The sequence below is a fragment of the Hetaerina americana genome, unplaced genomic scaffold (genome assembly GCF_022747635.1).
Source record: "Hetaerina americana unplaced genomic scaffold, ioHetAmer1.1.p SCAF_39, whole genome shotgun sequence".
Lineage (NCBI taxonomy): Eukaryota > Metazoa > Arthropoda > Insecta > Odonata > Calopterygidae > Hetaerina > Hetaerina americana.
Window position 1 is genome coordinate 3049709 of NW_027286974.1, and position 72089 is coordinate 3121797.

Sequence of the window (72089 nt, forward strand, 5' to 3'; positions counted from 1 at the left end):
CCCTCCCCCTGATGAAAAGACAGCTCAAGGGACGACGTTTTGACTCGATAAAGGCCGTTCAAGAGGCTTCGACGAGGGTCATCAACGGCATCCCCAAAGAAAATTTCCAGCGGGCGTACGGGGAATGGGAGCAACGCTATACTAAGTGTGTAGCAGCTCAAGGAGCATACCTTGAAGATTATTAAGTCGATGTAAGTATATCGCCAATGAAATTCTTGTAAAAAAATCAGTCCTACCACTTTTGGATGCAGCCCTGTTAGTTCAGAAACCCATTTGATGCAGTATTGCAAGCTTTTTATATACCAGTAAAAATATTGCTCAGAATTGTGGTTGGGTGCACAAAATTAAGGCCCCCTATACAATTCATATTTAGTTCAATTTTAACGTGAATTGCCGTGGCAAGTTTTTGAGAATGAGACTACGTGGCTAGGGGAGTTTTACCTTACCTCCCGGTTGCTCAGCTCAAATTTGTATTGTGACGTAAGTAATTGTTGTTTTTAAGGGAAAAACAGATTGTGAAAAACTTTTCCTTCTTCTCTTGCTGTTGCAAATTTTTATGGTTATGTTCAAGTGTTCTATTTATATTTTGGTGTTTTGTATTTTTAATTTGTGTATGTCATTTTCCTCGAATGGTTAGACTCTTGATTTCATTTGCTGCTGAGCTAATGTTGCAAGTATGCGACATGGTACTCCTTCCCTGGCTCCTCCGAATCTCCCACGTGACTAAAGACAATGTTTCAAGAGTATTCCTCCCCAGGCTCCTAAAATGGGTATAAAAGCCATGATCGGGGGGCGAAAATAAGGTCAGTTGGTTATCTGGCGGTGACCGGTAGGGCACGATGCTTCGGCTATGTTGCGCTCGTCGCGACAGCGTGTCCTATTGCTGACTCAACTTCGGACGAGGGCTCTGCCTAGGTTACGTTCGTCGTGACCGCGTCCACCCTGCCTACACCCTTTCTCAGGTAATGTTCTTGCATTTTACTGCTGTCCGCACTCGCGTTGGTTTACCGAGGGTTTAGCCATCCATAATTTGCTTATACCTATGTAAATGGTGCATTGTGACTGATCTAGTATAATATACGATTGTTTGGGTAAGACTCGGTGTAGTTGTTCTGACCTTCCCCGATACCCTTTCTGTCGCAGCATAGAAATGCCCCTTGCGACAGCAGTCTGAGACATGTACAGGTTGCGGATTAGCCTCCTTTCCCTCCAATCTATCCCTATTTTCTGCAATATACTCATTAGTTTTCCCCAATTCACTCTATCAAACGCTTTTTCGAAATCTACGAAACAGGCAAATACCTCCTGGGTGTATCCTATATTCCTCTCAATTAATTACTGCAATGGCATCACGCGTAATCTTTAGAATATTTACAAGTCAATTACTGAAGGCGATTTGAACAATTAGTGATTTATCTCCAGGGTTCTTGAAGATAGGCAATGTTAAAATAAGTTATTTCATTTAATTTATCTCATACAAAACTGCTAAATGGGTACTTCAGTCATAATTGAAATGAACAAATTCTCAAAATCAATTCTAAGAGTCATACCTGATGAATTGAGATCAATTGCTTAAGAGAGTATTGGGACTTTTCTATTTTTTAACCCGGATATTCAAAACGAGTCGACATCTTGATCAATTTTTTCGATGTCAATTTCATATCACAGGATGTCTGTGATAATCCATCAGCTCAGATACATCTTAAGGAAGGGCTTTTTTCTAATTTTTATTTACGTAGTTATGGGATTACGTATAATTTATCTGAAATATGTGCTCATGCGTACGAACTGGATTCAAATCCTGCGATTCTATCCCATTCCATAACATTGCATTTCAAAATAGCACAGAAACAGATGAAGATTGAAATGCAACTGCCCATCTGGGGAGTTGTTTACTTTTGTTGCTAGGTGTGTGTTTTTAACTTTTAAGACTGCTTCAAGTAATATGTGAAATATGTCATTCTAGATTTCGCGTTAGGTTGTTCAATAAATTATTCGGAGCTCTTCAAAACGTACACAATGTGTGATAAAACCGAATTCGAACTCTGCAGATTGTGTTTAAACAGTCGCGGACTGTTGATGAATGTTTTCGGCGAGAATAGTAAATTACAAATCATGCTGGAAAAGACTATAGAGGATTTGATTGATGTTAAAGTAAGTTTAGTTGCATGTGTGAAGTTCATTTTTTGATATTATCTTAGAAAGAAATCTTCAGTTAAATCAATCGGTATTTCGTTTATAGATTCCGTACACTGTTGTCAAAAAGAATATTTATATTTGGACAACAGGAGTTTTGTGCATTCTGCTATTAATATCTGTTTTTGTAATAATTTAATAGGTTGTGGAGGATGCAAATTACCCCTGGTTGGTGTGTTCTACCTGCATGGAGAAACTTACGGAATTCCGGTTGTTTAAACGTCGATGTGCCGAGTGTTTGGCTGTTTTCTATGATCGTATCCAAAAGAGATGCAAACCTGCGACGAAAGGCTGGATAACCGATCGAGAGGAGGTCAGTTGTATTAATTAAATTGAATTATGTCTGCAGTGAAGGCATCTTTGGGGAAAAACGTGTATCTCTTTGCAACTTCTTCGATTTAAATGCTAAAAAAACCATTCTCGTGTCAATCTGATCATTGTGATCAATCGCAGTAATTTTAAAGATTAGCGGAAATACTCACTCTCCTGGGAGGGAAAAATGAAAGCATTGTATTTATAAAATTTAATTAATCGGAAAATGTAACATGAGTGAGTGTAACATGGTTTTATAAAAATTTGAAAATGCAGATTCTTTCACTTTCCACTATGGACGAAAAAATTATAATGTCACTGAGCAAAAAAAAATAATCCTTTGTAAAAAAATAGTCCTTTGTAAAAAAATAGTCCTTTTCGCGTTAACGGTTCCAGCAGTGTCTTTTGCGGCTTTAGACAACCCTTTCTTGATACTTTCCCGAATTTTCTTTGATAGTACTCAGTTCTTTACCATCCTCCATGATTTCCTCTACCGCCTGTTTGTATTCCTTTCTTTTCAACCCATTTAATGCTTCTACATTCCATTTTCTAGCTCGCCGCACCTACCTTATCTTTTTGAAATGTACGCTACATTTCATAACAACTAAATTGTGGTCTGAGTCCGCATCCGCTCCCGGGAAGCTGTGGGAATTTATCACACTGTTCCTAAACCGTTTTCTAACCAGGATATAATCTAGCTGATACCTTTCTGAGTCACCTGGAATCATTTTCCATGTATACCTGCGTCTTTTGTGGTGTCTAAACCAAGTGTTGGTGATGACTAACCCTTGTCTCCTGCATAACTCAACTGCTTTCTCCCCGCGGTCATTCCTCGTGCCTAAACCGTAATAGTCCCCCACCTCATCACCATCTCTTCCTTCGCCTACCGTCGCATTCCAATCCCCCATCACTATCAAATGTTTCCCTGCAGGAACACACGCGATCATGTCCTCTAACTGATCGTATAATATCCTATCGACCTCTCCATCCTTATGGTTGCTCGGTGGCATTTATACCTGAATAATAACCAAGTTCGTCGGTTCTGCTTTTATCTCATCACTATCTCTTCCTTCGCCTACCGTCGCATTCCAATCCCCCATCACTATCAAATGTTTCCCTGAGGGAACACACGCGATCATGTCCTCTAACTGATCGTATATCCTATCGACCTCTTCTTCCTTATGGTTGCTCGGTGGCATGTATACCTGAATAATAACTAAGTTCGTCGGTTCTGCTTTTATCTCTATTAGTATTAACCTATCCGTTACCTGCTCTATGTTGACTACGCTTCTCCCTACCTCTTCATTTAATACTACTCACAACCCCTCGTTGGCTCTCGTCCCCACCGCTGCATATTATTCTATACTTATCACTCCAGTAATCCCCGCTATCTTTCCATCTCACCTCGCAAAGACCTAAAATATCTATATTTCCCCTTTCCATCTCTCGCTTAACATTCTCCAATTTCCCTGTCCTCATCATTGTCCTAACATTACACGTTCCTATTCTAACTAATTTGGTCTTCTTCCCCTGCGTCTTCTGTCCTGCTGCTGCTGCTTTTCCTTTGCAAGGGTTTCGTGGGATGACGACCGTGGAAGCCTTGCCTCCCTCGCTGCCGGGCACGACACACGGCCGATTGGGTTGAGCCCCGATATTATTATTATTTAGTTATGCAAGGGTGTATCTAACAATTACCCTCATGGCAAAGGTTTTTGCTTCAAGTCATTTGAAGTTCAATGAAATGTTATGTGAAGTTGCAGGCCCAGTAGTCAAGGGGTAGGGGAGAATTGACCAGAAGGCCTGGGTTTGATTCCCCGGCATATCGTTATGGCACCATCTGCCACTCGCCTGAGCTGTATGAATCTTGACAGGGTACTTGCCTCCTTGGGAAACCATTGGCTAAGGATTTCATAAAATTATTTAGGTTTTCTGATGACCAAGTTTTAGTTTGTCAGTCAGCCAATAGAGGGTTGCAACCATTGCAATGAGTGAATTGGAAACTCAGTGCGATAGATATATGGGATGACAATCAATATTAATAAAACAAATGTTATGCGATTCTCTAGAAAGAAAAAGGCTTCAGCTAAACATTAAAATAGGAGGGCAAAAACTAGAGCAGGTAGAACAGTTTACGTATCTCGGTAGTATTTTGGACCAACACGGTATCAAAGTAGTAAGGACGTAAGGAGAAGAATTGCGCTAGGCAAAGAGGCTTTCAGACAAGGAGGAGGGAGTTGATGACGGGGACGTTGAAGGATATTAAGAAAAGACTCGTTAGAAAACTTTGACATGGAGCGTAGCTATGTACGACTATGGAAACGTGGTCATTGAAGCAGGAGGATAGACGTAGACTGGAGGCTATTGTATTATAGATATGTGGGTGTGTGGGATGAAGAATGGAGAAGGTGAAATGGACTGAAAGAAGGAAAACAAATGAGGAAGTACTTGGTATGGTGGGCGAAGAGAGGGGTTTGTTGGGAGATATTACTATGGAGGCAGGAAAAGTGGATGAAGGGGGTGTTGACCGGCAATAGTGGGATTTTGAAGAAGACTGTAATAGAGGGGAGAATGTTAATGGCAAAAGAGGAGAGGGAAGGAACCGGATAGGGATGTTGGATGGGATGAAGGGAGGAAGGAAGTACTCAGAGATGAAGAGGGACCTGATGTAGAGTAGGATGATGGATTGTGTGTTTTGTTAGGAGAGACACAATATATTTATTTATTTGGTAGTTTGGGACCATCCCAATACCTGTCTTAGCCTGTAGATTATTTAATTCAAATAGTTTTAATGAATGTTAGATTTAAGCCATTTAATTACCATCAATCATAAGTGTTGTTTGTTTTGTGAAATGAGTTGCTCTCAAAATTTCCTCATTCCCAGATTTAAATGAAACAGTCGGGGCCAATTGATTTTGATGCCCTGATGTTTTTATTTTGAAATGTTGACCCTCTGCCATCATTAAATCGTAACATGTCTATGCTTTGGCATCAGTTGCCCAGTGGAATCAAGAAGGAGTGTTGTGACGACCCAAACGCCAGTGACGCTGTTGACAGGACGGCAGTGGATGTCCGAGATGACATGACTGTTGTCAAGGAGGAGGTTGACACTGCCAGTGAGTGCTCTGAATCTCCGGGAAGGGATATTGATTCGTCAATGGTTGCATCAATGCAGGAGGGTTGCAGTCATTGGTCGGACAGTGAAGAAACTGGGAATATGGTGAGTGTACGTATTCATATTCTTAAGAGTTTAATTAGTCATTTGCGCTTTGTATCCAGTGTGAATTAAAGTGAAACTTTGCCACGTATTCAATTGGGATGGGATTCGTCTGGTCGGCTCAGTAGAGGGGTCCCCCACCACTCAGGTGCACTTTAGTTCAGTCGCCTCCGGGCACGCGTTGAGAATGGAGTCGGATTTTTGTGATGTGTGATTGTTTGTGGTGTCGTATCGCCAGCATAATAACACCAAGTTTATTTAATCAGTGATCATAACTTTTCACATTGTGTGTTAGTGTTTATTGCACCAATTGAAGGGTGTTCTTCCTACTCGTGCAAATGGTTTTGGCTCTGATATCATTCATGTACAAGTTAGTTGCTTTCATTCCATCTTTTAACATCACTACCATTGAGTAGGTATCAATGTACAGGTTGACAATACGGTCTTGTTACAAGGAAGTCTTGATGTTCATTAAATGAAAAACACAATGTATATTTCAACTATTCTTTATTTTCGTACGACTAGTTTCAACGCTTTTGGGTCATCATCTGGTAGAATTTTATCAAGTCGCAGTCCATTTCCAAAGTCCTTAACCCTCTTAGTGCGGCGGGGATTCCAGGGGTACTTAGTGAGAAGTGCGAAGGGTAATTTAAGAAAATGTATCACCTTAGGAAAAAAAAGACATGAAGTTATTTGTTTAGATATCCATGTGGAGTTCTTTTATTTTAAAATATAATATTGTAGTTAATAAATGATGATAATAATAAACATAATAATGAAAATAATGAAAATAATAAACATTTACATCATCTGAAAAATAAATGTAATTATTACAGTATCATAAATTTGAAGAATATTTTTTTTAGCAATAATATTTCGATTTTTAGACGCAAAACTAATATTTTTTTAAAAACATTTTTCAATTAAACTACAATATTTAAATATAATAAAGAATCAAGAAGACATGTAGAAAATATTATAAATAAATAAAGAAAAACCAGTGAATTGCAAATTTTTTTGTCAGCCTCTGCATAGTTCGATTTTGTTGAAAAGGCTGATCGATCTCACCTTAGTCAAATTGGGACTTTTCCCCTTTCCTTGAGACTGCGGCAATGTGCTTACAATCTAAAGGCAGAAAAAAACAAAGTTCCAACTCGCAGAGAACTGCTGACAATGTAATCCATTACTCAGGGCGCAATTGATTAAATACGACGGACGGCAAGAGAAAGCAAAATGATTACAAAGCAGTGCTCTCATTTCCATCGTATCAACAAAGTTTGAATAAGCAGCTATATATCAACACCATAACACATTCAAGAGATATCAGATGATCACAGATTTCCTTTTCTAAGCCTTTCAGTGGGTTTCCATAGTGGAAAGACCACTCAGAAAAATAACGAGCAATCAATTAGGCTGAGCTTCTCGACATGTACAAAACTGAACGTAAAATTACAGTAAGAATTATACTTTTTGAAAAGCATTTAAAATTGCTAGTAAAAAATTAAAAAAATTAGTTACGTAATTCCATGGAATTCACCCTATCGATAGCACAAAAACCATAAATGATTAAAGAAAAAACCATAAGTTACAACGATTTAATCAATAGTCTACGCAAGAGCCGATATATTGGCCCGCTGCACTTTTCGCCAGGGACACGAAAGCTGATATATCGGCCCGCCGCACTAAGAGGGTTAATGAGGAGTAGGCTAATGCCGACACCGGGTTTCTCTCCACCCTTCATCCTTTCCTGTCGTTCCCCTCTGGCGCAAATGACCTCAGCTGTCGGTCACAGCCTCCCATAAAATACTACTACTATTGCGAGAGAGGAGGGGAAGAGGGAGAGGGGTGTTAAGCGTGAGTAAAGGTGATTGGTGGGTTCACAGAGGGGTGGGGGGGTTTGTCGGGTCTTTCTTTGAAGGGAAGGGGTATTCCCAGGATTGGGGAGAGGTTATTGAAACAATAAATCCTGGACCAAATGACCTTTTTTCAAATTCTTCCTGATTTCCAGCTCTTCCCACTTGTCCATCCACATTCCTTTGTCTATCTGGAGTATGAGTTTCGAATTGAAATCGCTCCCATGATTTTATTCCCACAGATGCTGCTTGGCGAAGTGAGATTGCTTGAGGTCAAAATTACTAAAACACATTTTATGTTTCTCCGCCTGTGTTTTTAATGGTCTCCCTTTTTTGCTACTGACACTACAGTCCTTACAAGTTAACTGATAAATGCCACTGTCATTGCGTTTTTCCACTTTGTCCTTCGTAGTATTCCAGAATGATTTCAGGTTGATCACATTTTGAAAAGTGTACTGAAATTGTTCCCCAGGGAAGTGATTGGCTGGTAAGTTGTGAGATCAATCCATAATAAGGGAGTCTACACCATTTGTAATCTTTCTACATCCACTGCAACTGGAAAAATCACACTTCACAAAAACTCACCTCAACGCATGCTCGAAGGCGACTGATCTTAAGTGCGCCTGAGTGGTGGGGGACCCCTCTACCAAGCCGACTGGTCAGACCCACATCCACCGCTCCTCTGTCGAGGCTACAGCGAACCAGTTACGATACTTATTGCACGTACGGACCCTGTAAATAAAAAAAAGGAATTACCATTGTGAGACTATATTAAGTGTGTAATCTTATGATGGCGTTTACTGTAAGCTATAATCATTTCTGTTTGCGTGGGTCAACTGAGGTCAAAGCAAGAACTGACTGGCTTAGGGGGACCAGAATTATTATCATTCCATCTACAGGGACGCACCGAAAAGTGGTAGGACTGATTTTTTTACAAGAATTTCATTGACGATATACTTACATCGACTTAATAATCTTCAAAGTATGCTCCTTGAGCTGCTACACACTTAGTCTATAACGTTGCTCCCATTCCCCGTACGCCCGCTGGAAATTTTCTTTGGGGATGCCGTTGTGATGACCCTCGTCGAAGCCTCTTGAACGTCCTTTATCGAGTCAAAACGTCGTCCCTTGAGCTGTCTTTTCATCAGGGGGAAGAAGAAGAAGTCGGTTGGTGCCAGATCGGGAGAATAGGGCGGGTGCGGCAATGTGGCAATGCCGTATTTGGTCAGGAGCTGTATGTAATGAAGATTATGTGACTAGAACCAGAAATTAAACTTCGCAGGATAATTATGCCAAACTAAAAAATGTGTAATGTTAAGCTATATCCTATTTCTGATCCAAAGTATGAAAGTGGGGATATTTGATGCGTGTTTGGCATGGACACGCTCTCATGTCTGTCATGTTTGTCTCTGATCTCTTCCAGGACCGTTTGCAAGGCAAAGAATCAATTATGTCCATTTATAATGCGGATGTGAAAATTAAGGAAGAGAATGACACCGACGTTCTAGAAGATGAAGGAGACCTGGGACCTGGGAAAGTGTCTCGGGGACAAGGTAACGAGGGCCCTGACCTCTGCTGTATTTACACTTTTACTACATTCTGGTGATTCTACAACTGTCTGCAGTTGTGCCACCAAAATACGAGGGTAATACCAGGAAGTAACCGACCCAAAAATTTTGGAAAAAAAAATGCATTTATTTTTCAAAATAATCTCCTTTCGGCTCTTTTCCACACTTTTCCCAAACGATGTTCAATAAGTTTGATTAATTTTATAACCTTTTCTTCATTATAAAAACTGTCTTGCTCCTCAAAATAGTCATTAAACTAAAGCCCACATCACTTCTTCAACGGTAGGGAAATCTTTGACCTTACGTGGCATTTCTCCAAGTTTGCAAATACAGAAAATACTAATCCGAGGGAGGGGCTTAATCTGGCGAATTGGGGATGCATGAGGTTTGCAATTCAGACTTTAATTCATGAATATTTAGGTCATTGTAATGATGGATTTCTGAGGTGTTGCGTTTTCTTGATGAAACAAGACTTCCTTCTAGAGCCAAATTCGGACGCTTTTGCTTTATTTCTTCAATCCAAACACTTCAATGAGTTCACTGCATAACACTCAGCGTTGATAGTTTGTCCTTTATCAAGAGAGTGAATTAAAATTATCCCACGGACATCCCAAAAAACCGACGCCATGACCGTGCCTTCAAGATGAAATGGTCTCCGCCTTCTTTGGAGTCAGTTCTCCCTTTTGAACCCATTGCTTTGAGTGTTCTATTGTCTTGGGTGTGAAGTAATGGGCCCGTGTTTCATCCGTGGTTATGAAACGGAGCAAAAGTCTGCTTTTTTGCCATGAAACTTTGCTAACCACTCGATTGAAACATCTACGCTCCCGCATTTTCAGTCGACCATCATCCAGTATCACTTTGTGGATTTTCTTCACCGTTTCTGGAGTTCTCATATTTCATTTGGTCGAACATAATGCAATGCTCGTCTGAGACACCTCGTACTGCCTCGTCTGAAGCTCTGCTACCCGATTGTATTTTATTGTTTGTGACGCGGTATTTAATTTATAGATAAATTTTCCCCGATACCGCGAGACAAGGGAGGCCGTGACTCTACTTGTTTTGAGGGCGCCAGGCTAGCCGCATGGCTAGCCGCAGAGTCACGCCGCTGGCTGTCACCTGGCCCATCACACTCCTCGTCCCAGGGGAGGGCTCGCTCACCTTTGATGTGCCCCGGGGTGGGCAGCGGCTCTTCAGCTGAAATCACGAGGGACGCAAGGAGGCGCATAAAAATGGACTCCGACGAGAAAACTTCATAAGAACTATTTATTATCACAAGAAAAGGTGTGGGCGCTCCCAAGCAAACATGACGCGCGGTGCCGACGCCTGCTGGGCCACGATGTTGGGTGGCCGCTCGGCGGCAGCCGAAGATGGCCGCCTCGCTGTCGACTGCTGGGTCCCGATGTTCCGGTCGGGGCCTGCGGGGGACCCACACGGCGAGGTCGGTTGCTGGCACGCGCACCCCCGGTGTTCGCAGGCTGTCGGTGACTCGACGATGATAGCACACGACCTTCTCTCTCGGACATCTCACAACGAACTCTCCTTGCCACGTGTTGGCCGTCACTCTCCGCGCGCGGCGCGCCCCGCTCTTCTCTTTTCTTACATACATTGTCGGCGCCAACAGATAGCGCCCCGCCGTTCTACGGCTCGCGAGAGGGGCGCGCGTATTCGAACTGGGCAAGTGACGCTGCGCCAAGCACAACGTCACATACCCCCTCCCTAAGCCGGACACTCGTCCGAGTGGACCGCTTACAAACGAGCCTGCAACTGAAACCTATGAACACAATATAATAACAACAATTTCACAGATTTCTACCAGTATTTCACTCAGTTTTGAGATTCTGTCTTCAGCTATTGGATAGAAAATGGATAGCACAACTTTTTCTAATTTTAACCACATTCTCTATGAACATCAAGTAATACATTTGGTATGAACAAACTTTTGGCATGAATCTTTCATACATTCCAAGGGAATTTCTCACAAAATTTCAACAAAAGCATCACTCGCTCAGATAATTCACTCTATAAAAGGCAGTACGTCCTCAGCTCAAACACATCACACCTCGTTTGCAAACTTTCATTCACCACAATTCAAGGGCTATGTGCCATAACAACAATAATGTCCGACAGAGATTTTCACATCATTGAAAAATAAATCGCTCACTTTGACACACAGACAAGATAACATGAGGCAAACACACAATGCTGACCTATTGCATAATACCAAAATTCATAAGGAATTTTTTTGAGAGTGTGCTCCGTGGGCTTGGCGCTCGGAGGACTCACCACTTTGACGAGTGGATCTTGGTGCTATATATCTTTTCAAGTCACCAATATCTACTTTCGCGTTTTGCTTATTGGAACGCGTTTCTACGATATAAACTGTTGGAGACAGTTTTTTTAGTATCTCGATCGGTCCTTCAAATTTAGGGGCTAGCTTGGCTGAAAACCTATCAATCCCACTGGACAGATGGTGGGTCCTACGCATTACTAGGTCTCCTACATTAAATTCGATGTTTCTTCTACCCTTATTATACGCTTGCGCCTGTTTTTTCTGAGCTTTCTCTATATTCTCGGCTACTAAATCTCGTAATAAGCCTAACCTATCGGCCCTCTTTTTCCACGCTTGTGGATCCAATCTGCTCTCTATGCCTTCCCCCTTCTCAAGCTCGCGCCGCAAACTCTTCACTGGCAGTGGATGCCTTCCGAAGTTCAAGTAGGCTGGCGAGATCTTAGTCGAGGCCTGCTTCGCGGTGTTGACTGCATGCCTTAGTTCGTGTAAATGCTGATCCCAGTCTCTATGGTCTTTTTCTACAAACATCGCGATGGCCGTCTTCAGCGTTCGATTGGATCTTTCCACTGGGTTTGCCTGAGCATGGTATGGAGGCGTTGTTGTATGCGTTATTCCATACTCTGCCAATGCTTCTCTTACGCATTTGTTATCAAACTCTTTTCCATTATCTGTCAAGAGATACTCCGGCGTTCCCCAGCGAAATAGGACAAGCTCCTCAAGTGCTTTAACCACGTTGGCCCCCGTAGCAGCTCTGACCGCCTTTAGCTCCACCCATCTTGAAAATAAGTCCTGAAAGATTATTAAGTACTTGTTCTTGGCTTTGCTAAGCGGAAACTCCATGAGATCTGCTGCTACGACGCTCCATGGTCTCTCTACCGTTCTTTTACCCAATAGTCCCTGAGGCGCTTGCTGCGACGTTTTGAACTGTTGACATTCCTGACATTGCCTCACAAAGTTGTGAATGTCGTGATAGGCCCCTCTCCAATAGTAATCTCGTACGACTCGATCGAACGTCTTTTCCACTCCGAGGTGGCCCGATGAAGGTTCACAATGGGCATCCCTTATGACCCGCTCTCGACATTCTTTTGGAACCACGAGTTTCCAGCCCTCTTCACAATCAGCGATTGGATCGAGCAGCTCATCGTACTTGTAACGATACAAGTGGCCCGCTTCGACCTTCCAATTTTTATACCTCTCCGGATATTTGGTGACTTCCTCGACTCTGCGTTGGTGGTCCTCATCCTTTACTTCCGTAATTTCAGCGATCTTCTCTTCGCCAGATAGTTGCTCGTACATACGAGATAGTGCATCAGGCAAATCATGGATTTTACCTCGACGATGCACCACCTCGAAGTCCCACTGCTGCAACTCCAGCGCCCACCTCGCGAGCCTACCCGTAGGTTCCTTGAGATTTCGTAGGTATTGGAGTGCGGAGTGGTCTGTGATCACGAGGAACTTGTAGCCCTCTAAATAAGGCCTTAGTTTTTTTATGGCCCATAGAATAGCTAATAACTCTCTCTCTGTCGTCGTATAGTTTTTCTCAGCTGATGTGAGAACTCGGCTGACATAAACGATTGGATGTTCTCCGTCCTCATTCACTTGAGAAAGAACACCTCCAATTGCTTCACTACTCGCATCAGTTTGTACGATGAAGGGTTTAGAGAAGTCCGGCCTTGCCAAGACCGGGGCTTCTGTAATGGCCCTTTTGTATGTCTCAAACGCTTTCTGCTGTTCCTCTGTCCATTCCCACTCTTGACCTTTGTGCAATAACTTGACCAATGGAAGCTTGATTTCCGAATCGTCCTTTATGAACCGAGCGTACCATCCAATCATACCAAGAAATCGTCTTAGTTGTTTGAGGTTAGATGGTGCTGGATAATTCACGACTGGAGCTATCTTTTCCGGATCTGGTCTAAGTCCCTCTGCGTCTAACAGATATCCAAGATATGCAGCCCTGGTACAACAAAACTCGCTCTTCTCCTTATTGATTACTAGCCCTGCCTGGTCCAGTTTTCTCAACACAATTTCGACCCATTTCAAATGTTCATCGAATAATTCGGTGACTATGATTATGTCGTCCAGATATCCGAACATTATTGGTTCGAATTCTGGCCCGAACAACGAATCAATTAGTCGTTGGAACGTTGCTGGTGCGTTCGTCAAACCGAATGGCATTCGTCGGAACTGGAACAGACCTGAGCCAGGAATAGCAAAGGCTGTGTACTTCTTAGACGATTCCTCCATAGGAATCTGGTTGTAGGCCCAACGGAGATCGATTTTCGATATATACTTGGCCTTCCTCAGCTTGTCAAGGATTGAATCCATATTAGGCAGAGGGTACGCATCCTTCTTTGTAACCTTATTAAGGTCTCTGTAATCGATACAGAATCTCGCGCTACCATCTGCTTTCTTGACAATGACTGGCGCACTGCTCCAAGCTGAGGCCGACCTTTCCACTACTCCCTCGTCTAACATCCTCTGAAGTTCCTGTTGAGCTACTTCCATCATTCTAGGAGACATTCGTCTCGGCCGATGTTTTATTGGTTCTGCTCCTTGAACGTCAATATGGTGTTCTGTCAGCAGCATTAACTTCGGGCCCTCTGTGATCGCTTGCTCTATTACCTTGTTCAGTCTTCTTCTCTGGTCATCAGTGAGCGTAGTGATGCCTCCACATTCCATGTTTTTTTTCTCACCCTGTTTCACATCCTCTCTATTAAATTCGCTCAGTAGTGCGCTGAGCCTTACGCTTTGATAACTCTCTAGGACTGATAGACCCGCGCATTCTGCGAAAATGTGTGGTTCATTTCTTGTCCCTTTCTTCCAAAATGGGTGCCACGGGCCCTTTTTTGCTCTCCAACACTTCTCCGCGGACATTGTATCAATTGAAAAGAGGTTTTTCAAATCCGCTCCTACGATCACTTGATGAGAAGACAGGAAATCAGCGGCTTTCCATTGCATCTTCTCCGTTTTTTCATCGATGGTAATCGTCACATCTAGGTATCCCAAAGTCTTAGCTGGTATGGGCGTCATTGGCATCGTCACTTGAGTCATTGACCCCTTCAATCTTGACTTATACCTTTTCACCACCTCGGGACCTACTATGGTCACTTGAGCCCCGGGGTCATAGAGCGCAATGTACTCTTTTCCCCCGATCAAGACTGAGACTTGGTCTCTATTCTCTGCTGTCACACTCGCTAAACTCACTCTAGGCGTGGGCTCCACGCCGACTCCCCCTCCCTGAACCGGACACAGCCTATCAGGTTTGTCCTCAATGGTTACAGGGTATGTCACACTCTCACTCGACTCATTCCTGCCCGTCCCTTTGTTAGAACACAGCCGATCCAGAGTGAACAGTACTTGAGGCAATTTCTCATAATCGCTCTCCTCTTCTGATTTCTGGCCCGCGTGAAGCGACTGGGCAGAATCTACATTCCACGCATGTCTCGGCGGGCTTTGTGGCACCGACGAGATGCTCTGAGGCCTCTCACTCATTCTCTCACTCTCTGCTTGCTTTGGTGGCTGGAGACAGGCTGGCCTGTTCGATCCTACCAAAGACTTGACCCTTTCGCTTTCTTCTGACCTAACGGATTGGCAGAGCGGAGCTGACTCCGTCGACCAATGCGCCTTCTGCCCCATATGCGGTTGATTTGGTGGGCGGAGACGGGCTGACCCGCTCGGCTCGGCGAAATCAACGGCTGGACAGCAAATATCAGCTTTGCAGTGGAGGTCGGCCGTCCGTCTCGACTGCTCAGCTGGAGAGCTTTTCCTGATAGCTCCATTGCATTGGCCAGATCGATAGAGGTTGGCTGTCCACCTCGATCTGTAGATTTCTTCATCCTTGATCTTTGCCAACGCCTCAGATGGGTGGTGGATGTTGGCTGTCCAACTCGACCTAGGAGCAGATGTTTCATCTGGCCCATCTGAGTTTATCTCCCTTCCTTTCCCTATACAATCCTTTATTCCACTATTTACATCTCCCTTGATCGAATTTGGTTCGCAGAATTTGGCTGTCCAACTCGGCTTTTCCAAAATCGAATCACCATTTCCTAACCTAATCGACTTATTCCTATGATTATCTAAATCTAATTCAGCCGATTTATGTTCGACGGATTGGTTTGCGGGGAAGCCGCTTGGGCTAGGCGAAAATTCGGCTAATTCCATCCGTTAGGTTGTTGATCATCTCGTTCTGCTGTTGCAATTGACTCCGCAACTCCTTTATTTCCTCAGAGTTGCGGTCGCTCTGTACTGGTATCTCTTTCTGATTTGATTTCACTTCCGAAGGCAGAATGCGCAGTTTTTCCTTTTCTCTGGTCAAATCTGACGCTTCTTTCCTTTCCCCCAGCGGCGGAAAATCATATGAGTCCATCAGCGGCAGTTTGGGCTGAGGGCCTCCCGCTGCGTTTGCTGTAATGGTCCGAATGGGGTTCAGTTCCTCATTAATTTCTCCGTCGCTTGCGGCAACTTTCTCCGTCTCGATGTGCTTCTTTTTACGCCCCTTACTGCATGCTCCTTTCATTTTCCGCCCTGCATCTAGGTCTTCGTCCCTAACCGTGGTTGTGCCAAAAGAAGCTTAGCCCGCAATAATCGCTCTTTGCGCACTAAGAGTGGCCCTACCAAGGAGTGTCCTTTACTTGACAACTCATTTTCCACCTCTTCTTCACTCATTTGCTTAATTATTTCAAATTCTGCCTTTACCGCTGAATGCCGTAGCAGTGCCCTCATATCTCTCTGATATCTCGCCAAAAATCCAGTGTCACCCTCCATTGTAAATTAGGAAAAAAAAATTCTTAACCTATTGAATAATTAAAGGATTTGCCCTACCTAACCTAAAATACGCTTACTGCAAATATTTAATCCTAATCTAAAGCTTTCTCCCTATTCTACAGTTATTATAACAAATAGGGTAGAATAAATCAGAATTCTATATTAAAAGCATAACCTAACCTCAAAATTCAAAAATTACAAACTCCACTTCCTCTTTTCAAAGGATCCTCTGCCACTCTGGGGATACGTGGCCACGCACGGAGCTTCCCTCACGCCAATAATAGTAGTTAATCTTAGAAACCGATCGTCCCTCCGCAACTTAACTGGAAACAAGTCGCCTCGGGAATGTTCACAGCTTTCATCCCACCCTCAACGCCAAGCAACCACTCAAAGTACCCGCACAAACCACAAGTACAAAAGATTGAGTAGAAATTATAATCTCTTATTTACTGCTTCCCTCACAAAGAATTTTAAATTTTTTTAATTTCATGAAAATGTATAGCGAAAAAAAAAACTAATTTATAAATCAAATAGAAAAATTGTATACCGCTCGCGAAAGAGCTGTACGTAATAACTGGCGCTCGCGCGATGTTACTCACGCATCGTTCCCGCTCACACACACGCTATGCACACCATGCCGGTATCACTCCGCTCGCTCTCCTTCACACCATTGTTGCCTCGTCAAGGCCGACGCGACGCCATTTTACACTCGCGCCTCATGCGCACTCTCGAAATATAATTGTCACTTTTCTCGCACAACAATAGAAAGGCTGCCCCACGTTGGGCGCCATTTGTGACGCGGTATTTAATTTATAGATAAATTTTCCCCGATACCGCGAGACAAGGGAGGCCGTGACTCTACTTGTTTTGAGGGCGCCAGGCTAGCCGCATGGCTAGCCGCAGAGTCACGCCGCTGGCTGTCACCTGGCCCATCACACTCCTCGTCCCAGGGGAGGGCTCGCTCACCTTTGATGTGCCCCGGGGTGGGCAGCGGCTCTTCAGCTGAAATCACGAGGGACGCAAGGAGGCGCATAAAAATGGACTCCGACGAGAAAACTTCATAAGAACTATTTATTATCACAAGAAAAGGTGTGGGCGCTCCCAAGCAAACATGACGCGCGGTGCCGACGCCTGCTGGGCCACGATGTTGGGTGGCCGCTCGGCGGCAGCCGAAGATGGCCGCCTCGCTGTCGACTGCTGGGTCCCGATGTTCCGGTCGGGGCCTGCGGGGGACCCACACGGCGAGGTCGGTTGCTGGCACGCGCACCCCCGGTGTTCGCAGGCTGTCGGTGACTCGACGATGATAGCACACGACCTTCTCTCTCGGACATCTCACAACGAACTCTCCTTGCCACGTGTTGGCCGTCACTCTCCGCGCGCGGCGCGCCCCGCTCTTCTCTTTTCTTACATACATTGTCGGCGCCAACAGATAGCGCCCCGCCGTTCTACGGCTCGCGAGAGGGGCGCGCGTATTCGAACTGGGCAAGTGACGCTGCGCCAAGCACAACGTCACATGTTGAATAAACAAAGGAGCAGACTCATTTCTAGAAGAGTAAAATAATCCAGTTCAGCTTTCAATATATACTGGTTGGGGACTGATATCCCTTTCAATTAATAAAACTATTGTATCACATGTAACGATGACCAATTTTCTCTGCATTTCCACAAATTTCATGAAAAGGTTCCCTTTTTGATGGCTGCGAAACAAATATTTAACAACGTGGTGTCTTCAAACTTGATGGATATACTTTATAGATTGCATACTTTCCAATACAGAACACTGAAGTCAACCCAGAGCTCAGTTTGGTATGGGTGATGGTAGAGTTCAATGAGTATTAATACACATTCAATATAGTATATATTTCTCTCTCTCTCTCTCTATATATATATATATATATATATATATATATATATATATATATATATATATATATATAAAAACACAGATGTAGATTTTTAGAATATAGAGACACAAAGAAAGGACACTCACAATTTGTTATTAAATAACAAATTTTGAGTTTCCTTTCTTTGTGTCTCTATATTCTAAAAATCTACATCTGTGTTTTTATATATTTGTGTGTCGCCGAAGAGCATTCCATTTCGAAGATATTTTATATATATATATATATATATATATATATATATATATATATATATATATATATATATATAATAAATATGTATAAAATGTTCAGTCTCTCTTGAAGAAGGCCTCTGAGAGGGTCAAAAGCTCAAACAATTTACCGTGTAAGTGTTCTTTTATATGTGTCTATTCTTTTCTATTTGTGTTATGTTGTGTCAGCCCATTATTGTATATAATATATATATATATATATATATATATATATATATATATATATATATATGTATATATATATATACACATTCAAACACGAAATCCCGCCAAACGGCGAATAAATACTCATATATACAGAAACATATATAAGGAAAAGGGATAGAAACACGTATAAAGGACGAACACAACAGAGGTGGGGAAGGCGGAATCGAACGGATCACAAGAGTAAAAATATTTCCTTGACCGGGACTCGAACACCGGATCTTTCCACTTGCCATTGGGGGGATGCTCTTAACCACTTGAGCTATCGAGGATAGTCAATTTACCCTGAGATCCGTGGGTCTAATATGTCGCCAAGCGCCCCGATTCTTTCAGCCAAGAGATGGCGTCAGGGGGCTGTTTCACCCACCAAAGGAGAAATAGACAACACACAAGGAAAGGAAAGGACAGTGGGTTAGAATTCATACAACATCATACAGGAAAGGAACAGTGCGTTTCGTGGCACGCATAGCCAGAAGAAAGAGATGAGCCACATTGGCCAAATACACATTCAAACACGAAATCCCGCCAAACAGCGAATAAATATTCATATATACAGAAACAGATATAAGGAAAAGGGATAGGAACACGTATAAAGGACAAACACAATAGAGGTGGGGAAGGCGGAATCGAACGGATCACAAGAGTAAAAATATTTCCTCAACCGGGACTCGAACACCGGATCTTTCCACTTGCCGGGCGGATGCTCTGTGTTCTGTGCTCTCTGTTTCTGTATATATGAGTATATATATATATATATATATATATATATATATATATATATATATATATATATATATACACATATATACACATATATATACATATATATACATATATATATATTATATATATATGTATATAAATATATATATATATATATATATATATATATATATATATATATATATATATATATATATATATATATATATATATGGGTCCCGGAAGTCCTGCGGGTAGAGCGTTGGACTGCTGACCGGAGGGTCCCGGGTTCGATTCCCGGGCAAGGCACTCTGAGCACCTGCAGCTCCACCCAAGCTTAAGTGATTTTTTCAGGTACCAGATCTTCCTGGGAAACCATAACCGGCACAGTGTATTAAGGAACTGGCCCCCCTTATTAATACCCTGCTAATGTGTGAATTTTCACACGCCGTAAATAAGGCTTAGTGCTGGGTGATCTCTACCATCACCCATCAACCAAACTGACCTTCCAGGGTTGATTACTACGGTGTTTATGGTTTATATATATATATATATATATATATATATACACACATATGTATAACCCTAAGACCCACAATGTATAATCCATTGCGTGTTGCACCTCTTTCAGATGGTGTTCAAGGCCAAGGTGGTGCGTGGAATCACCCGAGGAAGTGTGAAATACCCAACGAGGTGTTCGCCCAAAGAGACAGTCTCAAAACTCATTTGACGGATGCACAATTTGCGAAGGAGGGGCAACTCATTTGTGACCTTTCCTCGGAGACTTTTGAGTGCACCAGTGACCTCAATGGACTTTTAGAATCGGTGCACAACGTGATAAAGGAGCACCAATGCTCCGGACAATTCCAAACATTTAGTGAACTGAGGAATCAAATTTCGACGCATACTTTTGGAAGTTTGTATAAGTGTCCAAAGTGTTCGAAATGTTTTAAACAAAGGGAACACCTCGAGGGTCATGTGTCGACGCACAGAGTTGAGAAGCGTCACAAGTGTGAGGTATGTCTGAAAGTTTTCGCCAAGAGGAGAGACGTCAATAAACATATGTCAGTGCATAATGGCCAACGGCCGTTCAAATGCGCGATTTGTCCCAAAGGTTTTGCGCAAAGGGGTGATCTTAACAGGCACGCATTGACGCATACCAGAGAAAGACCTCAGAAGTGCCGGATATGTTTAAAAGGTTTCCGTAACAAGCAACACCTTGAAGGTCATTTGTTGACGCACACCGGTAACAGACCGTACAAGTGTGAGTTGTGTTCGAAATCATTCACGCACACAAGCAACCTGACAAGGCACAAGAAACTGCACACGTCTAGTAACTGAACAGAAGAATTGCTTGCGTTACGCAAGAATGTACATCTCACGGAGGATGCTGAGGCAACATACAGGGTGCGTTCCGTAAGTAATGCAATTGAATCCCCTGTGCCTCTCCTATTGATCGGAGTTGGATCAAACCACTTGCAGTACGTGGAGGGGTTGCTATACTTTGCCGCAAAACCGGTCTCAGTGCTCTCCAAGCTGTGGAAGCGGCAGGACGTCAATTATTGTAAACCTCCTCGTACTGAACCGTGTCAAAAAAGACAAACAGAGCGGAAATTTTCAAAGTGAAATCCCAGCAAGGCATTGAAAATGAACCTGATTAGTTGGACAATGTCATAATTGATGAAGAAACATGGGTTTTATTGAATTTGACCCAGAAACAAGAGCGTCAAAGCTCACTGAGCGGCACCAGACCCCCCAAAACCCACAAAAAAGGCAAAGAATGAGCAAATCAGAAGAATTTAGAAAACAAATGCTCATAGTCTTTTTCTTTGAGATTGGACAGGAGTTGTCCATCTTGGAGTTTGTTCCTCAATTGGACGGACAGTCAACAATGCTGTCTATTACGTGGATGTGTTGCTTGAAAGACTCTGAAAGAACAGGGTCATCAGGACGAGATGAGACATCTCCGCTACCAAGGGCAACTCCATCTATTCAATGTGCTACGAGTCCGCTAGTTCCTGGCCAAACAACACCAGGTCAGGCCAACGCTGCTGTCCCATCCCCCCTCTCCATAGTCCTGAATTCAGAGTTCTTTTTGTGACCCTCGGATTGAGGCTGCACTGAAAGGAACCTGTTTTTCATCCAGAGGAGAGATCCAATCAGCCCCGTGTGACTAGAAGACCGTGTGAGTAGATGCCCAAAGATGCCTTCCAGGGCACGTACCAGTACCATGGCAGAGATCGTGTCACGAAAGAAATGGAATCTACGATGGAGCAACATGACATGATTATTACGTTTTGTGCTTAACTGAATAAAAATCTCTCTCTGTTGAGAGGAGAGGAGACTGTAACAAAATGAATACGTGAGGACTCTGTACTCTACTCACTCAAGTTTTGAGGGGGTTAAAGAAGGCCTCCTTCTAAGGAGGGCCAGTAGGAAGAAGGGGACCACAACATAAACAACGCTCAACCAGCAAATACCAACATAAATGTGGCTCACATTCCACAATTGGTGACCTCTGACCGTCGATTGAGTATGGAGAAGGTTTGTGCCGATTGAACTGAACACATGTCGTCTTACTGTCTAGTGTGTTTCAAACTGTTGCTGCTGAAGATTTAGAAGCGATGAGGAAATTGTGTGCCTAGCTCATGTACATGTACAAATTGCCGACCCCGGTGGCGGCGGGGTAACGTCCTCGTCTGCCATTCCAAGGGTCGCGGGTTCGATTCCCGCCTAGGTGAGTTTCCCTCCATCTAGGGCTTGGGTGTTTGTAAATGTGACCATTGTTATCATTGTTAATAGTTCGATGTAAAGGCCAGAATGCGCTGTTTTCGGACTTATACTGAATAAATAAAATAAAATAAATAAATGTGTTTGCCACAATGTCCTGTGTAATTGAAGGGCACTAGAGTGCTGAGGATTGATTTAATATGCTCGTAAACTCTACCCACAATTTCCGTCAGTCTGTGAAGAAGCTAAGATGAAAGACTTGTAACCATTTCGTAGAAAAATAAAAATGTTTCTCCCAAATCATTCTCATTTTCCATTGGAAATTGCCAAAAATGGTGGGATGCGAATTCAACCAATGTAGAAATTGGCCTGGCCGTCCTGTGATAGTACTTACTAGTGCAACTGACTCAATATCATGTATATTATTGATATTCAATAAACATTTATAAATCTATTGTACGAGGGTCATCCGGAAAGTAGTACCCGTTCGTGAAATAAAGACACAAAAGTAAATATTAACAAACATAAAAAATTTTATTTGAAAGAGGATACTTTAAACTACTTCTCAACATAATCTCCAAGCAAATTAAGGCATTTGTCATAACGTGTGACAAGTTTCTGTATTCCTGCTGCATAGTCCTTCGCCGCCAGCTCATTGAGATACGCGAGGGACCCATCTTGCACAAATTTTTGCATAATGCAGATGGTGTTTAACAATTTCATGAACAATTGTTCGAGAAACATTGGGAAAATGCTCACAGATGTCATCAATTGTGACGCGCCGATCGTTCCTCACGAATTCGTCAACTGAGCTCACCAGTTGGTCTGTAATGACAGACGGTCTCTCCGAACGCTCATCGTCGTGTGTGTTCCCCCTCCCCATGTTGAAGTTGCGACACCACCGCCGAACAGACGACTCGTCCATTACATTGTCTCCATACACCTCCTTTAATTGGCGATGAATATCACATGGGCGAACGTTTCTTGCATTGAGGAATTTAATCACCGCCCTCACTTCACAACTGGCGGCGTTCTCAATTTTTTTAAACATTGTAAACAATCACAGAAACAACACAGGCAATGCTAGCGTCACGCAACTTGGCTCAGAGAAGGCAGACAAGCCACTGAAGCTATCTGACCTCGTCCAGCGGCTACTCGCGTCGTCAGCACTTCATGCGGCACGAACGGGTACTACTTTCCGGATGACCCTCGTATATTACATCCACCTCTTCCCTCTCCCTCCATGCCTATCTCCACTCCCCTCTAGCCCCTCCTCTCCTTTTCCTCTCCCCTCACCCTCATTCCTCCTCCCCCGCCCTCCTCCGCCTCCCATTCTCCCCTTCCCTTACCCCCCTTCCCTTTCTCCCGCACCCCTCACCCGTACTATTCCAGCAGTCAGTACTACCATTTCTTTTTCTGAGAAAAATGGAGCTGAATTCCATCAATATTAGTAAGAAATAACGTGTGAGTGTTCTTATGTTGTATGTTGAAGTCCAAGTTTTTTTTATGCAACACTGCCATGTTATTTCGACGAAATCATCGATATATATATATATATATATATATATATATATATATATATATATATATATATATATATATATATATATATTAAGAGCATTGGAATGCTTACTGGAAGGTCCCGGGTTCGATTCCTGATCTAGGCACTCTGGGCACCTGCAGCTCCAGCCAAGCTACGTTATTGTTCAGGTACCAGATCTTCCTGGGAAACCATAATCGGCACAGTATATTGAGGAAATGGACCCCCATAATATCCTGCTTATGATGTGTGAATTTCACAAAAAGCCGTATAGGACTTATAGTACTAGGTGAACTTTACCATCACCCATCGACCAAATTGACCTTCCAAGGGTATTACCCCTGTTGCAGTAATGAGATTATTAATTGCAGAAGGAATATAGAATACAATCAGGGGACGTATTTGCCTGTCTCGTAGATTTTGAAAAAGCGTTCGATAGAGTGAATTGGGAAAAACTAATGAGTATATTGCAGAAAATATTAGGAATAGGTTGGAATAGGGAAAGGAGGCTAATCCGCGACCTGTACATGTCTCAGACTGCTATGAAGTACGAGTGGGGAATGTTCGACCAAAGAGGTACAAACGGTAAGAAATGATTCAAAAGAGTAGATAAAAATTTAGGACCGAAAATGGGATTTGGAACCCCACAGCACTGAACGTTTGCATTTTCCGCATTGACAGTGAAAAGGAGATAAAAAGGACTCCTCTTATAAAGGCTGCTTTTACGGACCTGAGGAATGGAAAAATCTTTCCTTGTAGAGTGGGTTTCTCGGAAACCAACCCTACTATTCGTTAAATCTCCCAAGCATACCAGACAAAGTATGCAGTGCGGGTTTCTCGGAATCCAAGGCAAGACAATGTCCGCTACCGTCTTTTCTTGTTGCTACAATGTTGCCATTATTTAGAGACTCAGAAGTCCCTCCTCCCGAAGGCGCGATCCTATATAAAGCGAGACGCTCCTGGACCCCCATTCCCTTCCCGATTCCCATTCCTTACCAATTCCTCATCTGATACCCTGTCTCCGGATCGTCTACCATTATATTAAAGACCTTGCACTCATTATGCTTACAATACGCCCTAATCACAAAACTACCATTGCCTCATCGGACAAGAAGAGCTCAGCGCGAATTAATCGCAAAGAACTTTCTACTTAGCGTATTAGTCAATTTCCCTTTAACAAATTTTCCTTGAACAAATATTTCTCCCCACTCCTGACGGGAGAAATGAAACTGCCCTATTTCCCAATATTCATGGGAGAGTTTTCGTTATGGTTGCTAGGGCATAGTTGTTTTCCTTTTGAGGATAAAGCCACCGCTTAATAGGGTAACAATTCCTTTCGGAGACTAGTGGCAAAGTGAGATATATTGTCATTTTAGAAAGAAGAGCAGACGTTGGCAAATCTAATTGGGTCTCCTGATTGACAATGCTATTACTCATTTATAATAATGATAGGTTTTATTATACCCTGCAAGGCACCGCTAGGGTGTGGGGCAGGGGGTGACTACTCACGTTATTCTGATCGTTTATCGTCCATGGGAAAAATGGCATTAAAAATTACGATAAGCATATAATGGTTATTTTTGTTAGATGTTTGTAAGCTGCTAGCTTTCTTTAAATGGATTTTATACGAATGCAAACGCTTCCGTGGGCGTTAAGCTGCTTTATCTTCAGGATTACGGATATCTCCGTAAACCAAAACATCATCGGCCAATTAACTACGGAATTAATGTCCTTCGTTTCCTCGGTGAAACATGAACGAGGGATATGTGGAAAGCTAACAAAAAAATTGGAATTTAATAGAAGAGTCCTCGGTTGATGCGATGAAAAGGTGAAAGAGAAGTGTGATCTTTCGCTGGTTAGGTCTCATTTAAAAAATGCTGCAAGTATATGGGATCCTCACGAGGTTGGATTGATTGTCGACTTGGATCGCGTGCAGCGTGGATAGGAGTTAGATTTGTAAGACATTGTATTGACAAACCGAGTAGAGCATCAAAATTATTACAGCTGCTAAACTCGGAATCACTCACGGAATGGAGTTAAATTACAGATTAAATTGCTCAAAGGAATTGAAATGACGTCTCATCAAGGAATATGTTGAAAATATTTTATTACTGTCATCGTACTACGGTAGAAAAGATCAAGTAATTAGCATCAGAAAGAATATACGTAGAACAGATAGAACTAAGGTGCAAATCTCCATATGTTACACACTATGCTTGCAATCTCAGTCCAGTAACCTTTCGTAGGAAGATATATCTATAATTTCAAAAGAGACCAACACGACAAAGTGAAGAAACACCAGTGCCTACAATTCTCACGGGCTTGTTCATTATTAAATGCCCCGAAGAGATACATCATATAGTATGCCGTCGAATGCCTACAACGAATAGAATAATTCGTTTAAATTAAGCGTCAAACCTTCATTTTTTGCATTTGTAACCATACAAGCCTTTTTTTGGTCCTTTTCCATTTCAGGCATTCTCTAAGATTATCAACCTGAAACAGCATATCCTTGTCTACGCCAATAAAAAGTCATATCGTTAAGAATTTGCTCCGTGTAATTCAGTTGGAAAGCCTATATAGCCTGTGTGTGGAAGAAATGTTTATGATGTACGCCATATTGTCTGTTTTGATTCACGCATTCGGCAACGCTGTTACCATGGCAATGATAACAAACAAGTGATGAACGAAAGCTGCGGAATTTAAGAAAACACAGCTGTAATTCCATTAATGAAATTAAGTATGCTCTCAATATATTCTGTTCTCGTTTATAAGGTAAAAGGATCAAATAGTAATAATGAAAACAAATTTTTGGACGCACACTTGAGACATAACGACGCATTGGTTTTTTTCCGTTCAATAATTCTACGACGGCCAATGCAGATGTGTTTCTTTCCTGTGAGCATCGCCCAAGAAGTCGTTTCTGCTGTATCGGGGCTACGTTATGGTAATAAAATAAATAACTGATGACACTTTTGGGATAGTATATGTAATAGGAAAGAAATAAATGTATAAGAAAGAAAACGAGCCACGATGCATTAGTGCACACGCCTGGGTTACGTTTCAAAAAATGCATGTTAATACTTCGTAGTTTAGTCCTTGCACGATTTCCTCTTAACTTCCGAAATTCCGCGTGCTTTGATCGTTCGTAGAATCACTGCAATAGGGGTAAATAATAATATGGGTATAGTATACCTAACATCTCTATAGTGTTTAATTTTGTTCCGACTTGTAAATTCAACGTTTTCAATATTTCTAAAGTGACTTCGTTTTCTTACTATTATGATTTCTGATTGTTCGGGGAAAGAATGAGTATTTTAAATATTTATTTGCACTGGAATCTATCTCCCTTATTTTATCTTTGTGTTCTGATCTACCTAAATAGTGTGGGGCCATTATAATTCCTTCAGTGTCATAGTTAAACTCGTTTGTTCTGAACCTTTCTAAAAGTCTAAGCCTCGCTTGTTCTCTCCGCACTTCAAGTGGTTCCCAGCCTAAATCCCCTAAGAGACCTCTCACACTTGTGTTTTTATCATAACAATTTTTAACGAATCTGGTGGATTTTCTCGAGACTTTATCTAATTCTTTTTGCCAAATTTTCTCCCACGGATCCCAAATACTTGCGGCATATTCCAAATGAGGTCTAACTAGAATAAAATAACACCTCTCTTTAACTTTTTCATTACATTTCCCCACCACCCGTTTTATGAAGCCAAGTTTCCTTAAAGCTGATCCGCATATTGTCCTGATATGTGCTCCCCATGAAAGGTGTGGTGTTAGAACAACCCCCAAATATTTAACTTGATTTGCCGTAGTCAATACTGAACCCTCTATTTTGTAGTTTATATCCTGTTCCTCGCTTCCTTTATTTCAAAATTTCAAAACTGCACACTTATCTATATTAAGTGTTAATCCCCATTTATTGCACCATTCCGAGATATTGTCTAAGTCTCTAGAGAGTAGCTCGCGATCTAGTTGGCTCCTTATTTCCCTGTATATCACCGTGTCGTCAGCAAATAACCTTAGATAGCTACTAACGTGTGTGCTTAGGTCATTTATGTATATTAAGAACAGAAGAGGCCCTATTAAACTTCCCTTGGGGACGCCCGAAGTTACATCTCTCTCCGTTGAGCACAACCCATCTATGACTACTATTTGTTTGCGGTTTGACAAGAAGTCTCTAATCCAATTAATTATTTTCTCGTTGATCTCATAGTATTTAAGTTTATGTAACAATTTATTGTGTGGGACTTTGTCGAAGGCTTTTTTGAAATCCAGGAATACTGCATCGACTTGTGTGTTGTTTTCTCCCGATCTAAGTATATCGTGAATGAAGAGACCAAGTTGTGTTTCGCAAGATCTTCTTTTCCTAAATCCGTGCTGGTTGTGGATTAGTATTTTCCTACTATCAAGAAATTTCATAATGTTAGTGACAATAATGTGTTCCAATATTTTACAAGAGATCGATGTTAAATAAATGGGTCGGTAATTGGTTGGTTTATCCCTATCGCCGCCTTTATAGATGGGAGTTATATGGGCTGAATCTCTCAGCCCAACTAAAGCTCAATCATCCCAATGGAAGCTGAAGAAGGCACCAAGACCAAAGAAAGCGTACCAAGTTTGGTTGAATTGTGAAAGTTTTTCTTCAATTGCAGCGGCATGGTGCATCACGAGTTCTTTACACAACGGTAATTAAGGAATATTACCTGCAAGTAATGCCCAATTTGCACCAAGCCATCCATCACAAACGGTTTGATTTGTGGAAGAACAAAAATTGGCTTTTTTCACCACGCCCCTGCTCACAAATTGTTACTCAAGAGCACAAATTTTTAACAATAAAACCATAATTGATGCCGTTGCTCCGTATTCCCCAGATCTGGCCCCCAGTGACTTTTTCTTTTTCCCAAAACTGAAGTAGCAGAAGATATATATTTTATCTGTATTAAAAAGGAATAAAAAGGACATAAACTCAGTAATCAACCCGAATGTCGGTTTGGTATGGGTGATCTACATCTACATAATACCCCGCAAGCCGCCGCAAGGGCGTGTGGCGGGGGGTGTTTGATCACCAACCGTAAAAGGAAAAATACCACATGCAAAAAAAACAACACGGAAAACCACAGCAGCGCACACAATCATGCAAAAATCCCTTCATCCAATACTCATGCAAACACATATACCGCAAAACAACTAAAAAACTGCACCCCATGATGCAGCACGAAAGCCATCCTACAACACGGAAGCCAGGACGCAACAAGCAAGAAATTGAAACACCACATGAAAATGCGCCACGAAACACTCTACCCCCAAAGAGTCTGTAAAAGGCGACCCAACGTTACAGGTAGCAGGAATTTACCCCCGCGGAGAGGGACGAGGGATTGAAAGGAAAGAGACTTCAAAACAGATGAACAGAACACGAATGAGGTCATTCGGAAAGAATGGGTAATTATAGCAAAACACATAAGGTTAGTGGAAGAGCATGCATTTAAATACAACTAATTATTTTTTAGACGCTGAGGGTGGCAAGTGGAATTTTTGCTATCTATAACCCTGCAGTTGCTATCCCGTCTTGTCCGTGAGAAGAAGGAGTCCTTGAGTCGGCTAGTTCTGGCATCTATTTCCCGAATTTTATATGCATGATCCGAGCGACCAATGTATGTAGGAGTACGAATAATTTGCGAGACCTCGGTGCTGAAACATGCGGATCTAAATTTATTTAATAATTTCAATCTTGCATTGAATCGTCTCTCAGCCAATGATTCCCACCCCAAATCTATGAGCATCCCACCCCAACCCCATCCTTTGTGGACATATAATGGCGTTCATTGTAAACATAAGCTTTCCTCGGAATGAAAAGGTTTTCTGTATCCTTTTTAAGCACTTACGGCCGGGAGAAGGAAACAAAGGAATCCCCAAAGGTTCCCAATGCCTCCAAAGGTCCTCCTTGGCACCCACCCCCTCCATTAAACTCCTCAGGCGAGAACGAAGGGAAAGATTTCTAATCTCGTCGTTTAGGGCCGACGAAATATGCTTTCCGGGGAAAACCCGGTGTCGTCTGTTTGAGCATTTCCTTTCATGGTGTCGACTGCCAACCCCATTTGTACTTCGAGTCCGTAGATAGGAGCAAGAAAGCAACGCTATCGCACTTATACTTTTAACTGGAGAAGTCACGAAGCTGTAGTGCGAAAAAATAGATACCATGTTGCCTTATGAATACCTTTATGTGAAGCATACACTTGATTACTGAGAAAAACTGAGAAAATATTGTAACTTTTTCTATTCATGTGTGACAATTACTTGACGTGTTTTTCTTGATAATCAGGTAGACGCCGCCAAGCCACGGAAATTGTCTTCCTTTAAATAAGAAAGAAACAGATCTTATCCTGATTCCATCATACAGGGTTCGTCCGGAAAATAAGTGTACTGACTCCTGGGCTGGTCGCGCCGCTCCAGGCGCGCCTGACGGGCTGCGATTGGAGGGGGGTATGTTGGCAAGCGACGCTGAAAAAGGCAGTCGGCTCTGAGCTGTGGTGTAGTGAGGAGCTCTGTTAACGCGAACCCACGTCACGGAACGCGATGCCGAAGTTTTTGGAGCAGCGTTATTCCATCAAATTTGCGGTAAAGCTTGGGAAATCGTCTACCGAAACTGTCGGTATGATTAACCAGGCTTACGGGGAGTCAGCCATGTCCAGCCTTTAGCGTGTGGGATCCGAGTGAAAAAGGTCTCATTCGGGAAATTGAGAAGGTTCAACGCCGGGCAGCCCGTTTTGTAAAAAATTCCTACGATAAAACGCAAAGCGTCACCGAAATGCTCATGGATTTGGGGTGGGAATCATTGGCTGAGAGACGATTCAATGCAAGATTGAAATTATTAAATAAATTTAGATCCGCATGTTTCAGCACCGAGGTCTCGCAAATTATTCGTACTCCTACACACATTAGGCGCTTGGATCATGCATATAAAATTCGGGGAATAGATGCCAGAACTAGCCGACTCAAGGACTCCTTCTTCTCACGGACAAGACGGGATAGCAACTGCAGGGTTACATATAGCAATAATTCCACTTGCCACCCTCAGCGTCTAAAAAATAATTAGTTGTATTTAAATGCATGCTCTTCCACTAACCTTATGTGTTTTGCTATAATAACCCATTCTTTCCGAATGACCTCATTCGTGTTCTGTTCATCTGTTTTTAAGTTTCCCTTTCAATCCCTCGTCCCTCTCCGCGGGGGCAAATTCCTGCTACCTGCAACGTTGGGTCGCCTTTTACAGACTCTTTGGGGGTAGAGTGTTTCGTGGCGCATTTTCATGTGGTGTTTCAATTTCTTGCTTGTTGCGTCCTGGCTTCCGTGTTGTAGGATGGCTTTCGTGCTGCATCACGGGGTGCAGTTTTTTAAGTTGTTTTGCGGTATATGTGTTTGCATGAGTATTGGATGAAGGGATTTTTGCATGAAGGTGTGCTTTGCTGTGGGTGTAATTTTCCGTGTTGTTTTTTTGCATGTGGTATTTTTCCTTTTTACGGTTGGTGACCTAACACCCCCCGCCACACGCCCTTGCGGCGGCTTGCGGGGTATTATGTAGATGTAGATGTAGATGAAACATGATCATTCGGTGGCACAAGATGTTCGTGGAGGGCAGAGAAGAGGTCGACGACGAGTCTTCCCAATGATGCCTTCGCGGGAGCGTTCCAGGAATGGGAACGCCGCTGGAACAGGTGTATCGACTCACAAGGGTCCTATTTTGAGGAATATTAGCTTAAGATATGTAAAAGTGTAATAAATTTTTTTCCTGAGCTCAGTACACTTATTTTCCGGACGAACCCTGTATGTACTTCAAGCTCACGGGGCATATGAGTTTCCTTGCGGCAATGTGAATGATTACGGCATCAAATGATTTGGTTATATTCAACCACTGCAATAAAATAACAGAGATATATGCACCGTCGCACTCAAGACTCAAGCAGTCGTTCGTCGTATACGTGGTCACAATAACCCTTCAAGTGCGTGTGGCTGGGGCTTCTAGTTCACAGGGCATTCCACTTATACTGTTATGACAATGGCAACAAATGGTGTCCAACGCAAAACTGTTCATTACCGGTAAAGAGTTCTCATTAGTCACCACGGTAAGGTCTTACCAAAATACAATCAAAGCTTGCGTTTAGTTTGGTGGCTTTCGTGCTGCATCATGGGGTGCAGTTTTTTAGTTGTTTTGCGGTATATGTGATTGCATGGGTGTTGGAAGAAGGGATTTTTGCCTAAGCGTGTGCGCTGCTGTGGACTTAATTTTCCATTTTGTTGTATTCCATGTGGTATTGTTCATTTTTACGGTTGGTGACCTAACACCCCCCGCCACACGCCCTTGCGGCGGCTTCCGGGGTATTATGAAGATGTAGAAAGTTATTCCATGGCAAAAGCAGCCTTTCCTAAAGCGCTCGCTGATTTCAGCAGTAAATGTTAAGCCTATTTATAGGAAAACTTAGTCAACATTAAGTTTTGTCAAATATTAGACGGAGCCAAGTTACACAAAGATTTTGAAGTAGGTAACATGTTGCCGTATTTAGTTGGCACAGGAAAGTACGCAGTAATTACAGGCCAATCTATGTGACATCAATTTCAGGTAAGGATGTAGAACACATAATTACCACGACTATTAGGGGGCAGAACGACAGTATTGTTTGATCAAGACACGGAATGGCCCTACAGTGGACAGATTCCACTGGTTAAATAAGGCCTTCTATTTATAACGGTTCCCTGAGCATTCTTTTTCTGGGCAATCAAACTGACATTTGTGTCCAGTCATGTATTGGGATTTTGCATGTTTGATTGGTGACCTCGGTTTTTCGTGGCAATATATAGTACTTTCTTGGGTGCTCTGCAAGGCACCGACATGGCATAGAGAGAACACACGCCAGACTAATTTCGACCCGAATATTTTTACCCCTACCGCCGCCGGACAACATCATTGGGATCCCTTTTCTTTTTGGGAAATTTTAACCTTAGTTTTCTATCTGTTCTACGTTTAATCTCTCTGATGCAATTTACTTGATCTTTTCTACCGTAGTACGATGACAGTAATAAAACATTTTCAACATATTCCTTGAAGAGACGTCATTTCAATTCCTGCGAGCGATTTAACCTGTAATTTAACTCCATTCCGTGAGTGATTCCGAGCTTAGCAGCTGTAATAATTTTCATGCTCTACTCGGTTTGTCAATACAATGTCTTACAAATCTAACTCCTATCCACGCTGCACGCGATCCAAGTCGACAATCAATCCAACCTCGTGAGGATCCCATATACTTGCAGCATTTTTTAAATGAGATCTAACCAGCGAAAGATCACACTTCTCTTTCACCTTTTCATCGCATCAACCGAGGACCCTTCTATTGAATTCCAATTTTTTTGTTAGCTTTCCACATATCCCTCGTTCATGTTTCACCGAGGAAACGAAGGACATTAATTCCGTAGTTAATCGGCCGATGATGTTTTGGTTAGCCAATTCCTTAGGTAAAATTAGCCTTTTTTTCAAGTCTTCCTCCAGTATGTCTGCAAATTTGCACGTTATTTGATAGTTTTTTACTGAATAGTTTTCTCTTTTCCCTTCCCCTCCCATATCCTTCCTTCCTTATCACTTACCTTTCCTACGTGGTGCCAGCACCCCATGTCACGCACCTTTGTGGTGGATCGCGGGGCATTCAGGGAGACGTCGAGTGGGCCACATTCTATATTTGTGGGAGGACACGTGCGATGGAATTGATGACTAGCTGGAATAAAATGAACGTACTTTTACAAGGCCGTGCCTTTAGCGAGACGGTCCAGTCGCCCCCCCCCCCTTCCCCCTACCCCCGCCTTCCTCGGACTGCAGATGGAACCAAGAGAGGGGGGGGGGGCGAGTCACGACGGGGGCGCAGTGACGGTGAATGTGTCCCGGGGGCGTTTTTCTGGTTCCCTTCGGAGTTGCAAAACAGCGACGACCTCATCTCCCTTCGACTCCCCTCCCCCCTATACCCCCAAATTGCCCCCATCCCCCTTGTTCCCTCGGATCGAGGGTGATCCAGAGCGCGCGTGGCTCTCGCCCGATCGGACCGAGGGGAAACTCCATTTTGTTCACATGAAATGGTAATTTCAAGAGTTCAATCGTAACATTATAAAGTTTTGTAGGACTGTATCGAAATTCGTAGTGTGGTACGTGTTAGATCTTCTTTTTTAATATCTTTCTGCGGGCCAGGGGTTGTTATACTGCATTATGGGTCACACCCCAAATGGCCCGCGGAGGTCACGGCAAGGTCACGACCGCAGGCAAAGGGACGATCGAACGTCACCTCCTCTCTGGCGGCGGCGGAGGATCCCGATGGGATATCGCGGCGCACGTCGAGCAAATCGGCGCATCGAACTTCGGCTCGCGCCGAGCGGTTGGCTCCCCTGCGCAAGGCCCTCGAAAACAAAAAAGGGGTCCCTGTTGTTGACCATGATGCACCACGAGCTGGGCTTGGTCCATTCTCCACACGACCTATTCCAGGAAATCATGTTTACCGCTCCCCTCCGACTTTATTTCTGCAACTGAGGACCCGCCGATGACCAGCAGACGGGCGAGAGGACACGCCCTGAGTCCACCATGCTAAGTGGAAATTGTTGGGATGCTAGAAAAATCTCCCGTCTTCACGCTGCTCAATCTTTTCCCTCTCGTTAATCTTTTCGCGTAGCTTTGAAGAGGGCAGCAAAGGGAGTCGCTTGCTTCACTCGCGGAGTCCGCGAGTGAAGCAAGAAAAGGCACTCACTTTCCGATTCGGGGGTCACTCTCGAGCTCACCATTCATGCACCATCGGCAGAATCAGCACATTTGTTGATGCCCCAGTTAAACAAGAAGTCATTTACAGTGAAAATGATACTGCTATTGCATGCCAATATCTAATTAAGTGAATGGCCACATGGCATGACATGGCGCGTCATTTCCCACAAGTTCCAAAGGAGACATGTTCTCTTCATCCCAAGGGGTTTAAGATTGCCCGGCTGAGGGTCCGCAATTTTTTCTTTCCAGTCTGACATAAGGGTCAGGGTGCATTTATTTTTTTTCCAAATTCCTCGGTCTTCCGTGAGTGGATTTCACTTTGCTGGACAGATGTGCATTCAAACACTTTCATGCAGTAGAGAGAGCGATCGAGGAGGAAATCTATCCGTAGGGAACGAAAACATAAAGAGTTCGAAATTAAAGAAGAGAGCAGCGATTGAGCTGGTGTCAAAATTCCACCCTGACCATCCATCCATTCGCCACATTGGCACGCAAGAAATGCCGTCCATAGTGCTGCGGCGATGGCCTCCTAATGCTGCACCCTTCTGAGAAAACATTTTTACTAAACCTTTGTGCAATTTTAGAACGGTAGAAGTTCTGATTACCACAGATTTAGCGAATGCCCATAGGCCTGAGGTGTTGGCCGTCGTCCATCGCCGCTCTCCGAGAATGGGCTCGCGTCAGCGTGCGTGCCTTTCGGGCGATTCGATCCGCTTCACCTCGCCGTTTGCGCCGGCCTCCTCCGCGGACGCATGCGCAGACGGAATTTCCTTAAATTGAGAGACAAATGACGTTGCGCAACCATGTGCACCCTCGCGGTCGCGTTAGAGTGAATCAATAGACCAAAGCCGAGCAACTCTGTGCACAAAATGTGTTGCATGAGAAATGGCGCATGTTGCATTCTGATTTCCACAGAGCCATCACCCTTCAAATCTTCACCGTGAAATAATATACGATCCCGATAAAATTATAAGCAGAAATACAAATAAAAAATGAAGAGAAAGGGCTTCAAGGGCGACGTAGATCTGCAACGGATACCTTCCTTACAACTAAATGCATGCTCTTCCACTAACCTTATGTGTTTTGCTATAATAACCCATTCTTTCCGAATGACCTCATTCATGTTCTGTTCATCTGTTTTTAAGTTTCTTTCCTTTCAATCCCTCGTCCCTCTCCGCGGGGGGAAATTCCTGCTACCTGCAACGTTGGGTCGCATTCCCTGCCTTTTACAGTCTCTTTGAGGGCTAGAGTGTTTCGTGGTGCATTTTCATGTGGTAGTGATGTTTCAATTTCTTGCTTGTTGTGTTCTGGCTTCCGTGTTGTAGGATGTCTTTCGTGCTGCATCATGTGGTGCAGTTTTTTAAGTTGTTTTGCGGTATATGTGTTTGCATGAGTATTGGATGAAGGGATTTTTACATGAGTGTGTGCGCTGCTGTGGGTGTAATTTTCCGTGTTGTTTTTTTTGCATTGGTGTTTTTCCTTTTACGGTTGGTGATCAAACACCCCCCGCCACACGCCCTTGCGGCGGCTTGCGGGGTGTTATGTAGATGATGTAGATGGTTTACGGAGATATCCGTAACCCTGAGGATTAAGCAGCTTAACGCCCAGGGAAGCGTTTGCATTCGTATAAAATCCATTTATAGTAAGCTAGCAGCTTACAAACATCTAACAAAAATAACCATTACATGGTTATAATGCTTATCGTATTTTTTAATGTCATTTTTCCCACGGAAGATAAACGATCAGAATAACGTGAGTAGTCACCCCCTGCCCCACACCCTAGCGGTGCCTTCCAGGGTATAATAAAACCTATCATTATTATAAATGAGTAATAGCATTGTCAATCAGGAGACCCAATTAGGTTTACCAACGTCTGCTCTTCTTTCTAAAATGACAATATATCTCACTTTGCCACTAGTTTCCGAAAGGAATTGTTACCCTATTAGACGGTGGCTTTATCCTCAAAAGGTAAACAACTATTCGCTAGCACAAAAACCCTGGCAAATGACGAAGACATATCAAACTTAAGCAAGAAAGGGTTATGAGGAAATCCCTGAGAGCCTGCAAAATGTGATAACCATAACGAAAACTCTCCCATGAATATTGGGAAATAGGGCAGTTTCATTTCTCCCGTCAGGAATTGGAGGAAATATTTGTTCAAGGAAAATATGTTAAAGGGAAATGGACTAATATGCCAAGTAGAAAGTTCTTTGCGATTAATTCGCGCTGTGTTCTTCTTGTCCGAGACTTTGGCGTCCGAGGAGGCTTTTGTTTGATTCGGGCGTATTGTAAGGATAATGAGTGCAAGGTCTTTAATATAATGGTAGACGATCCAAGTATAAGTGATAGTGGTGAGGTGTTCTTAAGAGTTTTCAGCAAGGGCCAAGAGAAACATGGCACCGAAAAATTATGTCGTCCTCTTCGTGGATCAGATAGAGATGCTGCAAAAGTAATTCTGAAGAAAGAGAAGCCATCTGTTTTCCGAAGTGGAGCGGTTTTATCTTCAGAAGACGGTTCTTTGGAAAGTGGGAATTTGCAAGGCTTGTATTCTCTAAATGTTCTACAACGCGCGCGGATGGAGAGCAAAGCCGAAAAGGATTTCAGCAATAATCCCGTGTATGGTTTAATTCAAATGTTTATGGCAGAAAAAAAGGATGAGGAGAGATTCATCCAATTCTTAGGACTCCCTTTAACCTTATACTGTTTTTCAACGAAGCAAGTTCGTCTTGTGCCTTCCTTGTCGAAAGGAAGCCGACCATATCTCCACCTAGATGCAACGGGGTCTGTCGTGAGACACCTTCCCGGTTTTCAAAAACGCGTTCTTCATTACGCAGGAGTTGTTAATATAGGAAATGTAATTGTTCGCTAATTAGCGATAGGCACAATGTCAATGCGATAGCCAACTTTCTATTTCAGTTCCGTCATTTCGCTAGCTCCGTCACAAAAGTAAATTCACCTTTATTTAATGGCATCGTGAGTGATTTCAGTTTTGCCATTATTAATGCTGTAATTTTGGTTTGGTCACGTTGCACCCTCTCTCAGTATTTGTATGATTGTTATGCTATGTTGATTGGTAAGACGGATGTCAAAATTGGAGTTCCCGTATTCATCTGCTGCGCTCATTTCATGCATTTAGTGGCGCGACATCTTGCTAAGGCTTATCCCAAAAAAAAATCAGGAAACTCTTGGCAGCTGTAATTGGCTTGATGGTTACGTCAAATTCCATGAGCGTCTTGGAAGATATTTTTAAAAATGCCTCCATTATATTGAAATGCGAGTGGCGTGGCGAGGGATGCAGCTGTGTGTGAAATCCAAGAGATGGTTACGCAGAGCTCAGTGACTCCTTCGACCGTTATCTGGTTGTCGGGTGGTTGGCGGCCGCGACATCATTTGTGGGAGCGTAGGACAGAATGAGAGAGTCGTATTCGGTTAATGAGTCTTATATTCAACCCTTTTCGAGTTATAGGGTTCAGGCACCGGGGAGTAGGGACGAGTGAACGGGGCAAGGATCTCTGGTGTCTCGACCGACGGACCCAGAGACAGGGTATCGGATGAGGAATCGGTAAGGAATGGGAATCGGGAAGGGAATAGGGGGACCTGCTTGCGTAGCCCTTACACTGCGTCTTTCCAGCCTCCAAGGCTACTAAGGTGGGAAGAATTCTTCTGCGTTGTCAGTCGTTTGATTTATTCCCGCTCAGAGCAATTAAGCAGAGATATTTTTAAATTCTTGGAAAATCAGCTGAGATAACCCTTCAGCGTGGGCCAAGTTCAGTGTCGTGTCTTAGTCACTTTTAGTGGGCCCTGGTTACTAAACTAGGGCATGAGCTTGGAGTAAGCGAAAGGCAGCAGATTGACTATAGTGAGTTTAATGTTTACGCCAAATTTTTGAAAAAAATATGTTATAGTTCAGGAGATATTTTGAAGTACTTTGTTTTTTTCGTGTGAAATGACGTCGCTGGTGACGATAGTGGGCCCTGGGTCCTAAACTAGGGCATGAGCATGGAGTAAGCGAAAGGTTGCTGATAGAGGAAAGAGGGTTTAGTGTATTTTGCCATATTTTAGAAAAAAAATCTTCTAGTTTACGAGATATTGTTCAGTACTTTCTTTTTTTGTGTGAAAGAGCGATCCTCGTTATTGCACTGGGCCCTGGATGCTAAAATAGGCTATTAATGTGGGTTTTGTGCCTACGATGTGATAGAGTAGGGAGTGCCGAGTGTTTTCGGTGATTTTCAAGAAAAGTACTTTTCTAGTTGATCAGATATTGTCGAAAAGGTTTTTGTTATAAACTCTTTTGTTTTCGCTATAAAAGACGACCTCCTGCCATGGCTAACTTCAGTGTAGTTGTCTTTTTAGGGCCATATATCATAAATTACATAACTCATCCCGGTCTGACAAATGCAAGTGATTACAGGGAGTATCGCTGAGTATAATATGTCTGTTGTAGTGAAATTACTGCAGTGGTTTAGGGGAGTTACTTAGTTACTTCGTGCAAAAATATTTACGTTGGTGTGACTGAAAATCCAAAGCTCCAGCGGTCGGTAGATAGGCGTGGGCTAGCTCTCCGTGGGCCAAGTTCAGGTAACTTGCTTACAGTATATATTTAAATTGATAGTTATGCTTCTACGTTGACATTGTGAGAACTTCGATCCGGATCTTCCAAAAAAATATAACCGAAAATGAACGAATTGATTCATTAGTAATTTTCGTGGTCATATTTGGTTCTAAGGAAACATGTGATACTCCATCAGCTCACATTTGTCAAAGAAAATTTTAATTTCCCTTATTATTCACTCAGTTAATGGTTGATGCATGATTTTCCACGAGAAATGAGTTTGCGCGTGATTACGCCTCGATCATATTTGGTGACCCATCTACTGTACGTAAGAAATAAAGAAAACAGAAGACGATTGAAATTCGTGAGTGGAATTAGTCGTAAACAAAGTGAAGTCTTTTGGGGATAATACTTTTTTTAAATGCTTTTTCGCGTAGTATGGGAAATAAATACTGACAATTAACGTTAATGTGTCCAGTCAATCATCAGCCGAAACTTTAAACGTTCAGAATGTGTGATAAAATGGATGTTTTGGTGTGCAGATTGTGTTTAAACAGTGGAGGACAGCTGGTAAATATTTTCGATGAAAATAATCGATCGGAGTTCATGTTGGAAAAGACTATAGAGGATTTGATAAATGTGAAAGTAAGTTGTGTTTGTTACTTCATATTTTTAAATCAATGAATGTTGTAGCTCTTGGGTGAAATAAACCTTTCATCAATGTATATGTTCTGTACAGAATGTGTGGTATAAAGGCATTGGGAGCATTTTCCTGTTAATATTTGTTTTTAAATGTTTTAATAGGTTGTCGAGGATGCTCGTTATCCCTGGTTGGTGTGTTGTAACTGCATGGAGAAGCTTACGGAATTCCGGCTATTCAAGCATCGATGTGCAGAGTGTTTGTTTGTATTCTACAATCGCATTCAAAAGGAGTGCAACCCTACAACGAAAGTCTGGATAACTAATCGACACGAGGTCAGTTGTATCCATTGAAGGAAGAAAATATCAGTGCCTAAAACGAAATATTTCGTTGCATTTTTTGTGATTAATTAGGTGAAAAATGTTCCTCGATTCTCATAATTTAATGATCAATCACTGACATTTTGAAGTTTCGCGAAAGTAAGAGGGTAGTCTGAGAAGTAATGTTCACAGCTTGTGGACCACAAACAAAAACAAATATCAAGGACTGGCAAAGAGTACACCAAAGTACAATTCTTACGTTTCGAAATCATATATTTATTTATTTTTCAACATAGTCACAGTTGTTATGGCTACCACATTTCTCCCAACTTGTAACAATTTTTATTTATTCCGTCACGGAAAAACTCTTCCGACTTCTCTGGAATCCAGAACTGATTGACAGCTGCCTTCACCTCATCGTCTGAGGTGTACTGATACCCTTATAGGTGTCTCTTTGAGTTGAGAGGAAACGAATTAGAGACGCAAGATCGCAAGTGAATAAGGAGGATGGCGTGGAATTGGTCGCACGTATTGTGTGTCGACGAGCGTTGTATTGTCATGTTGTAAGATTATTATTGGCTGGCCAGGCTGCCTTTAAGACGACAAACTCGACCAATATGGTTCGCTATGCGATTTTGAATGATTCGCCGGTCATTTTGAATCAAATCTTCGATTAGTTTGCGATGTTTATTGTCTGTGGGTCAGTGTTCGGACGTTCGCTGCTCATGTTTCAGCAACAGTTATGCCTTTTTCCTGGCTCGCGACCACGAAATTTCACTTCCCATCGATTTTACATTAGACCTATCAACAGCATCGTCACCTTAATAAACAGCCTTCAAAACGACGATTGAATCTCAGTAGGAGTCACTTTTTCAGCAGTTAAAAATTCGATAACAGCACAATGTTTAACTCGCGATGGCATAGCACACTAGAACACGTCTCCATACTTCCGCGTCTCAAAGTACACTGGATGTATGTAACGACCTCAAACATACGCGTGCGTGATGTGGGGGGAATGTTACTTCCACATGCCGAAGACCGTGAGTGCTTCTGGAAGTCATTCTGTTTGTGGTTACAACCATTTGTTTGCATTAGTTTTCAGCCATGACCTCGTAGTAACTCTTGGGAACTCTAAAATCAACTGCTAAGCCGAACTTCGAGTTGATTGCTCTGTTCTTGGTTTATAATGGGGAGGGGAATAATGTCCCAGGCCACGGCGTCAACGGTACAGAGAGGCCAGAAAGGGATGCGGCTCATGGTATGTCTTGCAGGATGTGGGGATTGAGTGGTCCAGGGGAATCTTTGGATCATTCGGTCCGTACAGCACCGGTTGAGGTAGAAGACCGGTTGAGTAGAGGAAAGAACAGCAAAATCGGGTGGCCGAGTATAATTGCAATGCAGTGAAGGAGATTCAGTTATGGTACTTTAATAAATAATAAATTGCAGTAGTAATAACCTATTGCGTTTCTCAACCGATGGTTATTTGTAATGCCTTTTGAGTCGTGTGATGGTTTTTTTCTTCTTAGGCTGAGTTCAGATATGCAACTTCAATTAATGTCTGTGTACGTTGCAAAACCTATAATAAAATGGTGGAATGCCACGTGATAATCTTTTATTCAATTTATATGAGTGTTTGTAGCAAGCAATTTAACTAGCGTCAGTCGTAGGAGTTACTTCAGTAATGAGTTACTCCCAAAATGTTCTCTAGCCAGTATTACGTGCATAGTTTTGGTCTCAATGTGATTTTGGTGCCCAGGTGGATTTTAATTTGAAGTGGCGTTGTTTTTACCTTTTGTCGTTATTAAATGGTGCCTTGTATATCTATTATGCTTTGGCGTCAGTGTCGTCGTGGTGAGGAGTTGAAGGAAGAGTTTGGTGATGCCACCATCGCCAGTGAGGCTGTTGACAGGAGGAGGGATTCATCAATGGTCGCATCAATGCAGGAAGGGGGCAGTCATCGGTCGGGCAGTGAAGAAGCTGGAAATTTGGTGAGTGGACAACGTTCATGTTCCGAGTAGTTCAATTAGCTCCCTCTCACGTTGAATCCAGTGTAATGCAAAGTAAACCTTTGCTGTTTGAATATCGCTCTCAATTTAAGTAATGAATTGGTTTGAAATCAGAGCATATCTTCCGACCCAATGTACGTCAGATGGCGGATTCCCGTGAATGCATTTCAGAAGGGAAAAATAATTCTAAATGTGTGCATAATGAGCTGAGATTGTAATCATAGGATTGCCGTTTGGCTCGCTGCTTATTGTTAATATAAATTAAATAATTCGATAATTGAAATCAGGAGTCACTTCTGCGTACTTGAGTATTGATTTGGCTAACCTTTATTACTTTTGATTATATTGCTAATTTTTGAGAACTTGTGGGCGAAACCTTTTAATTTTTCTAAAGTTTAAAAAATGTCCAGTTGATGACATAAATGTGTGTGTGTGAATGTAGGAGGTTTTGCCAAAAAAAAGTGTCCGAGAATGAAATTTCTCATTTAATTATTATCTTTTGATTATGATGATGTCGTGCGCCCCTACTAATTACATTCAACAGATCAACAAAGAATAATGCATCAAAGTTCTGAAAAGATTGCGTGATGCTGTGAAAAGAAAATGATCACATCTCTGGTCAAACGGTGACTGGTTTCTCCAACACAATTAACTTGAATGCTCCCGAAACTTGAAAATGGCACTCGGAAAACTGCATTCGATTGGAAGTACTTCTGGGAGCGTGTGGTTCAATCAAATTGGGACTATTACTTCGAAGGATGCCATGGCCCAAATGTTGAAGATTAGTGCCATTTTGGATATGTGAGCGCAGATTGGATAGCTTTAGCCTAAAAATACGAGAACTGAAGCCATAAAAACTTTATTTTGTATAAATTTAGAGTCTACATCCATGATTTTGTGGTCCCATTCTTATTCAAAGTACTCTTTCTGTTCGTAGTACCCTATGCCTATAATACAGGGTCGAACCCAAAAGTGGAAGGACTGATTTTTGTTCAAGAATTTTATCGACGATATACTTACATCGACTTAATAATCTTCAAAGTATGCTCCTTGAGCTGCTACACACTTAGTCTATAACGTTGCTCCCATTCCCCGTACGCCCACTGGAAATTTTCTTTGGGGATGCCGTTGATGACCCTCGTCGAAGCCTCTTGAACGGCCTTTATCGAGTCACAACGTCGTCCCTTGAGCTGTCTTTTTATGAGGGGGAAGAAGAAGAAGTCCGGTGGTGCCAGATCGGGAGAATAGGGCGGGTGCGGCAACGTGGCAACGCCGTATTTGGCCAGGAGCTGTCTGACGACGAGCATGCCATGGCAGAATTTTTGGCACCATCTTGGCGCACACCTTGCGCATGGCCAAATCCTGTGAAATAATGCGTTGGAGGTTGGATGCAGACAGACCCAACTGGTCTGCAATTTCTTCTGGACTGGTTAAGCGTCGGTCTGTGTTCAGCAGTGTCCTCACTCTGTCCACATTCGTGTCGGTTCTTGCCGTCGACGGCCGTCCGGAGCGATGGTCGTCTTCAACGAGCTCCCTACCCTCTTTAAACAACTTGTGCCACTCAAATACTGTGGAACGGCTTAAGTCAGTGTCCCCATAAGCCTGCTTGGTCATATCGAGGGTCTCAGTTGCCGTCTTCCCGGGTTTCGCACAAAACTTCACGGAATAACGTTGCTCTAAATTCAGATTCATTTTGTTTTTCATTGGGGACAAAAAACTTGCTTCACTAAAAACGGTGTCCTCACTCAACGACAGCCCGCAGGCGACTGAGGTTGGTGTCGGTCTGTTGCTAAGAGCCCCCTCCACCTTACCCTGCCAGGCAGACCCCCTCCACCGCTCCATTCGCACCAGAGAAAATCAGTCGTACCACTTTTAGGTGCGACTCTGTATTGTGTCTATAACTATAATGCATCTCAAAACTACATCTCTCTTGACTATTTTTATAAACATTCACCGAACAGGGTTAAACAATTTGCTGTATCTCTGAACTGGTTTACGAATTCCTTTGGCATAATATTCTGCCAACTGAGATATCAGCCAAACTGCGGATGATGGAAGATCTTGGAGTTTCTCCTCAAAGTGGAGACGAGCACAAGAAAAATACAATAGCGTGACTTTTAAGATGTCTTTCCATGCAACAGAGTCTTAGAAATCTGTGGACAACTTCCTAAGTATTTCAGGTATAGTGAAACGCTTCTCTACACTTAAGTTTTGCATTTTTGCAATGCGTTTTGTTTTGTAGTTCATTGTTCATCACCGAGAGGGGGCGGCGGTCGATTCCGTTAGCATAATCATGAATAATTGTCCGTTCATCCTTTTAAATGAACAACAATATCACTGACCTCCACTCGACTCTTAGACACTCATCACATTTGGTGCGTCCATACTGAGAGCACATATTTCCCAAATGATGAACGCCAAAGCAATCTTTGAAATGCTTTATCAGCAAAAACCTTTCACCGCTGAACGGACTTCACATTTGACGGGAATTACAATTGTCTTGTTCATTTTGACTCGCTATTGTAAAGAAATGACTGGAGGCAATGTGACCTTCCGTACACTGCAGTTCGAGGCCTGCTATCCCACACTGTGTGCATCAATTAGAGCGATCATTTGGCTCCCTCTTCCACTTATCCTCACGCTACTGGTGGTTACTTTCAGTACAGCCCTCGTAGTAGCAGTAATAGTATTTTATGGGAGGCTGTGACCGACAGCTGAGGTCTTGTCTTGAACTTGTGGGGAAACCTTTTCTTTTCTTAACCCTCTTAGTGCGGCGGGCCGATATATCGGCTCTTGCATAGGCTTTTGTTTAAATTGTTGTAACTTATGGTTTTTTCTTTAATAATTTATGGTTTTTGTGCTATCGATTTCTGAGTAGTCTTTCCACTTTGAAAAGCCACTGAAAGGCTACTAATCTGTTTTCATCTGTAATCTCTTGATTGTGTTATGGTTTGGTGGTGTTGATATATAGCTGCTTATTCAGACTTTGTTGAGACGATGGAAATGAGAGCACTGCTTTGTAATCATTTTGCTTTCTCTTGCCGTCCGTCGTATCTAATCAATTGCGCCCAGTGTAATGGATTACATTGTCAGCAGTTCTCTGTGAGTGAGAACTTTGTTCTTTTCTGCCTTTAGATTGCAAGGACATTGCCGCAGTCTCAAGGAAAGGGGAAAAGTCCCAATTTCTGACTAAGGTGAGATCAGCCTTTTTCGATAAAATCGAACTATGCAGAGGCTGACAAAAAAATTTGTAACTCACTGGTTTTTATTTATTTATTTATAATATTTTCTACATGTCTTTTTGATTCTTTATTATATTTAAATATCGTAGTTTAATTGAAAAATGTTTTTAAAAAAATATTAGTATTGTGTATAAAAATCGAAATATAATTGCTAAAAAAATATTCTTCAAATTTATGATACTGTAATAATTACATTTATTATTCAGATGATGTAAATGTATTACATCATTATTAACTACAATATTATATTTTAAAATAAAAAAACTGCATGAGGATATCTAAACAAATAACTTCATAATGTTTTCTTTTTTCCTAAGGTGATACATTTTCTTGAATTACACTTCGCACTTCTCACTAAGTACCCCTGGAATCCCCACCCCACTAAGAGGGTTAAGATTTAACATGTTCAGTTGACGGCATGTATGTTTGTGTGTGTGAATGCAGGAGGTGTGTGCAAAATATACCCAAGATGCTTTTGTAAAAAATTATATCCTTTGATTATAAGGGTGTTGTGCGCCCTATGAATTACCTTCAAGAGGTCAGACAATCCAATGAGCCCTGTGACTGGAAGACCGTGTGGGTTGATGCCTGAAGAGGCCTTCCAGGGCATATGCTGATCATGGCAGAGATTGTGTCACGAAAGAAATGGAATCTACAGTCAAGCAACACGACATGATTATTACGTTTTGTGCTTAACTGAATAAAAATCTGTCTCTTGATGGGAGACTGTAAGAAAATGATTGGTGAGGCTTACTTACGGGGGACTCTGTGCTCCCTCCTATTCTCACTCAAGTGTGGAGGTGGTCAAAGGCCTGCTTCACGGGAATAAGAGCAAATGCCAACAAAAATGTGGCTCTTATTCCACAATTGGTGACCTCTGACTGTGGATTGAGTATCAAGAAGGTTTGTGCCAATTGAACTGAACACATGTTGTCTTACTGTTGTCTGTTTCGCATTGTTTACTGAAGATTTAGAAGTGATGAGGAAAACTGTGTGCCAAGCTCATGCACAGTGTGTTTCCAACCATGTCCTGTGAAATTGAAGTGCACTAGAGTGCTGAGGATTGATTTAATATACACGTACACTCTTCTCACAATTTCCCGTCATACTGTGAAGAAGACAAAATGAAAGACTTGTGACCATTTGGTAGAAAAATAAAAAATGTTGATAATACATTAAAGAATATGACATCAAAAATCTGAAAATATTGCGTGATACGGTGAGGAGAAAACAACTTCATCTCTGGTCAAGTGTTGACTGGCTTTTCCACCATGAATAACTTGCCAGTGCATTTATCAAACCTTGTGCTGCAATTTTAGACAAAATACAAAGTGGTACAGCTTTGCCAGCCTCCGTACAGTCCCAGACGTACCCCCCTGCGACTTTTGGATGTTCCAGGAATTGAAAATGTCCCTGGAAGGAAAGCAGTTCGAGATGATTCAAGAATAATGCAATGTGTTAGCTGAAGGCCATTCCAAAAACTGCATCCGAGGACTGTTTTAAGATTTGGAAGCATTCCCTATGATGGGAGCATGTGCTTCAATCAAATTGGGACTTCTACTATGAAGAATGCCACTGCCCAAATGACCATGAAGATAAGCACCAATGCGTGAGACATATGAACGCACGACCTATGTATCCAAAAACTGTTGAATTAAAATCATCCTTAAAAATTTTTTAACACAACCTGAAATTGCCTTGAGACACAAGTATTGCTCTATTTGCTAAAGTAATGACTTTTGAGAGGTTCTCGTGCCAGAATTACATTAAATACGAGGGCAATCCGAAAAGTAAAGTCGCCTTTTTTTTATTTTATTTTTTTATGAAATATCAAATTTATTCTTTCAACTTTCAGCGTACATTTTATGGAAAGGTTGTGCATTTAGCTATTTTTCTATATACTCGTCTTGACAATCAATCACATTTTGCATCTCCTTGTAAGTAGCTTTTCATTAATACCGGCATCGTAACTTTCTCCCACCGCATCACACGAAGCCAACTGACGACGACTGTTTCTCCTCTGAATATAATAAATTCATCCTTCCATTTAGTGTGGAAGTGTACGGTGTGAGAAGTGTATTATGGACATCAAATGGACGTGTATCGGAAGTGGTGCTTGGAGTGTTTTGATGGCCGGGAGAACGTCCTAAGTTGAGCTGTGGTCGATGGGGCGGCCGTCGGAGTTTGCCATTGGAATCAACAACGGTGGCTCCAATTGACAAGATGGTGGTGCTCAATAACCAGAGAGAATTGAACCTTCATTTAGATAAAGGAAGACCTTAGAGAATGAATGAAGAGAGAGAGAGTGGCTACTTCTCCATTCTGCGGAATATTGTGTCTCTTGAGGTCAATCAGTTACAAACAAGGTGTCTCCTCACTTTAAGGAGTGTGTCTGCATATCATTACAATGCACGTCCACGTGTCTTCACATCAAACAATGACCACCCTACTCAATCAATTCGGCCGATGGGATATATCATGGAACACCCTCCTTACAACCAGGAGGACGTTGCCCCTAACAACTTACTACTCTTGTTTCCCGCTCTCAAAAAACAGAAATTCAACTCAGACGAGGAAATCCAAGAGGCAGTTGTCAGTTGGCTTCGTGACGAGGTGGGAGAAAGGTACGATGCCTTTGAAAGGGGTATTGACCGGCAGCGGGATGTTGAAGACTGTGATAGAGGGGACAATGTTGGGCAAACAAGGAAAGGGAAGGAACAGGATATAGGGATGTTGGACGGGATGAAGGAAGTACTCAGAGGTGAAGAGGGACCTGATGTGGAGTAGGATGATGGATTTGGTGTTTTGTTAGGAGTAAAAAAATGTTCTATTTAGTAGCTGTGGCTATCCACAAAAAAACCTACCTGAACGGGTAGATTACCAAAAAATATTATAAATATATATATATATATTTATATATATATATATAATATTATATATATATATAATATTTTTTATATATATGTATATATATATATGTATATATATATATATATATATATATATATATATATATATATATATATATATATATATATATATATATATATATATATATATATATAATATTATATATATATATATAATATTTTTTATATATATGTATATATATATATATGTATATATATATATATATATATATATATATGTATGTATATATATATATATATATATATATTATATATATATTATATAATATATATATATATTATATACATATATATATTTTAAAAAGTTGCTTACAAGGAGATGCAAAAACTAATTGGTCATCAAGGCGACTCTGTAGGAAGATAGCTAAATGCTCAACTTTTCCTAAGATGCACGCAAAAGTTAAGAATAAATTTGATTTTTCAGGAAAAAAAATAGGGGACGTAACTTTTCAAATCGCCCTCGTAGGTTTTCACGATTGATTTTGGTGCTGAAATGCTTTTATTTTGAAATTTTTATCATCTGCCAATATTTAATTGTTACGTTTTCATCCTTTGCGTCAGTTGCCCGGTGGAATCAAGAAAGAGTGTTGTGACGACCCAATCGCCAGTGATGCTGTTGACAGGACGGCAGTGGATGTCCAAGATGATATGACTGTTGTCAAGGAGGAGGTTGACACTGCCAGTGGATGCTCTGCTTCTCCGGCAAGGGATATTGATTCCTCAATGGTCCCATCAATGCAGGAGGGTTGCAGTCATTGGTCGGACAGTGAGGAAGCAGGGAATATGGTGAACATTTTTTGACTCCTAACAAAACACCAAATCCATCATTCTACTCTACATCAGGTCCCTCTTCACCTCTGAGTACTTCCTTCATCCCGTCCAACATCCCTATATCCTGTTCCTTCCCTTTCCTCGTTTGCCCAACATTGTCCCCTCTATCACAGTCTTCAACATCCCGCTGCCGGCCAATACCCCTTTCATCCACTTTTCCTGCCTCCATAGGATTTCTCCCAACAAACCACTCTCTTCGCCCACCATACCAAGTACTTCCTCATTTGTTTTCCTTCTTTCGGTCCATTTCACTTTCTCCATTATTCATCCCACATCATATCTACAATAGCCTCCAGTCTACGTCTCTCCTCCTGCTTCAATGACCACGTTTCCATAGCCACCCATAGCTACGCGCCATATCGAAGTTTTCACGACTCTTTTCTTAACTTCCTTACTCAACATCCCCGTCATCAACTCCCTCCTTCTTGTGAAAGCCTCTTTGACTAATAGCGCAATTCTTCTCCTTAAGTCCTTACCACTACTTTGACACGGTGTTTGTCTGAAACACTACCGAGGTGCCTTAACTCCTTTACCTGCTTTTGTATTTACCCTCCTATTTTAATGTTTAGCTTGAGCCTTTTTATTAGGCCCAAATTTAAGGTGCACATATGCATATATATATATATATATATATATATATATATATATATATATGTATATATATATATATATATGTATATATATATATATATATATATGAATAAATATATATATATATATATATTTATTTATATATATATGTATGTATGTATATATATGTATATATATATATATATAAACCATAAACCCAGAAGTAATCAACCCTGGAGGGTCGGTTTGGTTGATGGGTGATGGTAGAGATAACCCAGTACTACTAAGCCCTATACGGTGTGTGAAATTTCACACATCAGGGTAATAAGGGGGGCCAGTTCCTTTCCCTGTGCCGGTTATGGTATCCCAGCAAGACCTGGTACCCGAAAAAATCACTTAAGCTTGGGCGGAGCTGCAGGTGTCCAGAGTGCCTTGCCCGGGAATCGAACCCTGGACCCTCTGGTCAGCAGTCCAACGTTCTACCCACTGGACTACCACGACCCACTATATATATATATATATATATATATATATATATATATAGTATATGCTTTCATAGACGTAACACGGAAGTGCCGAATAGTACAATACACAGTAACACATAATATAGAAACACAAAAAAAGAGAACACTCACACGTATTTTCTTGATATTTCGACGGAAACAATCCGTCTTCCTCTGAAGATGTAGAAGTAATGACTGCTGGAATTGTTGAGGTGAGGGGTGCGAGAGAAAGGGAAGGGGGCCAGGGGAAGGGGAGAACGGGAGGCGAAGGAGGGGTGAAAGGAATGGTTGGGGAGAGGAAAGGGAGAGGGAAGGGGTGGAAGTAACAGTTATAGGCCACTCCCATCAGTGAACGACATTGAGGCCCGGATGCTGATAGGCCATACAGATGTAAATGAAAGCCAATTCAAGGGTTTTTAATTCTATAGGGTTATCGGATGTGGGAAGGGACGCTAGGACGGAAACATTGTAACACTGGTTGAAGGGGGTATTATGATGGGAAGCATGTTTAGGGATGGGGAGACCCGCGGACGGGGAGGAGGGATTGCACGAGGCGCGGTGGTTGTTAATCCTAATGTTAAGTGGTGTGGAACATTGGCCTATGTAAAATGACGGGCAGAGTTTACAGGTAAGAAGATAAACAACATTCTTGGAAGTGCAAGAGGAATAGGGGAAGGGCGGGAGAGAGTTGAATGGTGGGATGGAGTGGGGTGGAGTGGTGAAAATAGGGCAGGTTTTACATCTTGCTCGATGACATGGAGTGGGTATGGCTCTGGGTGTGTGAGGGGATTTTGAGAGTGGCCTGGTGGATTTGAGGATATCTGCTAGGTTGGCGGGACGTTTGAAGGTGACAGAGGGGCAATTGGGGAGAAGGTTGGAGGAAGTGTTGTGATTTTTGAGGATGGGGAATAGGTCTTTGAGGATGACTTTGAGAGACTGAATGCCTGGGAAGTAGGTCGTACAGATTGAGAGAGGCTGGGAGTCTGTGGTTGACGCAGGCTTGGGGGTGTAGGAATGTTTAAGTATTTTTTTTATGGAGGAGAGAATCAGGGTATCCTCGTTGGAGGAGGGAGTGGTGAAGGTTGTTAAGGTATTTGTTAAGGGATTCGGGATGGTTGCAAATGCGGTGACCGCGGATAGAAAGAGAGTAAGGGAGGGAGCGCTTGGTATGGGAGGGGTGACAACTGCTGTAATGTAGGTATTGCTGCTTATTAGTAGGTTTGGTGTGAACAGAGGTAAGGAATTTGTTGTTGCTGAGGGAAATATTAACATCGAGGAAGGTAATCTGAGAGGATGAAATGGTCGAGGTGAAAGACAAAGATGAGGAATCATTGAGTTTGGAGATGAAGGAATTGAGGGAATCTATGCCGTGTGGCCATAGTAGAAAGATGTCGTCAATGTATCGGAGCCACAGGAGAGGTTGCAGAGGATAGTTGGAAAGGAAATTCTCTTCCAGGACACCGAGGTGGAGGTTTGCATATGAAGGGCTGAATCTGCTACCCATGGCACAGCCCTTTATTTGGAGGTAATGGTTATTGTTGAAAGAAAAGGAGTTGCGGGTGAGAATGAAGTTGGAAAGATCAATGAGAAAATCGGTACTGGGGATTTGAGGGGTAGGGCGTTTGGAGAGGAAGTAACGTAGGGAAGAAAGGCCTTCTTGGTGAGGAATAGATGTGTATAAGGAGGTGACATCGATTGTAGCCATAGTAATATGGGTATCAGGAGGGAGGGAAGTTGAGTGGAGCAATCTGAGGAAGTGGTAGGTGTCTTTGATAAAGGAGGGTAGGGAGTGAACTAAAGGTTGGAGATAGTGGTCCACGAAGGCGGAAATTCTTTCGGTCGGAGAGCTACGCGAGGAGACTATAGGGCGGCCTGGGTTGTTGGGTTTGTGGATCTTAGGAAGGATGTAGAAGTGAGGGGTGTGAGGTTGGGAAGGGGAAAGGAGGGAGATGTCCCTGGGGGAAAGATTCTCCTTAGGGCCATTGTCTCGGAGGAAAGCGATTATTTCTTTTTGGAATGCGGGGTTAGGGTCAGCAGGAATATGTTGATAGGAGGAAGTGTCGGAGAGTAATCTGTTGCATTCTTGAAGGTAGTCTGTAGTGTTTAGGATTACAACTGTCGAACCCTTGTCGGCAGAAGTGATGACTAGGTTGGGGTTGCGTGTGAGTTTTTTTAACTCAGCTAATTCGGCCGGGGAGAGATTAGTTTTCGGATTTAGAGATTTAAGGAAAGAAGGACTAGATGTTTTGGACAGGAGAAGATTGATAAAGATTTCGACCGGGTGATTTGGAGGGAGCGGTGGAGGCTCAAGGTGGGAAGGCGGCCGGAACTTGGTGAGAGCGCTGTGTGTGTGTGCGGGGGATTGAGTGGCGGGTTGCATCGCCCAGAAATGTCGCCATCTAAGATTCCTTCCCCTATTCCTCTTGCACTTCCAAGAATGTTGTTTATCTTCTTACCTGTAAACTCTGCCCGTCCTTTTACATAGGCCAATGTTCCACACCACTTAACATTAGGATTAACAACCACCGCGCCTCGTGCAATCCCTCCTCCCCGTCCGCGGGTCTCCCCATCCCTAAACATGCTTCCCATCATAATACCCCCTTCAACCAGTGTTACAATGTTTCCGTCCTAGCGTCCCTTCCCACATCCGATAACCCTATAGAATTAAAAACCCTTGAATTGGCATTCATTTACATCTGTATGGCCTATCAGCATCCGGGCCTCAATGTCGTTCACTGATGGGAGTGGCCTAAAACTGTTACTTCCACCCCTTCCCTCTCCCTTTCCTCTCCCCAACCATTCCTTTCACCCCTCCTTCGCCTCCCGTTCTCCCCTTCCCCTGGCCCCCTTCCCTTTCTCTCGCACCCCTCACCTCAACAATTCCAGCAGTCATTACTTCTACATCTTCAGAGGAAGACGGATTGTTTCCGTCGAAATATCAAGAAAATACGTGTGAGTGTTCTCTTTTTTTGTGTTTCTATATTATGTGTTACTGTGTATTGTACTATATATATATATATATATATATATATATATATATATATATATATATATATATATATATATATATATATATGTATATATATATAGCTATCATCATTGACATGTTCTGGTCAATGGGCGAGCGGAGAAGTCTAAAGGGATGGTTTTGTTAACCCCACCAGGAAATGTCATTCATTTGAGGAAACGTGCCCTTGTCCGAATTTAAGTTCCGCACCCTATGTGTATATCTCAGTCTTCCACACGTTCCACAGCCAATCTATGCCTCCATCTTTATTCTCTCGCAATTAATTTGAATTTCTCCAAAGAAATCCCTCTCTTCCGCTTCCTTTTTCATGTCTTTTGCATGGTATGTTGTACAATTTCATTCCACCTCACCTAAAGTGACCTTAAAGGACTGCCGTTCCTGTTCTCCTAATTGTATTATTCATTTTGGTAACTTTAATAATGGCCTCAACCTTAATTAGTCTTTGGAAAAAAGTAGAAATCTCAACGACTGTAATGTTTGCCTTTGGTCTTCTCAGGACCGTTCTGAAGACGGACTCTTGTCATTCAATGTTGAAGTGGACATTAAGGAAGAGTGTCAAGATGACATTTCTCAGGAGGAAGGACGCCTGGGAGCGGATCCATTGCAGGAAGAAGGTGAGGAATGGGCCACTTTTAACTTTCTGGTGATGTCTGGGGACTTTTGGGGAATAACCATCTCAAAAATTCCCTCTCTCTGTCAGATTTCCTTATGGTGTCTCACCATGCATTCAATCGCTTGATGGCATTCAGTTCCCCACTCATCATAGATTGATACATAGAGGTAAGGATGCCTGATGGTAGACTTCACCCAGTACTAAGCCCTATACGGCTTGTGAAAATTCACACATCAGGGTAATAAGGGGGGCCAGTTCCTTTCCCTGTGCCGGTTATGGTTTCCCAGCAAGACCTGGTACCCGAAAAATCACTTGAGCATGGGTGGAGCTGCAGGTGCCCAGGGTGCCTTGCCCGGGAATGGAACCCGGGACCCTCTGGTCAGTAGTCCAACGCTCTACCCACTGGACTACCGCGACCCACTATATATACATGTGTATATATATATATATATATATATATATATATGTTTATATTTATTTGTTTGTTTTATATTTATATATATAAATAAAAATATATGTTTATATTTATTTGTTTGTTTTATATTTATATATATAAATAAAAATATATGTTTACATTTATTTTTGTGTGTTTTATATTTATATATATATAAATAAAAATATATGTTTATATATATTTGTGTGTATATATACTACCTTGATCAAAAAGTTCCCGGAATTTATTCAGAAAATTAAAAATACAAGTTTATTCATCTAAATCTATATTGTCCCCTTCAAAGTAATCCCCATCGACTGCAACACACTTATGCCAGAGCTTGATCCAATCCTCGAAACATTTTTTATATTCGGTTTTCGGTATGTCCATCAGTGCTTCCTGCGATTTTTCCATTACTTCCTCTCGGCTGCTAAAACGCGTTCCCCGTAATGGTTTTTTTAACTCGATTGAACAGAAAGAAGTCACAGGGAGCCAAATCAGGTGAATTCGGTGGCTGTTGGATGGTATTTGTTGCATTTTTCGTCAAAAAATTACGAATAATGATAGCACTGTGCGACGGTGCGTTATCATGGTGCAAAATCCACGAGTTTTCTGCCCACATTTCTGGTCTCTTTCGGCGAATTGCTTCACGCAAACGTCTCATAACGCCCAAATAATACTCTTTGTTTACTGTCTGGCCTTCTGGCAAAAATTCATGATGCACTACACCGTTGTAATCCATGAAAACCGTCAGCATTGCCTTCTTTTTTGACTGAAAACGACGTGGTTTTTTTGGTCTCAGCTCATTTGGTGAACGCCATTCACTTGCCTGATGTCTGGATTGCGTGTCGTACTCATAAACCCACGTCTCGTCTCCAGTAATGATCCTTTTGATGAATGTGGGATCGGATTCAGCCTCGCAAATCATGTCTTTTGCGACGTCAACACGGTCTCTTTTTTGCATGAAATTGAGGTATTTTGGCACCAACTTTGCTGCTACACGACGGAAACCCAAATCATTAACCACAATGTCTTGGGCGGATCCATAGGCAATGTTCAAGTCCTCCGCTATTTCTCTGATGGTTAATTTGCGGTTATTGACCAACATTTCTTTTACTTTATCAATTTTTTCACCGACTTTCGATGTCGATGGTCTGCCACTGGGTTCATCATCTTCGATTGACTCACGACCACTTCTGAACCGCTCGTGCCACTGGTAAACGACCGTTTTTTTTAGAGAATCGTTGCCGAAACACTTTTCCTACATTTCCAACGTCCGTGCACCACTAAATCCGTTTTTTACGCAAAATTTAATACAAGTTCGTTGCTGCAAATTTAAATCCATTTCTGCAATTGTAAAAAATCGCCAACACACACAGAGATAGATGTACTCTTGGCTACGTAACTTTTGCACATGTCAAGTTATGACACTAAGATTTAAAGGGAATATCAACAACAGATGTACCAATTTAACAAAAAAAAACAGAACTCAAATCGGAACGATGGGAGCGCCACACGGTGGTTATTCCGGGAACTTTTTGATCAAGGTAGTATATATTAATATAAAATATATATGTTTATATCTATTTGTGTATATATATATACATATACACAAATGTATATATATATAATATATATATATATATAATATATATATATATATATATATATAATATATATATATATATATATATATATATATATATATATATATATATATATATATATATTATATATATATTATATATATATATATATATAATATATATATTTGTGTATATATATGTATAAATGGAAGAATATAAATACTAAATACAGAATTAGGCAAAATGAAGTACAAAGAATTGAACAATAAATTAAGGCGGGCAACAAATAAAGCGAAAGAAGCATGGTGGAGGATATGGAAAGTCTGCAGAGGAAGGGTGAAATTGGTGCGCTGTACAGCAAAGTTAAATCGTTAACGGGAAGTAAGAAAGGAAGAGCTATGCTAATAGTTAGAGATAAGGTGGGTAAGGTAATAGTTGACGCAGGAAAGATCCAAGAGAGATGGAAGGAATATGTAGAAGAACTTTATAGTAAAGAACTCAGACCAACAAAGTTAGACATTGAAAAAGAAAATGACGTAGAGGAAGATAGCTTAGGCCCAGGCATACTAGACAATGAGATAGAAAGGGCATTAAGGGAGATGAAACTAAATAAGGCCGTGGGGGTAGATAACATTCCCGTGGAACTTTTAAAATGCTTAGGAAAATGTGGGAGGAAGAGGCTATATGGGCTGATCCGTAGCATTTATGAGGAGGGAATCTGGCCGGAAGACTTTGTGAGAGCAGTTTTAGTTCCGATTCCGAAAAAGGTAAAGGCCACGTCATGTGAGGACTACAGGACGATAAGTTTGATATCCCACGCAGCTAAAGTAGTTCTCAGGATCATAAACAAAAGGATAGAGTGTAGGGCAAATGATTACTTAGGGGATGATCAGTTTGGGTTTAGGAAGGGGAGAGGTACGCGTGATGCCATTGCAGTAATGAGATTTCTAATCGAGAGGAATATAGAACACAACCAGGAGGTATTTGCCTGTTTCGTAGATTTAGAAAAAGCGTTTGATAGAGTAAATTGGGAAAAACTAATGAGTATATTGCAGAAAATATGAATAGATTGGAGGGAAAGGAGGCTAATCCGCAACCTGTACATGTCTCAGACTGCTCAGGTGCGGGTGGGAAACGGGGAGTCAGGATGGGCAGTGTTAGGAAGGGGTGTAAGGCAGGGTTGCCCATTATCACCGTTGCTGTTCAACCTGTATGCAGAGGAAATGATCAAATAGGCATGGGAAGAACTAGAGGTAGGAATGAAAGTGGGCGGGGAATTCGTAAAATCAGTTAGGTTTGCTGATGACCAAGCTTTAGTTTGTCAGTCAGCCAAGGGGCTGCAAGCATTGCTGAGTGAATTGGAAATTCAGTGCGACAGGTATGGGATGAGAATCAACATTAATAAAACAAAGGTTATGCGATTTTCTAGAAAGAAAAAGGCCAAGCTTAACATTAAAATAGGAGGGCAAAAAATAGAGCAGGTAGAACAGTTTACGTATCTCGGTAGTGTTTTGGACCAACACGGTATCAAAGTAGTAGGGACGTAAGGAGAAGAATAGCGCTAGGCAAAGAGGCTTTCACAAGGCGGAGGGAGTTGATGACGGGGACTTTGAGTAAGGATGTTAAGAAAAGACTCGTAAAAACTTTGATATGGAGCGTAGCTATGTACGGCGCGGAAACGTGGTCATTGAAGCAGGAGGATAGACGTAGATTGGAGGCTTTTGAAATGTGGGTGTGGAGAAGAATGGAGAAGGTGAAATGGACAGAGAAGAAAACAAATGAGGAAGTACTTGGTATGGTGGGCGAAGAGAGGGGTTTGTTGGGAGATATTACTATGGAGGCAGGAAAAGTGGATGAAGGGGGTGTTGACCGGCAGTGGGATGTTGAAGACTGTGATAGAGGGTAGAATGTTGGGCAAAAGAGGAAAGGGAAGGAACAGGATAGGGATGTTGGACGGGATGAAGGGAGGAAGAAAGTACTCAGAGATGAAGAGGGACCTGATATAGAATAGGATGCTGGATTTTGTGTTTTGTTGGGAGTAATAAAATATTTGTTTGGTAATTGTGACCGTCCAAAAACCTACCCTAACCGGTAGATTACCTTAAAAAATATATGTATACATATATATAGGGACATTATATATATATAACACGATTATGCGGAAACACTCACATGAGCATCACAATAGTTGGATGGCCCAATAGAACAAAAATAGAATAGCAATATTTAAAAGGAAACTGACTCACACGGTAAATTGTTCAAGCTTTCGACCCCGTCAGAGGCCTTCTTCGAGTAAGTATATGGATATATATATGCTCTCCTATGCGTGCCACGAAATGCACAATTCTTATCCTATATGATGTTGTATGATTCCTTTACTACTATCCTTTCCTCTTGTGTGTTTTCCATTTCTCCTTTGGTGGGTGCTCCCTAATGCCGTCTCTTGGCCAAAAGAATCTGGCCACTTGGTTGCATGAAGCATCACATATCTCAGTGTTAATTACGATTCCTGGATAGCTCAAGTGATTAAGAGCCTCCGCCCAGTTGCGAGTGGAAACATCCGGAGTTCAAGTCCCGGACTAGGAAATATTTTTACACTCGTGATCTGCCTGATTCAGCCTTCCCCACCTCTCATGTGTTCGTCATTTGTATTATGTGTTCCTATCCCTTTTCCTTATATCTGTTTCTATGTGAATGAGTATTTGTTTGCTCTTTGGTGAGATTTCGTGTTTGAATGTGTATTAGGCCATTGTGGCTTGCCTCTTCTTCCAGCTATGCGTGCCATGAAAGTGCTCCGTTCCCCTATCCTATGTACGACCTTGTATGATGATTGTTTACCCTATACCGTCCTTTCCTCTTGTATCTCTGTCATCTCATTTCATCCTTTTATTGTTTGAAACAGTCCCCTGAAGCCATCTCTTAGACAAATAAGAATCAGGAAATGCGGTTAATATATAAGACCCACAGATCTCAGAGTAAATTTAAGTTTCCTCGATAGCTCAAGTGGTTGAGAGCATCCACCCGGTGGTCCAAGATCAAGTCCCAGTTGAGGAAATATTGATTTCTGATTGTGATCCCTCTTGATTCTGCTTTCCCCGCCTCCCCCGTGTTGATCTATGAATGTATATGTGTTCCCATCCCTTTCCCTTAAAAATCTATGTGACTGGATGATGACTTATCCGTGTGACTGGATGTATGTTCCCGACATGGCGGGTCTTTATCTCTATATATTAAATGCTTCCCTCTTAATTGTAACCCTGACTAATTCTCTGCATTGCAAAACTCTTTCAGATTGCGGAAAAGGACGAGATGGTGTCATGACTATTCTGCATATGTGTCAATATTGCAAAGATGGATTTGCCCAAAAGGAAGACCTCGAAGCACACGTGATACGTCGGCACTCTTTGAAGGCAAGGGACATCAGACGTGGCATTGATTCCGAGGGTTACAATTGCACAAGTGATGTTGTACCGGAATCCAAGACTTACAAGTGCGCGATTTGTTTGAGATCATTCCCGTTGAAGAACAAACTGAAGAGACATCTGCTGATACACACGGGGGAATGGCCTCACAAGTGCGAGATATGTCTGAAAGGGTTCCATCACAAACAACACTTGGACGGTCACATGTTGACGCATACCGGGGAAAGACCTCACAAGTGTCCCGTTTGTCCAAAGGCATTCACCCTGAAACAACACCTTCGGAAGCATGTGCTTCTGCACAGCGAGGATGGATGTCACAAATGCGAGATGTGTCTAAAAACATTCGAGTTGAAGCAACAGCTTAAGGAACACAGATTGACGCACAAGGGGGAGAAGCGTCACAAGTGTGATGTTTGTTCTAAGGGTTTTACGCAAAAGGCATTCCTTAAAAGACATGTCCTGATACACACGGGCGAACGACCTCACAAATGCGAGATATGTCTGAAAAGTTTCCATCACAAACAAAACCTCAAGGGTCACATGCTGACCCATACCGGGGAAAAGCCCTACAAATGCGAAGTATGCCAAAAAACGTTCACTTTCAAACAATCTCTCAAAGGTCACATGTACATCCATACCGGGGAGAAACCACACAAATGTGAGGTGTGTTTGGAGGCATTCAGACATAAACAGAACTTGAACGAACACATGGCGAACCACAGAGTTGGCCCCCAACGTTGCGTTGTTTGTTCCAGGGCATTTACGCATAGCGGCAGTCTTAAAAGGCATATGAAAGTGCACAGGGATACCAAACAGGATGCCGACTGATGCTAGATGACCACAAATGAATACCAGTGAACCAGTTGCCAAGTTGCCAGTGAACCAAGCGCCCCGATTCGACATATAAGACCCACGGATCTCAGGGTAAATTACGTTTCCTCGATAGCTCAAGTGGTTAAGAGCATCCGCCCGGCAAGATCCGGTGTTCGAGTCCCGGTTGAGGAAATATTTTTACTCTTGTGATCCGTTCGATTCCGCCTTCCCCACCTCTATTGTGTTCGTCCTTTATACGTGTTCCTATCCCTTTTCCTTATATATGAGTATATATATATATATATATATATATATATATATATATATATATATATATATATATATATACATATATACACCACTCGTAAGAAACTCTTGTTTCACTCATATAGCAGAGACACTCACCATTTTGGCATTTTTATTGTTAACATTTCACGGACATACACTTGGTGTTTTACACTTTTATTTCATCTTTTATGCGAAATTTGATACTGTTGTCCACAAATTTGATATACTACTTGCCTCTCAGAGCGTCTTAGGAGTAATTAAAGTTCTACTCTAACACAAACGCACTTTCACTAACCTTTTCACACTTTAATTCAGTTTTGTACGCAAAATTTGATTTTAAAAATTCTTTAATCCGGTTTTTTTAACAAACGAAAATCGCCGAGCGCACAAAATAAACACGTCTATAACCTAAAAGCGACTGCCACGGACAAAGTAAACAATACGACTGACATACTGATACATACACGACTGAGGCCCTAAAGTATGATACTACGTATATATACTACGTATATGATACTACGTATCATACTTTAGGGCCTTACTACGTGTCATAGTTTCATATTCAAATGGCCCTAAAGTATGATACTACGTATCATACTTTAGGGCCATTTATACCAACATAATATGAAAATATTCTGATATTCAGACCAACCAAAACTTCGAAATTATAAATTCCGGTTATTTTCTGGACGCGCCTCGAATGTGATGCTATGTACATATTAATTCTTTGGTGGAATTGCAATGTAATGTACTCAGTGGATGAGTAAAATATTGAATTACTACAGCGGTTGATAGGAAACGGTTAACCTTTGAGGAAAAGTCCGAAACCATCGTGGACATGTTAGGTCTATAAAAAATGCGTTCGCCATAAGTGTCAATCAGATGAATTCAAGATTTATTTGCTTTCTGATGCCCAACATAAACCCTTGCATTGCACAGGTTATTTTACTGATATTTTGAACATTCTCCCCGTTGCTGTAGGTTTTAGAGTGAGTAATCGGTGCACTACAGATACCAATGTATTTAATAATCAAGTATAAAATGCCATTTTTGAACTGTGATGATTATGGCATACTATTAAGCACAATGTAATGTGTTCGGCATTCTAATTATCGCTATTTTCTCACCTTATTTAAATCAGGAATACCTTTGCAATAATTAAGCTAATAATGAAGTTGTCATTGAAAATATTCATATTAATATTTCATCGCATATCTCTAAATTTTTGATACGTATATGAAAATGTTGACTCCGATTTTTATTCAAATTAATTCAAACTTGAAAAAAAAATACAATTAAACATATGGGATGAGTCAGAATGGACTCCCTACTTATAAAAAATAATCACTAAAGAGGTGAATTAGGAAAGTGGGAGTTGGTGGCATTACCTGTGGAAACAACGCCATTTTTAGCAAATACCATGCAGTGGTTCGGTGAGCATTGAGGCTTTGTCGTAGAAACGTTCTTTTAAGAACAATAGCAGTGTGGTTGTCTATGCAGAGGGCACTATTTTCTAGCAACCAAGGTCACTTTCACCTCTCAGGCACGGTAAACAAGCAGAATTATCATCACTGGGCGAATGACAACCCTCGCAAACTTCACCCTAAGACCTCTTGTCATATCCCTTAAGTGACAGTTTGTTGTGTCCTCAAAACTCCATATCCTGCAAGTACAATTTCCCAGCTGCCTGATCTCCTTATGAGGGGATGTTCCATGGCCCCCTCACTTGTTCCGCGGTTTGACCCCTTCAGTAATTTTTTTTCTTTGGGGACATATCAAAGCTGAGGTTTACAAAGTTTGACCAAGGACCTTTGGAAGCTCTTTAAGGAGGCAATTACAGAATTCATCGCATTGGAATAACACAACATATGCTGGGAAGTTTTTCATACAGCAATTTCAGAGTTTAAAAATCAGAGTAAACAATTTACAGAATGTAAGAGGAAGACTTGATGGCTTAACTGGCTAAAGCACTCAGACTGGAGATCAAGAGGGGTTCCAGGTTCAAAACCCAATCTAGGCAAATTTTTTTTTTAACACTCTGAAATTGTTACATTGAAATGCACATTAGCGGATGATTCCGTTAAAAATTAATGTTTGGGAATCTCCCGCAGTTTCTTTGAAATTGGAGAAGAGTTTTTGAAAACTTTTTTTAATCACTCAACACGTTCATGGCTCTCCAAGGTCCTCCCCTGGATGAAAATATTTTAAGAATAACTACTGAAAATAAAATGTAATTTAATGTAGTTTTTGGAAATAAAAACCTTTTTTAATTATCTTTGTTGGTTTTTATACAATCCACCCGTCAAATCACGGAGTCCATTTTACATCCCCTTTTATGAATGATAAAATAATCTGGGATAATAGTTATGGAAACATATTTTTATACCGCACAGAAACATTATAGACAATGTCAATTCTGAGGCTGTTAGTTTAATCCAATAAATAATGATATATAATTATGGGAAAATTACGACGCCGGGTTTCTCTCCACCCTTCATCCTTTCCTGTCCTTCCCCTATGGCGCAAATGACCTTAGCTGTCGGTCGCCTCCCCTCAAAACTACTACTACTTATTTAAATCTTGCACTGGAAGGAACTTTCTTGAAGGATAAGATGTAGAATTATTCCATCTCAGAGAAATATATCATTAGTATGAGTTTTAATTGAAACTGAAAATTTAATCTGTATTCAAAACATCACTTTGAATGATACAAAAAAATTTTCAATACAAAGCAAGTATTTGTCTATAATCACATTTGAACAAACTCTTAAAATTCTTCAAAGTACTGTTTACTAGGGGCCTCTACACATTTTCCCCGGTGACTCTGCCATGACCAGTACGTGCCCTCGAAGGCATCCTCAGGGGTCAACTTCAGTCACGGAGCTGATTAGATCTCTTCTTACGGACATAAATCGGGTTCATTTCAGGGCTGCCTTGATCCGAGGGAAAAATAGGAAGTCTGCTGGGGCAACATCAGGACTATGGCACCAGGTGGGGAAGCATTGTCCGGTTTCTCCCCGGTGTGGATGTACATGTGACCTTTCAATGATTGTTTGAAAGTGAATGTTTTTTGACATACCTCGCATTTGTAGGGCCTTTCTCCCGTATGGGTCAGCATATGACCCTCGAGGTGTTGTTTGTGATGGAAACCTTTCAGACATATCTCGCACTAGTGAGGTCATTCGCCCGTGTGTATCAGGACATGTCTTTTAAGGTTTGCCTTTTGCGTAAAAGCCCTTGAACAAACCTCACACTTGTAACGCTTCTCCCCCTTGTGCATCAACCTATGTTCCTTAAGTTGCTGCTTCAACTCAAACGTTTTTAGACACATTTCGCATTTGTGACATCCATCCTCGTTGTGCAGAAGCACGTGCTTCCGAAGGTGTTGTTTGAGGGTGAATGCCTTTGGACAAACGGGACACTTGTGAGGTCTTTCCCCAGTATGCGTCAACATGTGACCCTCGAGGTGTTGTTTGTGATGGAAACCTTTCGAACAAATCTCACACTTGTGAGGTCGTTCCCCCGTGTGTATCAGGACATGTCTTCTAAGGTTTGCCTTTTGCGTAAAAGCCCTTGAACAAACCTCACACTTGTGAAGCTTCTCTCCCTTGTGCGTCAAACTGTGTTCCTTAAGTTGCTTCTTCAACTTGAAAGTTTTCGGACACATCTCGCATTTGTGACATCTATCCTCGCTGTGCACAAGCACGTGCTTCTGAAGGTATTGTTTGAGGGTAAACGCCTTTGGACAAACAGGACACTTGTGAGGCCGTTCCCCCGTGTGTATCAGCAGATGTCTCTTCAGTTTGTTCTTCAACGGGAATGATCTCAAACAAATCGCGCACTTGTAAGTCTTGGATTCCGGTACAATATCACTTGTGCAATCGTAACCCTCGGAATCAATGCCACGTCTGATGTCCCTTGCCTTCAAAGAGTGCCGACGTATCACGTGTGCTTCGAGGTCTTCCTTTTGTGCAAATCCATCATTGCAATATTGACACATATGCAGAATAGTCATGACACCATCTCGTCCTTTTCCGCAATCTGAAAGAGTTTTGCAGTGCAGAGAATTAGTCGGAATTACATTCAGAAAGAACCAATTTATATACATGTGTATATCCTACAGAATTATTTGAAAAACATACAGGAAGCATTCAAACTGCAATACAATAGTTTTTTAAAAGTAATTTATTGAACAGATTTTCACAAACTCGTAAAATTCTTCAAAGTACTGGTCTTAGGCATCCACACAATTTTTCCTTCAACTCTGCCAAGACCAGTACGTAGCCTGGAAGGCATATTCAGGGACCTCTTGCAAGGTGTTCTAGTCACATAGGGCTGATCGCATCTCCCTGAATGGACAATAAAACGGGTTCCTTTGAGGGCTGCCTTTAATCCGAGGGAACGAAAAGAAGTCTCTGCTGGGGCGACGCCAGTTCTACGCTATGTAAAGGGGGGAGTTTGGGTGGGGCAGCGTTGGCCTGACCTGGTGCTGCTTGACCTGGAACTAGTAGACTCGTAGTATATTATCTTACTTTTAATACCTCAAAGCAATAGCTTGGTGCACACCTTTCTCATTTGCTAAATCGTAAGTAAAAATGCAAAACACAACAGTAAGTGACAAGTTCAGTTCGTTGGCCTTCATAATGATACTCAATTGATGGTTAGAATCCAACAGTTATCGAACACAAGCCACATTGTTTGAACCTCTCCATAGCACTTGATCCAACTTGAAACTTGAGTGAGAGTAGGACAGAGCATGGAGTCTTCCCTTAAATTAGCCTCACGTATTCATTTTGTTAGTCTCTCCTCTCCTTAACAGAGATTTCTTTGTTTCAGTCTGTTTGAATTCAGATTTCAAAACACAATAAGTTAAGTGTATTTACTTGACTTTGCTCGATAGAGCAAAGAACATAATACAAACCCGAACTTATTACATTGGGCGGATGGATCACAAATGTAAGATTAAAGAGATTGACTGCAGGAAAGACATAAGACATAATACGTATTAACCTAATTACAAGGCAGGGACTGAGCAGGGTTATACAATTATATCTTTTTTTGCAGGTTCCCCTTACCCCTTACCCCATCCATTTGAAAAACCCTACCCCCCTCATCCCTAACCCTTTCCTCCTGGTGCCGCACCTCCTGCCACACACCTTTTTGGTGGCTTGCAGGGTATTGATGTAGATGTAGATAGTGGATTCCATTTATTATTTGTGACGAGGTATACAATAACTAACGTCCTGCCGATTCCACAGCTTGGAGAGCACTAAGACCGGTTTCAGAGCTAGGCTAAGGGTCTGGGCTAGCTACTCCAAGCAATTTAATCCTACTTTGACCAATAGGAGTGGTGCAATAAACTTAATAGCATTACTTTTGGGGCAGACCCTGTAAGGTTAGTCAGAGTAAGTAGGAAGTGGCATTTACAACAAAGCAACCGAAAGATATCATTTGAGATTCTTATTCTTCATACATCCTGTTGGAATACCCACCAACAGTCCTGAATCATCAAGGAGGACACACTGGGGGTTGTCATAGGGATTTGCGCAAAGAACAAATGAGAAAGCAGCAGTCGTTTGCCTTCCTCACCTTGTCCCTGCAACACTTCTCCTCCCAAACATCCCTCCTCCTCAGGAATTTCATCTCCACACTCTTCCTTAATGTCCACTTCCTTGTTGAAGGACAAGGGTCCATCTTGCGCATAGTCCTGCAAGATCAAACACAAAAATTAGAGCTGTAAATAGCCATCCCATCCCAAAACCACTCCCATCCCCAAAATAAACCTAGATGCAAGACATGTCTATCCCATTCCTCTCCCAACCACTTTTTAATTCTCTCCCACCAATCAATTTCCCACTCTACTTGCTCGTCTAGCAATGTAGTCTACCTACTGAAGTGCCAAATTCATCCCACCTTTTATATTGGGCAGTGTACCACACCCTTCAATATTAGAATCAATAACCACCTCCTGCCTCTCCTTTCCTGATTGATATGCTCCCTATCCCCAAAAACGCCTCCAAACACAATACTTCCCCTTTGATAAATGCTATAGCATATCAATCTTAGCATCCCTCCCACCCTTCTTAACCCTCCTCTTAAACTCAAAGCAATAGAGCAGGCATATATATGGCTCCTGGATTGATTGAATTATCCAGGGTTTAATACAAGACATTAATTATCCCAACAAACAGATATTTTAATCCTTCCTCTTCCCAGAAAACCTTCCATATTATTATTCCCACACTTCTAACAATCTCCCTCCTAACATTTCTCCTCCAAACTCTTCCCTTTGGAAACATTTCCCTACATTCTTCTGCCATCCATCGTTCCAGCCCACCTATTTTCCAAATCACACCTTTTAAAATATTCATTTACTAAAATAATTAATTTAAGATTGCCCTTAATAGCCACAGGCAAATACTTCGTTTGCAAACTCCACTCCAATCAATGACATTCAGAAATGCATGAATACTGTCTTCTGAAATGTATTCACGGGAATAAAATGCTTTGGGTCGAAGAATGCCCTCTCATTTCCTTATCAAACATCGTCCCTCAATGAAGCGGACACCTCAACAGCAAACTCTGGATTGCACTGGCAGATGGCCAATGCCTCTCCGACTCAACATCCACTGTGCACTCACCATATTCCCGACTTCTTCACTGTCCGACCAATGACTGCATCCCTCCTGCATTGATGCGACCATTAAGGAATCAATATCCCTTCCCAGAGATTCAGAGCACTCACTGGCAGTGTCAACCTCCTCCTTGACAACAATCATGTCATCTCGGACATCCACTGCCGTCCTGTCAACAGCATCACTAACGATTGTTTCATCACAACACTCTTTCTTGATTCCACCCGGCAGCTGACGCAAAACCATGAAAATATAAAATTTTATCCACATCAACATTTAAGAATAAGAACAACAGGGCAACATATTGGTCTAGACAAACTTTTTAATGCAGGGTGAGGCAGAATGGAGTCCTTAGTTTTCAATTGAATCACTGAAAAGCGCACAGGTGAATTAGCAAAGTGGGAGTAGTGGCGTTAACTGGCTGAAACAATGCCATTTTCAGTAGTCAGCATGCAGATGTCTGTTATACATCAAGGCTTTATCATAGAAACGTTCTTGTCAGTACAGTGACAGTGTGGTTGGCGAAATAAAGGACACTGTTGTCTAGCGATGAAGTGCATTTACATCTCTCCGGGTCAGTGAATATGCAAAATTATCGTTACTGGGCAACTGACAACCCTCGCAAACTTCACCCTAGACCTCTTGTCATATCCCCAAGTGACTCTTTGGTATGCTGTGTTCTCCAGAGACATTATTGGGCCTTACTCTTATGAATCTCAAGGTTCAACTGTTACTCTGCCCTATTGTGTGATGCTGGAGAACTTTTTACTCCCCAAAATGGAAGAATATGGTGAGGGTTATAACACAGAGAAGCATATTGGTTTCAACAGGATAGTGCCATGGCTCATACCGCCCATTGTTCAAGACTCCATATCCTGCAAGAACAAATTTCCTGGCCACCCAATCACGAGGGGATCTTCCATGGACCCCTCGTTCCTCTGATTCGAGGGGATATATCAAAGCTTAGGTTTACTAAGTTCGACCAAGGACCTTTGGAGGCTCTTAAGGAGGATATTACAGATGTGATCGCATGTTTCTATTCAAGGCTAGTCCACAAGGTAACCTCCGTTATGCGATAAAAAATAAGCTGGAATACAGTTGTGGATGTCAGTTTGTGTTTTTTTTGGAGAGACAAGAGAGTTGTTTAGCATTTTATGTCCATTCGAGAAGTCCTTTCTCAATTAAAAATTAACAACTTCGGATACGGCCCCTTTACATCCGCCATCCATAAGGTTACTCTTTTTGCGAAACTTCAAATTGCCTGTGATTGGTCTAGGTTTGAGATTCGATGAAGATTTTACAGCAAACTGATCACAAGTAATGCAAAGAAATATTCCTTTTCAGGCACAGATATTATCTTTCTTCAATGGATACAACTGACCTCCTGTCCATTAGTTATCCAGACTTTCGTTGCAGGATTGCACTCCTTTTGAATGCGATTGTAGAACACAAACAAACACTCCGCACATCTATGCTTAAACAGTCGGAATTCCGTAAGCTTCTCCATGCAGTTACAACACACCAACCAGGGATAACGAGCATCCTCGACAACCTATTAACACATTTAAAAACAAATATTAACAACAAAACGCTCGAAATTCCTTCGGGCGTATATTCCGTACAGAATACATACACCGATGAATGATGCATTTCACCCGAGAGCTACAATATTCATTGATTTAAAAATATGAATTAACAAACACAACTTACCTTTACATTTATTAAATCCTCTATAGTCTTTTCCAACATAAACTCCGAACGTGTATTCTCATCGAAAATATTTACCAGCTGTCCACCACTGTTTAAACACAATCTGCACACCAAAATATCCATTTGATCACACATTCTGAACGTTTAAAGTTTCGCCGAATGAATGACTGGACAAACTAACGTTAATTGTCAGGATTTCTTTGACATGTTACGTGAAGTAGCATTTTAAAAACTTATTATCCCCACGAAACTTCACTTTGTTTACGACTAATTCCACTCACGAATTTCAATCGTCTTCTGTTTTCTTTATTCCTTACGTACAGTAGATGGGTCACGAAATATGATCGAGTCGTAATCACGCGCAAACTCATTTATTGTGGTAAATCATGTATTAACCATTAACTGAGAGAGTAATAAGGGGAATTGACCTCTTTGTTGACGGATGTGAGCTGATGGAGTATTACATATTTCCTTGGAAATAAATATGACCACGAAAATTACTAATGAATCAAGTCGTTATTTATAGTTCATTATTTTCTCAGATCGGGATCAAAATACTCACAATGTCAATATAGAAGCATGATTATCAATTTAAATATGTATTGTTAGCGACATCTATAAAATAACATGCATATATCATCTGGTGTACTGTGAATATTTTATTCTTCCATGGCGGTAGCTTTCAATTAAGCCTTAAAGCGGGTGTGAAGGACACATTCAAATCATTCTCGGGTGACTCGGTCCCGCTGCTTTTAATATTTAAACTTTTCATGAAGTCTATTCAGATTACTGTGAATGGATTCAAGGTGTAATGAATCATTTCATTATCCATTGATATTGTAGCATACCCTTCTGTTTAAGTCGGTGTCTAGCCGTTACAAATATTTAAATGCTTCTGATTTATTTTCAAATCTCCCTAGACTGCAGCATCGCTGAAAACAATTGATACCTTTTTAAATATTAATTCTAAAAATTTAAAGAGAAACATCACCTTATGTTACGTTGCTTATTCTATTGAGGAACAGTTTTACTCACGTAATATTTCATATCTTTAGTTCTTCATTCGCCTTTTTAAGTTTCGAAAGTCCATTCTACAAGTTCAGTTCTGTGTGATACAGGCTCCGTAAAATAAGTATCGGAACTGGTTCCAAAAAATCAAAATTTATTGCATTCTTTATTACAATTACTTAATAATCTTCAAAATACATTCCTCCTGTATCGATACATGTTTAGTTCGTCACCGTCTGCCACTCGTCAAAAGCCCAAAGCTGGAAGTCAATTTCCGGATAATACTGTTGAGAGCCTTTGTCGTCGTCGCTTGAACCGCCTCGATGGAGTCGAACCGATATCCTTTGAGCTCCTTTTGAGCTATCTTTTTAGGTGATAACGTTGTCGAGAAAATCTTTATCTTCCTGGTCCCAGTCCAAAATTTCTCGCGAAAAATTTCCCCCCGCGACAGTTTTTGTTCCTCGTTCAAGACTTTCAACACCAACTTCTCATCGCAAGATCCTCTGTTACAATGGTGCGGACTGTTCCGACTGAAAGGCCGGGCTCCTCACTGATAAAGGCGATGGTTAAATGCCCGCGTCAGAGTCCAAAACCTTTTTCACTTTGGCCACCTGAGCATCGGTTCGAGCGGTCGTCGGGCATCCGACGCGGTGCTCCCGGCCTTCCTTAATCATTTTGTGCCACTCAAGAACTCTTATGCGGCTTCAGGCATCATCCCCATAAGCCTGTTTAATGAGTTCCAAGGGTCTCCGACGCGAATTTCCCGAGTTTAACGCAGCCTAACTTCACAGCGTAGCATTGCTCGACTGAGAAGTCCATATGCTGGCTCGACGACGTCACAAACAATCACACGTCACAAATATCCACCTCCTGTCTCTCAACGCATGCCCGGAAGTGACTGAACTAAAGTGCACCTGAATGATGGGGGACCCCATCTACCAAGTAGTAGTAGTATATATGGGAGGCGACCGACAGCTAAGGTCATTTGCGCCATAGGGGATGGACAGGAAAGGATAAAGGGTGGAGGGTAACCCGGTGTTGGCATTAGCCTACTCTTTAGGAAAGGCGCCAAGGGGTCCGCAGTTTAACGTCCCATCCGACGGATGGCGTACCACAAAGCATACCTCAAGTACGGATCGAGATACCTCTGAAAAATATTCAACACCACCGGGATTTGAACCTGGGCCCTCAGGGTGGGAAGCCCTCAGGGCATCTACCAAGTTGACCAGTTGGACCCCCATCTACCACTCCGTTGAAGCTACAGCAAACCAGACACGATACTTATTGTACAGACTGTAAATTCTCTATTTCATCTTCACTCAAAGAAAGGAAACTTATCGCACCTGGAATCCATTTTGGGGCATAATTACAAGGTTTTTTTAATTCCCTTCCTCAAGGAAGAAATCTAACAACTGAGACTATTGGACAGTGGCGAGGCCTTTTGCCTTTGCAACTGTCATGATGAAACAAAAAGAAAGTTTGATACAAGACTGGTTCCAGAGTAATTAGATAGGGAGATCATATCAAACAATAAACACTTACAGAACGTACATGCTAAGAACTACATTTTTATCTCATAATGATGTACTTGCTAGATTAATATTCATTATAGAGTGCCTTTCCGTGTAGCAGAAACAGAACAATTGGGAATACTCATTATCTAAGAGGTCAAGGGCAACCATTGAATGAGACCTGCTGACTACGATGTACCACGTACTGAAAACCACGTAGAGGTATTATGAGTTTTTCTTTTAAACGGTAACATGTCATTTATAATGGCTTCTCGGCGGAGAAAGGGAATTGATAGAAAGAGTTTTTGTGAGTCAAGAAAATCTCCAGATTCATGTATCACACTTCCATTATATGTTGCCTGGACACACTTAGGGATGTGAATATAAATGCCCAATCAAAGCAATGCGTGGAAATTCTTGCACTTATGAGACTGCTTTTGTTTGTGAATGGTTTTGAACATACAGAGCGGGATCCAAAAGTAATGAAATTCTAATTTTTTTTAAATGATTTAATGAACATATTTGAACAAACACTTAAAATTCTTCAAAGTACTCTTTCCTTGGCCCCGTACACAAATGTATCCAGTGACACTCTGCCATTACCGGTATATGTCCTGGAAGGCATCTTCGGGGGTCAACTCGCAACAGGTTTTCTAGCCACAGAGCTGATAGCATCTCTTCTACGTATGGATGCAAAACTGATTCCTTTTTCAGGGCTGCCTTAATCCGAGAGATCAAAAAGAAGTCTCAAAAGCACTCGACCGGATATTGAGGGATCTGGGTTCGAATCCCAGTCAAGGCGAATGATTTTTACACTCTGAAATTGTTGCATTGAAATGCACATTAGCGGATGACTCCCTTAAAAGTTACTGTTGCGGCATCTCCAATGCAGTTTCTTTGAAATTTATCAAAAAGAAGTCTCAATTAAGGCAACGTCAGGACTATATGGAACCAGGTGGGGCAGTGTTGGCCTGAACTGGTGATGTTTGGTCAGAAACCCACAGACTATTAGCACGTTGTGGCAAACACCTTGGACATGAGCGTGGTACACACTTTCCTGGTACGCTTAATCTTCAGTAACAATGCAAAACACACAAGAGTAAGACGACATGCTCAGTTCAATTGGCACAAACCATCTTGATACTCAAATCG

At 41.8% G+C, this 72089-nt stretch overlaps 3 protein-coding genes and 1 long non-coding RNA gene across 5 annotated transcripts in view; 2 read left to right on the forward strand and 2 right to left on the reverse strand.

The window, feature by feature from the left end:
• Positions 1-1979: 1979 nt before the first annotated feature.
• Positions 1980-48620, forward strand: LOC139691730 (uncharacterized). The gene is made up of 3 exons (XR_011701674.1): positions 1980-2154; positions 2339-2509; positions 48548-48620. It is a non-coding gene; the product is annotated as an uncharacterized lncRNA (long non-coding RNA).
• A 4811-nt stretch (positions 48621-53431) lies between these two features.
• LOC139691727 (zinc finger protein 726-like) lies at positions 53432-59853 on the forward strand. The gene is made up of 2 exons (XM_071589581.1): positions 53432-53532; positions 58842-59853. The coding sequence occupies exon 2, from the start codon at positions 58868-58870 to the stop codon at positions 59798-59800; it is 933 nt and encodes a 310-aa protein (XP_071445682.1). The 5' UTR covers positions 53432-53532; positions 58842-58867; the 3' UTR covers positions 59801-59853.
• Positions 59854-63158: 3305 nt separating this feature from the next.
• LOC139691723 (zinc finger protein 431-like) lies at positions 63159-68613 on the reverse strand. 2 transcript variants are annotated; one of them, XM_071589577.1, is made up of 5 exons: positions 68425-68613; positions 68090-68260; positions 66715-66939; positions 65663-65780; positions 63159-64114 (listed from the first exon to the last, which is right to left on the reverse strand). In XM_071589577.1, the coding sequence occupies exons 1-5, from the start codon at positions 68551-68553 to the stop codon at positions 63252-63254; spliced, it is 1506 nt and encodes a 501-aa protein (XP_071445678.1). In that variant the 5' UTR covers positions 68554-68613; the 3' UTR covers positions 63159-63251. The 2 variants fall into 2 exon arrangements, with proteins under 2 accessions (XP_071445678.1, XP_071445677.1); XM_071589576.1 differs by having other exon boundaries at positions 68419-68613.
• A 2854-nt stretch (positions 68614-71467) lies between these two features.
• Positions 71468-72089, reverse strand: part of LOC139691690 (zinc finger protein 492-like) — a 16794-nt gene continuing 16172 nt past the window's right edge. The window contains exon 6 of the mRNA XM_071589534.1: positions 71468-72089. This exon is cut by the window's right edge and continues 1252 nt beyond it. The gene's annotated coding sequence lies outside the window, so the exon portion shown is untranslated.

What these genes read in the sequence shown, in the direction of transcription:
- LOC139691727 (XM_071589581.1), top strand. Translation starts at nt 58,868, where the DNA reads ATGACTATTCTGCATATGTGTCAATATTGCAAAGATGGATTTGCCCAA.
- LOC139691723 (XM_071589576.1), bottom strand. Translation starts at nt 68,553, where the DNA reads ATGTGTGATCAAATGGATATTTTGGTGTGCAGATTGTGTTTAAACAGT. An exon ending in AGGATTTAATAAATGTAAAG is followed by an intron (nt 68,261 to 68,418) that starts GTAAGTTGTGTT and finishes ATGTGTTAATAG; the next exon opens with GTTGTCGAGGATGCTCGTTA. An exon ending in GTGAAGAAGTCGGGAATATG is followed by an intron (nt 65,781 to 66,714) that starts GTGAGTGCACAG and finishes TTGATCTTGCAG; the next exon opens with GACTATGCGCAAGATGGACC.